The sequence below is a fragment of the Tyto alba genome, unplaced genomic scaffold (genome assembly GCF_018691265.1).
Source record: "Tyto alba isolate M040663 unplaced genomic scaffold, T.alba_DEE_v4.0 Super-Scaffold_45, whole genome shotgun sequence".
NCBI lineage: Eukaryota > Metazoa > Chordata > Aves > Strigiformes > Tytonidae > Tyto > Tyto alba.
This window is the reverse complement of record NW_024881321.1, coordinates 40013456-40065008: the sequence shown is the minus strand read 5'-3', so window position 1 is coordinate 40065008 and position 51553 is coordinate 40013456. Positions and strand designations below refer to the sequence as shown.

Genomic DNA, 51553 nt, shown 5'->3' with positions numbered 1-51553 from the left:
GTGCTGCTTTTTCCCCATTTTGTATCTGTAAGGGAATCTTGCTTATTCAGTTTGGGAGATGTTAGATTACTTCTTTTCCTTTTTTTTTTTTTCTTCTTTTTTCCCTTTTTTTGAAATAAATTCCTTACTTTTAACAGGGCTGGGAACTATAAGAAACAGCATAAGGAAAAGAAAAACCACTGGGTCATGACCACATAAATGTATACGAGCTGCGTCGATGTGCCCCGCACACACGTAAAGCAGCTCCATGTGCTGATAGCACTCCCGGTCTGTTGGCTGCACAGGGTGGGAGCAAAGCAGGAAAATGCTGAGCAAGTTGTTTTTCCCATTTCTGTGTTGCAAATCGTTCCTGAGCCAGTGCCATCACACAGGCTTTTCAGATCTCAGCTGGCTTTACAAGACTAAGGTAGTATCTAGGACATTAAAAACAGTGTAAGGAAATTATTACAAATCTTTCCCCCTCAAAAATCCTCCAAATACTTTCTAGAGCCCCTCCCAGCACACAATTTAATGTCTTTTTCATCCTGACATCGAGGTTGCCTGAGGCACTCATGACCCTGAAGGAACAAATGCAAATGACTCCTCTCGCCCTACTCTCCAGAAGGGAGTCTGAAACATCCAGGGAGTGATCTGAAGTCGTACCACCATCCAGAGGCCTGAACGCTCCTTTCAGCAACCTTAGAGATTTTTTATGCTAATCTGCCAGGTTTCCCTCATTATCACATTTACATTTTCATAGCCATATCTGCTCTTTGCTTCTTTTGTTGCTCTGGTGACACAGACTCCAGAAAAGCTAAGTCAGTGCAGAACAAGGCTTTAAACAAATCTGGCAGTCATGAAAGACAGCAGCATGGCCATTTTGGTGCCCATCAGCTCATTTTGTGCAAGCCACTGAATAACCACCGTAGCGTGGCTTTCAATCACTGTCAGCAATGGGCCAAAAATGAACGGCTAATTCAACTCCCTTCTAACCCTGGGCAGGGGAATGTCATTTAGACATGGCTACTTTGGGGGCAGAATGATATCCTTCCTGTTCCTGCCTGATCATGGCCCAAAGCTCGTGTTACCCATTTCATCAGTTTACTATCACCTTGTTCTCAGAAGTATGCTCAACCTCAGTGTATCATTCAAGTTTAAATCTGGCCTTTTGAGGGCACTGAGTCCCCAGATCAAGCCTGAAGCCCTCATCTGACAACCTCCTCAAAACATCTCAAAACTTCAGTAATAATCTGAGCCAGAGATGAAACAGAAGCAGAGTCAGTCCCCTGGAGGTAAAAAGCTCCTCATCACCTTATTAGCCAGGTCTCGATCAAATTTGGCTCACTTTGATCCTTTCTTGCCAATCTCTTATGCTTGAGCAGAATTCTTTCGCCCCAAGGGCAAAGAGAGGCAGAAGAGAGAGGAAGAGCTTTCACCTGTTTGTTCTTCATTTGTAGTAATAATTCATATTTCTGAAAGTGTGTATTGCTAAGAAAAAGGGACTATTTTCAGTGGTCACAAAATGATGCTTTCACTCTTCCTTAATGTGATTTTTCAGGAAGAAATTTTTTTTTCAAGTAGAAATAAGGAGAACCTATTCAAGACATTTTTCTTTATTAATAGTCAGATTCTTTCTCTAAAAAACCCAAAACCCCTCCATAACACCTTGATTGCGCTACTACTTCATATTTGCTTGCATAAATAAACCTGAAGTTTTACTGCAAGAGAGGCAGCTATTTTAAAGATGGCAAAATGTCAGCTCTTGGATGGTTGGTTTCATTTAACAGGGCTCCACATGAATTTATGAACTGTTCCGTAACATCTTCTGCCTGCACCAAATGGCAGACTTTAGGCAGAAACCCAATGTATGTTTAGCTAATGTATAACAAACACAGTATTTACATGGTCAGTGGACCCTATTAGGTATTGAGAATGGTCCCTTTCTAAATTTACTGTTAATTCCCTTCCGCAACAACGTAAATAAAGTGCTCACTTCTCAGAGAAAGCTAAGAAAATGTGTGCGTCTGTGTGTGCACATGTATGGGTCTTTCATTTTAAAATGTCTTTAACAAAACTTCTGACAGTTATCTTATTTTCTTTTGCTGCAAGGGTGACAATGTAGTTTAAGATATTGTTTCCTGACTTTAAAGGTGCCTTGCGGTTTTTAAGGTTATTTCAGCAGCTAAAGAAATTCTACTGCAGACACAATGTACCAGTTCATTTCTTAAGCAATAAATGGCAAGCAGGGTGGTGCTGAATAAGCATGCTTATATGGAATTTCTCTTTGAAAAGCCCACTAGTTAGGCCCTATAACACTTCAGTTGATATTTCTACAGTGCAAACACGATAGTGGAAATTAAGTTGCCCCAGCAAATTCAGTTTAGGAGAAATTTGTTATGAATAAAATGCTGCTGCTGGCCTTAGAACATTGAATTTATCCACCAAATAATATCTTAGAAATACCACTTCAGAAGAAATCAGCTCTAAATAATTGATAAATTTGGTTTGTTTAGAAACCTTTTGACCCCTGTAATAGAAAGTAAAAACACATTTCAGTTATTAAAGTCACATATATTCCCTCTGGTAGGGGAAGCTTTTAATTTTAAGCTGGTCTCTGTTGGGGCCATTTGATAAAGCTTGGAAAAACCTTTTCAACTGCTGCTGGTGGATTTGGGTCAGCTTCCCTTGGGAAAATGGCAAAAGATAAATTTGTAGCTTTTCATAACACATAAGAAAACTTCAGAGATTTTAAACATCAAGAACTATTGGAACTGAAAGACAGAGTTTCTCTTTTGTTTCTCCCCCTCCTCCTCCTGCTCCTTCTTCTCTTTTCTTTCCAAAAAGAACTTTAAATTCTCTTGTTGTTTTAATTTTTTTTTTTTTTAACCATGGAGGTTAGAATGTTTTGGCCTCTCTAACTACACTACCAGTGGTCCTTATTAACGTAAGATTTATTTTCAGATAGGAACATCATTATGCAGTTTTTGTTTTCAAATGGAGCCATTTCATTCTACTGCTTTCAAAGCCAAGAGCAAAATAAAAAACCCTCTATCACTTTTTTTTTTTTTTTTATTGCAATTCTTAAACTTTGCTTCAGTTGCTGTTACCAGATCTTTATGTCCACAAATATAAGTTGGTCTCATTTCCCCAGGACAGTAATCACAGCTTACGAATGAGGGCACTGATTCTACTAGGATTGGCAAAATGTACCTAACCTCACCACACTGCTGTTTCACAAGAGGAAAATGAGCAGGGGTGAGGGAGAAAAAACATATTTAATGCTTATGAAAACAAAGGGACAGAATAACACCCCATAGTCGAATATTTAAGTAGCCATTTGTGCATAAAGGAAATAGAGGCAACAAGGCAGATGGTGCTGCCCCCTGAACCTCAGACCTGCAGGCAACCCCACTCCTATTTGAAGAATCTGCTTCTGTTTCACATCCCTTCAGGAGTTACCTCTGAGAAGTAACACCCACAGTCCTTGTGGTACACACCCATTTCTACATATTCATCTGAGACTACCAGATTCACTTCATATAAACTACTGAATGGCCATCAATCAACAAAAAACAACCTTCTTTCACCAACAGCCTGGTCTGAACAAGAACAAGCACCCTCCAGGATAAAATCTATGGATTTTCTTACAGTCTCTACAACGATTCAGCCTCTCTTCCCTCTTACCAGTAAAACCAAAATATTCCCTGGGATACACTCGTGAACACAGAGAGGCACTGGGGTGGTAGGTGGCTCTGGCAAGCCGAGTTCCTGCTCCTGAATTCCACGGTGAATGTCGCATTGGCACTTTTGAACTTGCAGATTAGCTGAATTTTTTTGAAAACTGGGCAACTGCCTGACAATCTCCCTTACACACATTCTGTGAAGAGCACACAGCAACAAACTGGTAGAAGCAAAGTTTTCTTCCTAGCCAGCTAGCCTCTGGTGAGCAGACAGTTATTTCTTTTCCCCGTTTCATGCTTGGTTGCTATTCCCAGTGTAAGACACTTTGTTGCACAGACTCAGCGGTAAATTATTAAAAGGGTCTCTACCGGGTATCCGTTCATGCAGCCACAAATTATTTGGTCGTGTACTTCTGCCTACCCTTGGCAGGTGTAGTTCCTCTGTGACTACTTTAGCAATTCAAACACCTGCATTTTTTCATTATGTTAGAGCTGTTCTTCAACCAGTTGCACCTACACCCCATTAGCACCCACAGTGGGAGGCCAACCCTTGGTAATTTATGTGGTGAAGGTATTTCCTTCTGGGACAAGAAAGATGACACGCAGGAAACTAGGTTGTGATTTTACAGCCACTCTGTTCCAGCTTCCCAAATAAACACACTTTGCACACATCTTCATGGTCACTTGGTCCACTTGACTGACTGACCGGGCCCCTTTGTATTTACCGTGCACTCAGTGTTCACACAGGAAAAGAGTGAGGAGCCACCAGTGTTCAAAATGGTGCCAGCCTGGAGTAATTTATGGTGTTTTCCTTGTGCAGGAATGTCTTGGAAGGATGTGACATTTTGCACTGGAAAATTTATGTTCTTTTTTTTATGATTAGGTATTTTTTTATTATTATTATTTTATTTTGTCATTTATTCCTGATGATACTCTTTACCTGATGTCTAATGTTCTTTTTGCACAAAATCAACGTAGACTGTTCTTCAACATTTATCCCAGACACAGTCTCACAACTCAACACTTCCTCTGACATAAAGGCATGCTTTCATTGTTGAAGTGTATTATTCAGTGCCATCTAATAGTACACTTTGTCCTGCAGTTTTCATCCAGTTGCACTCAATCTCCTAAAAATGTAGATGACCACCTTATTCTGTCTTTTCTTTGACTGTGGCCAGATACTACAGGCAGTTCATCTAGTATCTCCACTTCTGCTCTTTCTCATTCCTTGGGGTTTTCCCATTTCTTTTCTTCATCCCCACCTTTTTCTTTTTGTTTGGATTTTTTTTTGTTTTTGTTTTTTTTTTAATTCTTCCCCCATTCTTACTCTTCTATCTCTTCCACCCACCTTTTCATAACCTCCAGCACATAGACAACTGCTGGCTGATCTCCTTCCACTGCTTTTCTCATACTTCAGTAGGCTGATTCTTCCCACCTACTGCATCACACAAACTACTACTGGCTAATTCCTCATCCATAATGATTGCTAGCAGTATCTTCCCACGCATATGCACCAGCACATATTCACCTGCTAGAAGCCTCTACATGTTTTTCGTCATCTGACACACTGAAATATAGTCTGTTTTTGGCCAAAACAATTGGATGCTGTAACACTGGTTACAGAAGAAGGAGCCAGCATATGCAAAGCACAATCACTACAGTTGCCCTAACTGATTATCTAGAAGAAAACTCACCACATAAGCAAGAATACTGAAATATTTTTAAGTTTATATAGAACCTAAAACATGAGTACAAACTTCAAACTGACTGCCCAATGGTAAAAACTTCCAAATCACAAGGCAGTGGAAATATAGTCTGTTGGGAAAAAAAAAAAAAAAGGAAATATTGCAATTATTTTTGTCAACAAGCAGTTCTTGTTGAATACATATGGGAAAAAAATTCAGTCAAGTTCAAATAGGTAGTGTCTGACCATGATGAAATTTGGAAACCATTTTACAGAATCCTTTATAAAAAGGCATAAAGCAGTGGAAAAATAAAAGAAAAAAAAAAAAAAAAGTGATATTGTTAAGAATAGACATTTTGGAGCATATTTACATATTTAACATGCTTGATAGTTTCTTCCACAAAACAGATTTTCCAGAGCACCCGAATTTCTTCCACAAGACAGATTTTCCAGAGCACCTGTCTACTGAGTAGCAAAAGGAGAAAGCCACAGTAAAATGATAACAACAGAATACTGTTGACCATTTTCCACACAAATTCTATTAATTGCAAATGAAAACCACAAAATAGATATACCTTTTTGATGCCGGAAGGGGATAATTCCAGTTGAATACAACCAGAAAAGGCAAAATTATCCAGAGGATAAAAATGTTGTAGCACCATAATAACAAAATAACCACTTTACTTTGACACTGTGCGAAGAACACCACTGTGTCGCTGTAGCTCAAAGCAAGAAATCAGAAATGGTAGCATTATCCCTCATGCTTCTCTACGTAATTAGAAAACAGAATCCAAGACGTCTTATCAAAAATAAAACATCCAACAAAATCATCTGTAAATACTGTAAAGCAAATGCAAACAAAGCACTAAAACCTCATGAGATCCATGATCATGTCAGCCTAGTGTTGGAACAGATTTATTTCAATCGAATGGGAAGGACTACCTCTTGTAATGATTATTTCTTGAGTATTTTTTAAATTGAGCTGTTGAACAACCCATTGATGCAACAATGTAATGACACATTGAAAATCACAGTTTGCTCATCACAGGATTCCAGATGAGTTAATAGCAGATAATTGCACAAGCATGTCATTTCAACAGTTCTCTTTGATATTTCAATTTTAGTGCACCTTGTAAACTATGTAAACACTTGGCTATGTACAGCCAAGTGTGTTGGGAAAAGACTCTTTCCAAAAAAGAAATTAACTTAAAGCAACAAGATTTAAAACAACCCAAAGCTCAACAATCCAACCAAAAAGCCTACATTCTCTAGGTTAGAACATTTTGATCAGAAAGGCATAAATGTTAGTGTCAAAATCTAGCAAACTCTCTGAATAAAAGATATTTAATCCCAAATTAGTTCCAAAAAACATGTATCGACTGGGAGCAAGGAAACATGGGAACAAAAATGCCGTAACGTATCTGCATTAACAACAGAACATTACTGCCAGGAGTTGTATCACCAGGAACAGGACCATATGCCATCACCATCCTCATTGTTCGTATTACTGGTGAAATATAAGCCTTAAAGAGCACCCAGGTGGACACTATTACTCTGGTTTTGAGGTATCATAGATGCAGCCTTCTACACCTCATTAACTTTGGCTCCTGGCTGGAAAGGAGAAGACAATTCTGGGGCATAATGCAACGTAATGTAAACACCTAACATAAACACCTAAACCAAGTTTACCTTCAGTCAAGTAAATATCACCCAAAGTCACCAGCAATACCTTACAGCAGAAGTAACATTCAACCACAGGTGCACATGCTGTGTCAGAATGCAAATTCACTTTGGCAACTGCGTTTGCCATGGGAAAAGGGAGTGTTTGAGCAACAACAGAGACCAGATGATTTGGACAGTAGTTACTGATGGTCATTCCTAAATTCCACCTGAGACATTTCTATTCATGTATGTGTTATGAATAAGTGTCACTGGTTGGTAATGTCTTCCTTTCAGCTGGCTTCATTACCTGAATTTCATTTCCAAAAGAGTGGTGATACAGATCTCACAGTATCCACTGCAATTAGTGAAATTGATTTCTGCCCTGTTTATTTCCGCAGAGAGGCTGAGCGATCCTCCGAGCAACATAGCTTCTGAGCCTCTGCCCTGGTGCCAGTGTTTCCAGCTTTATTTCTTTTTAACTGGCAGTAAGAGGTGGGGTAACCATCAGAGCCTCAGTTTATCCATTTAACGCGGCGCTGACACGTGCTGCCGAGCGTCGGCGTGGCTGGGGCTTTGCAACACATTCTCAGCCCTTTCCCTGCTGGAAGCAAATAGCAAGTAGGAGGAGGATGTTCCTACAAGGCCTGACGCAGTGCTCAGTGCCTCCCTATGCTGCAGAAGACCATCTTAGCTGGAAATCTTGTTCAAATGCATTTAGTCATTAAAAACTCAGTTCGTGTTTTTGTACTACCAGTAATCTCCCTAGAAAGCTACCACAATAAAGGACTGAAGAGGCTAGCCTATCTGTTCAAATATAGATATAAGGATCTTTATAATGCACAGGTAAAGATTTCTACATTAGGTTAAAAACATTTTAAGGTATATGCATGAGTCTTTGATCTGCTGCTATTCTGAAGTGAGCTGAAGTGAAGCTAGCAAGAATCATGTCAACTCTACTCATCAGCTGCCAAGTTCCTGAGAGCATATTTCATTTCAGAAGCCCCTGTGAGGGTTCAAAAAATCCCATAATTCCTATGTCATGGGAAATCCTGAAAGCAACATATGATTTATCTCTGAATTGGTATAAAACTAAAGCCTGAAATGCCTCTAAACTAGAAATTTATTTTTCACCCAGCTTTAGTTATAAAAAGCTTCAGCTGAAGCTGAAGATGGTCCTCTTTATATGTCTGTGTGGTACTCTCCAGAATCTAATGATTGTGAGTCCTGGGTAAAACTGATACCTGAGCACACTGAGCAAGGTAGGCCTATGCTTAAATGGTGAAGAAGCTTTTTGTTCCAGGGCAAAGAACATTATTCCATAAAGTCTTGAGCAGGATCTCTCTGCATAAGAAATAAAATATTAGGAGTGTGCAACACCTTCAGTGACTGAATTCACAAACCACATTAGTGATACGGACTGTGCAGGTATCACGGGTTCTAGATAGTTCTTTGAATTTTTAAAATCTTGTAATTTTTTTTTACCAAAGAATAACATACATGAACTCAGATTAACTTTAGTGGGTAGCACATGTTATTTCTGAATATAAGAACATATGAGACTCCAGGCTCATAAACTGCTAAGTGAAAATAATTGCTTGGGTTGTAAAATCAAGCATTTAAGAATAAAATATCAGCATTTCAGTTGTATGTGCTAAGCGCCTCTTACCCCCTGAGTACCTCCACCCTGAATACTGATTTAGATGGGGTCAACTGGAAAATGCAGTTTGATCATATGTAACACACATTTGTACCAGAGTGCATTCATGTAAAAGGGGATAAATTAAGGTTCAGCGGTATTTCTTAACTCTCAAGTACCAGCTATTGCAGCCTCAGGAAAGTTAATTTAAAGTTAACTCTGTTGTAAATTATTTTAACACTTCTTTTCTTCTTACTTCTGTCATCGTAAGTTTGTTCAGTGTTTGTGGGTGTGGGGGAGAGGTGTGGGGGTGTGTGTGTCTGTGTGTGTGTCTGTGTGTAAATGAGGAAAACATCTTGAGTCTACAAGGTGTTAAGAAGCAACCTTGTCTCTCTGTCTTTACTCCTACCCCTTGAGCTAAGTATTTTAGGGGATGGTTTGGGATGGAAGCTGCTCACCTGGGAATTTTTTATAATTCCCAAGAGCACAGACTTGTCCTCTTCTTCACTTACTTTTCCATTTTCTTGGCTTCAGCTGGTCCAGTGTGCCCCTTGGAGCTGGCAGTGCAGGTGTGAGCCTGGCCTGCAGCATGTAGCCTACTAGTGTTTTCCCAGGAGATAAAAATAAGAGAAGGGTAATGGCAATTTTTGTCACTCTGCATTCTAAATGGAATTTTATGGGACAAAGAGAAGACACTTCTGTGGCCCGAGGGGGATTTCCTCTGCTGAATATCAAACATCTTCTACAAACAACAGAAATGTGAGAGATTCTCAAAATAAAAGGTCACAGGGATTTTCTATGATAGAAAGGCTTTAACAACCTGAATACAGGGTGTTGTTACCAGCTGTCCCTACAATGAATCAGGGAAAATCTTGGTGAGGAGCTTCCTTAATATGTTTTTCTGCAATTCTGAGTAACCACTAATTTGGGGGATAGTCACCGGAATTGTCCAACCTAGAGTCGGGGAGAATGGCGTATATTTAGTAGCAGCCCTGAAAGCAGAGCAGAGAAATAAGAAAGGAATCAAAGCAGAAAGGGAGATGAGCATCATACTTGAGACGGCTTGCATGGGCAGCATGCCCAGGCTCGTTCTGGACAGGTGTCATCCAAGCATCGGATACAGGGAATGGCATTTGTTTAAGTGCTGGGAAGAGCCTAAGTTTGTTATGAGAAGGGCAGGGGAGGAACACGGCTAACTCATGATTGCTGACTGGCTAAGACAGTGAATGGCCTGGCAACTCTTCCTCTGCCCACCCCCGCTTGAAAATATGGCATAAACATCTATTTGTGACCAAATTTGACTTGGAACATGACCAAGGATGAGTAAGACAGGAGGTCTGGAAAAGGGACACCCTCGCACCTCTTTATGTATCCTCAGAGATGGGAACTTCTCTCCAGGGTTGGGAAGGAGCAAGCCCCACATCTGGATTGGGCTGTTACCCTCGCTCCAGATGTTTGTATGCTTGAGGGGTTACTAGCAGATGTGAGTGTAGAATAGTATCAAGTGATTTCAGCATGTGAAGAATATACTAAGAGCAAGTTCCCTCCTGCTCTTCTTTCTCCCCTAGCCCCAGTTCCTTTTACCTGTCATCATCCCCCATCTGGCCATCTCCAGCCCCTTCCCCCACCCATCCCTTCCCCCCAGGACTCACAAGGGCCACTTTTTTGTTCTCAACATACTTCCTTTATTTATTTTCCATTCTGAGCACAGGAAGGCATGAGAAGAGGGACAGCACCTGCATCCCATCCATTTTCAGAACAAAGAATTTGACTTTCAGACCTGAAGGAACTGGAGGTGAGGGGTGACACTCTCTGTGTCTCTGCTCAGAACACGTATCAAGAACACAGTGAGAGGCCTATTGACTAGTTCTATCACATAGAAAGACAACGATAATTAAGAAGGACTTTGAATATTCAGGAGTATGAAACTAACTTTGCTTTTATATGTGTTCTTCTGTAGATAAAAAAGAAGCAATATTGTTGGGATGCCTAGGATTTCAAAATCTGACTTCATATTAAGCATAAAACATGTATTAAAACACATATTATAAGTCAAGAAGAACACATCTTTCAGTTTTTGAGACGTATTTAAAATACTGCGCAGATAAAGGTAAGAAAACATTCATTTCAGCTAGTCTTTCACTTTAATATGTGCCGATGAGTACAGAAATGTGAAAATGAAACAACTTAAGAATGTGTAGCTCAAATTACATATGAAAATCATCCATTCAAAGTGTGGATTTAATCATTTTTGTCTTAGTCAGCTCATTCTTTCAAACACCCGTTTCCCATTCCAGGTTACAATACTTACACTGTAGTGTAGATTACTATAATTAACAGGTTAAACACATGAAAACAGTTTTTTCCCCTTGATGTGCCTTTGGATCCTTTATTTTGCTAGCAGTTATACAGTAGAGTCACTTCCTACAAAGGAGAAACAACTGCCGCGGGGTTTCTTAATGCTGTTAATGTTCTTTTCTTTCCCTCCAGTAATAACAGTGAGAAATTATTGTCTGTAAATAAAAGAATATAATGGAGAATATGTGTCAGAAAAAGTATATTAAAAGCTGTATGTATAACATCCATAGGTACAGACTGTTTATATTTACAGGGTAGCCAATGTTTTTTATTAAGAAGATACAATGCAAACCTTTCTAATTTCATTGTATAGAGAAGCTCTTTTCTGATCCAAAGAAGTCCCTTCAGTTAGAATACAATTTAATTCTACAGAATAAGAAAGAAAATATCCTAGAAATGTATTTTGTGCTGTGATATTTACAGCAAAGATCAACATTCTTCTTGCTTTGTTTTCTCCACCAACACATGCCATGTGGCATATCCATAGATTTATTTATTTTTTAATCATATGTCCTGCTGATTATAACATAACTTAATGTACCAGCTGCAATTAACAGACTGTCAAAGGATCAACTAACAAGTGCTGATAAGCTTCATTTAACTAATTTGAGGAGTGGAAGTTTGATTTTCTTTTTTTTTTTTCCAGGAAGGTAGCTTGTTTCCTTATTTCCTGTCAAGTGAGCCAACTCCTGTGACCTGTAGTTAAAAGGGCCCTTTGTAATTAAGGCAGTGAGCCTCCAAGTGAACAGTTCTCACAGTGGGGGGGGGGGGGGGGGGGGGGGGGGGAGGGGGGAAGGAGGGGAAGGAAGGGGAAAAAGAAAAAAAAAGGAGGACGCATGACACTGCTTAACTAACTAATCGGAGCTGAGCCAATCCATTTTCCTGCAGGCCAGTCAGTGTACCATGAGCACGCAGATTCTTGCCCTTCATTGGCTTCGTGTCCATTTTATGGACCAGTGAGTCTATTAAAGAGCCTGGTGAGTGGCCTATCCGAGGGCAGGACTCTCTCCTCGTCGTCTGCCCATAGACTACCAGAAACTGATCAGCCGTGTTATATCAATAACGTTCTCACACCAGGTTGTGTAAATTGATCTTTTACAATTTCTCTCGGTGACAGTCTCTGTAACCAACAAGATAAATCATTCCTCCTGTGGCTTTTTTATTGATTGCTGAGACCTGTATAAAAATTACACTGCTCAAGCTGTGAAGTGAACATCCTCATAAAAGAAGACTCTCTATTTACAATCAAAATATGTTTGGGTCCAGATCAAGCACAGATTTACTATCCCAGCACCATAAGAGACCAGAATTTAACTGAGATTCAAAGCACTAACAAAGTAACCCACATAAACTTTTAAACTATGAATGGTGCACTACAACTCCGAGCAAAAAAGCAAACAAACAAACAAAAAAATTTCCAAGGTTATAAAGTCTTGTTGAAGTAAAGGCAGTCATAATAGCGAACCATCTGTTAAAAACAACAATGCAGAAGAACAGCAACACAATCAGACAGCTTTTTTTTTTTTTTTTTTGCAATTGCTTGTACAAACACTAACACAAATTGCTTTCTGATATCATTTTATCATCCATGCAAATATATATTTTTTAAATGGAACAATAAGATTTGAGAGCTCCTTACCTCTTCAGAAAATAAATATTCTACAACTTTGGGAGGTCTGGCAGCTGTAATATCATTCTAGGGAAATTGATTTAAGCTGCAGTACAGTATTGGCTTTACTGTTTTATTAAAGTAAAAAGTCTAATAGTGTTCCACATAGGGAATCAAATGCACCCATTGTTTTTAGGCAGCATCAACTCCACAATGATTATATTCCTTCCACTTTATACCATCATTTTAATTCTGTTAAAATAGTCACTAACCTCTGTTTTTTTAATTATTTAAAACTTATGTTAATATTGCTTATATACCCAGTTTAAAAGAGAGTCTTCTGAAGCAGGTGGACTTATACTGAACAAAATTGTTAAATCTTAAATCATCAAGCATGATGAAAGAATTAGCAAGTGTTTTAGAGGGCTGAAGAACAGATACCAGATACCAATTGCATTGCTTGTACTGACTCAGTCTGTGGCTTTGGATAGGACACTTGCTAGCCAATACCTCAATTTACCCATCTATAAAAAGGGTATTATATGATTGAGAGGAAAAAGGTCATTCCCATACCATGATAATTTAAATCAGTAGAGATACACCCAAATCAGCCTTGTCCTCTGGGAAAATGTGAAGTTTAAATTAGTGTTTGCAAAATACTCTGACACCCTTGATGATGGGACCTACAAGATGTAACGACAAGCTGTTGTTACGATGATTCTCTGACACCGAAATGAAGGATGCATTCAAGTATTTCATGTTATCAGAAAACTGTGCAGCCATGATTAGTGCTACCTGGGAGAACACTGCACAAAGTAGTCTCTCAAAATTAAATATTTTGTTAAAGGATCAACATAATTCCCAGGAGTTCCAAAAAGTTAATATTTTTCTGTTGATATCAAAATCCGTGATAGAGCTAAACACCTGTGATGCTGGAGAAAAGACAGAAAAATTATTCAAAACATTTTGTTTAAAAAAAAATGTGCACGTGTAACTAGATGTTATCTGTTTAGAACTGTTAAATTCTAAATCATACTAAATTATCTGAAATGGCAAAACCATATGCCATTTTTACCACTCAGAAACTGGTGGCTCAGTCTTTGCTACAGAGAGAAACCTCAGAAATAAGATGTTGTGCATTAATCTGAAAATTCAGAGTATGAAAATGATGAACTTCTTGCTAATGCTATAAATCTGTCCCTAAATGGCAGAAGCACCTCTCTATTTGCTCAGTGAGCAAGACGATTTCTCCACTTAAATGGAAAAGAAGGCAAGGAGATTTATTTTTTTTTTTTAATAAACATGGTTATGACTGCACTCCTGTTGTCTTGAGAGGGAGCTGACTTCAGGATAAAATCTGGTGGTACCTTCCATTCACTTCTCTATTCTTCTTTCTCTCTCTTGCCAAGATATTTTGAAAAGGGAGGAGTTGAAACAGTACTTATTAGAAAAACTTGATGGGAAAATCCAGTTCAAGGCCCAGGATCCAAAGACAAAGAACCAGGGTAAACAAAGGATTGCCTGTGGACAGTAGAAGTAGTGAAATATAAAAATTATGTTAAACAATGTATTTTGTCTATACTTTGGCATACTTTGGCAAAGAACTTGAATTATCCAAATCAGAAGATTATCTTTTCTTTACTATCTTTATTAATATGCTACTCTCTTGCATCTTAGTGGCGAACTGAAGAAGAGCATCAGTATCATTTGGGATTGAGGTGTTTTGTTTGTTTCCTTTAGACAAGAATGCAAAATAACTGGAGGTAATTTTTAGCAGCATCTTCTTGATTTCTCTTAATCCTGGATTGTGATGCGTCTTCAAGCAGCTCATTGGAAGCAATTGTGGGAAAAAGGCCATTCTCTTTTCAGCTGTTCTTCCAAACCCTAATGAGTTAACAATTGAAATACAGAAAGTTGCTTCAGAGGTCAGGAGAGTATATTCTACACAATAGTCACAGCATTTGAAACCATGACAGCACTATAAATTGACAAACTAAAGCAGAGCACTTGGTGGTCTGAAGTGGAGAAAAGAACATCAGCCGAGAGCGGTAAAAAGACGAGCCATGAAACCACACAGAAAAAGTGAGTGATTTTTTTCAGATCACCTTGTTAGAATTTAGTGTATCGGAGGTCAGACGAGTAGAACAATAATAAGGTCCAAGGTTGAATACCAGTGGGGAAGCTTAACCCAGGAGCTCCAGGTCAACCATAAGTGAATGAAGTAGAACAGTGAAAGAGTAGTCGCCCGGGAAGGGAACGCACAAAAGTCAGCGGGTTAAGGGGAGGAGCCCGCCAGTTATCAATTAGACTAAGAGAAAGCCCAGGCTCAAGCACCTGGGATAGAAAAATAATCCCAGTGTGATGAAAAGAGATTTTCTCCTGTGCACGGTTCTCACTCTCTGGTTTTCAGGTTTTGCGAAAGTCGAAATGTTGTGGCACTAAAGATCTTAAATCTGTAACAGATGAGAAAATGCAGGCCAGTTGGATGCATTTTCCCCCTGTCTTATGTGCATATGACAATGTTTTCGTCCCACGCCGGACAGTCTGCTGAGATAAAGGAGGCATAAAAATAAAGTTCTTTTAAAAACATGAACAAACACATGCACACATGCACACACACACACACGTACACCCCTTGTAAGTGGGTGCTTTTTTAACTTCTGGTTTTGTCTTTAGAAAAGTACAATTCACACCAGTTTTATTTTTAACTTATGAGGAGGAATTTCTCCACATTTGTGAAGAAAATTTCTTCAAGGGATTGAGCAGAAAATAATTAAGCATTTTACAGTGTAGTATGTATACATATGTGTTTTTGCAAAATGCCTATACAAATTCATATTCCTGTGAACATGCATCACTTAAATTAGTAGGAGTTTTGCCCTTGATTTCATAAGAACTAGAACAGACCCAGAAGAAAGCACATCATTTCTGATATCCCATAGTTCAGGGTACATCAAAAATATCCAAGTTATGATAGTCCACTAAAATGGACACACATTTTTTCTCCTATTCCGACATCCACGTTTGAATTGTTGTAAAGAACACACAACTATGGCATTCCCTTTGTATGCATCTGTGTGCATGGAGTGGATGCAAGGGAGGAGTCTGTGCATGTATCCATGCAGCAGAAGTTTTGTGCAACATCTCCAGTAAATAGCTGAAGTATTTTTTAAGCCTCATGAGCAAAATGTAGAAAAAGGTCAAGGATGCATAATGTCAGACAAAGTCAAGCTCTAAACATACTCTATTTGTAACCCACCACCCTATTTTTCTATTTGTCTATTCTTAACCTCACATTTCTAAGGAATTATATGGTCCTGGCCTGCTGCTAAAACCAGCAAAACTCTTACAAGCAGAGTAAGTCTCACCAGCTGTAGTAAAGCATACGGTATCCCTACTATCCTCTGGTGTGTACATGCTACTTTTTGGGTTACAAAAGACCCATTGTAAAGGTATTGTGATAACTTTTCGAACTCCTTCCCTTTTGCCTCTCCAGAACAACAGTATTAGTGCAGATAAAACAGGGGCTGACTGCTGAGCACACAGGTACACCCTGCTCCACAGCCAACCCTTTCCCACCACCACCAAAGAAGATGCAGGGATTGCATTGCCAAGTGGCAGCTTTCTGCTTTAAACAAGATGAGTTTTCTGACCTGAAAGCTCCTCCTCCAAAAACTGAAGCAGAGAATCCCAGAGACGAAAAAAAACTTTTTTCATCAAAAGAATATCAGTGGTGGACCCTGAAATCTATCAGGACTGGAGAAAAAATATGGCCTATTTAAAGAAGCTAGGAAAGGAAAAAATATAAGAAAGGAACACATAATTCAAGGACTGCAGTTTTCAAGCTCGTGACTGGTTATCATGCTTGTTTGGGAAAAATAATTGAATATGAAGCTATGGTCTTAGTACATATGGTGCAGGAGAGAAGTTGCAACTCCTTCATGAGTTGATTTAAAAATATGGTTTGTCCAAAGGAAAATATACTTGAATTTGATGTATTTCTCTCTAAATGGTTCTTTTTTTTTTTTTTATGTCATTATACAGCTAGATCTACATCCTGGAAATTATGGGTAGTCATGCCAGATGTAAGCATGAGAATCAAGAAAAAAAAGTATAAAAATATCCCTTGTTTTAAGAGAGAAGATCCTTTATAAGATATTCCGCAAAAATGTGGGTGGCAAGAGCATTTCTTTTGTGTGCAAGAGCGGAAGTTGAATTAACTAGTATTAGTATTTAATATGCTTTTCTTAGAGAAAAGTTTGTTTCTTTAACTTCACACACAGGGGGAAAGTGGTGCACCATTCAGTTTAATGACCATTTTTTCCTTCTTACAGGAAAATCCAGTTTCCAACCCAAGTTAGCAACATCTGTCTGGGGTGCTACTCCCAGACAAGTCATTGTTTGCAGCATTCCCAAATAGTGTTGCATTTGCCCTCGTGAGTCTGTAAAAGTACTCTGTATGCATTAAAGCTCATGTATGTAAATTTTTTATACTGCAAATAGTCCTAAGTCATCAAGTTCAAAGAAATAATTGATGATTTGGTAAAGGCTGTTCCATTAACTGAGTCTGCTGATCCAATGTTACAGTAAACTGAGGTAACAGTGGTAGCTTCATTTGTCAGCAATATGAAATAAAGTGTAGGCCAGTAGTTTACCAGTTACATGGTTAGAGTTAACTGAACCTAACACTCCACAGTCTTGAGGAAGGATTTGGATCCAGTTCAGATACCAAGGGTGCAGTTCAGTTTAAGGTAAAGACATCTAAGTCTACATGAAGACGTTGACATGTGGTCTAGATGTCCAAGCTCCTGTTATAGTCCATGAAGATTCATTTAGAAGAGGTTAGAGAGTGATTCAGCTCATTTTGGTGTAGATATGTGCTCAGCTGAATTGTTCTCCAGGCTCCATCGGCTGCACTAACTACATCTCCATTGATACCCTGAGAACTTAGACACCTACCTCACATGTAGACACCTACACTGTAGGCACCTAAATTTAAGTGTTTGAGTCTACAGATATATATAGATATAGTCTATATCTACCCATCGTTAGATAACTAGGTAGGTTAGTTGGAATAGCTGCAAAATCATCTGCATCTGAGCTGATTTTTCTGTGTTCCCCTGGCAGTCAGTAAGAAAGAATAATCACTTGTAAAGTGAGATTCATCTCACCCTGCAGTGAAAGAAGCCAGATGAGTTATACCATAAAACGTGTATTATTTTCCACTGAAGATAACAGAAAGCTAGTTCACATGAAGACATTTACATAAATGGGACAAAGCTCTCCTTGGGTCCCAAACAGTTATTGAGAGATGGAGAGATTTGAAAGAAGATAATGAGGTGGCTTTTAGAATTGTTGGTGAGGGTGATCTCCCAAAGGAGGAGGACACCACTGACATCCCATGTGAACTCTAACCAGGAGATGGTGGATGTCTGTTGGAGACTCTGACAGAAACACCACTATGAAATATAGATAAGCTAAATCCAGAGGAGAAAAATCATGTTTGGTGTGATAAGGAAAGAAAACCCAGTAGATGGACTTGAGGTAATGACCCTATGAGCTTGAAAAATGGTTATTGATGTTGTCTTTTCAACAGACGTAAGCAGGAAATAACAGCAGCTGTCAGTGCTTGAAAGGGGAAAAAAATGCAGTTCTCCAAATAAAAGTTAAGGTGAGTTGTAGGTAAGCAATGGAAACAGAGTAGGATGCATCTTAGATATGCATTGAAAAGAGTCAACAAAATTCAGATATGACCTGGATGTGAGAGATCAGGAATAAGTGTGAGTTAGCAATGACAATATGCATTACCCGTGCAGTAACAGACAGGAAAAAGGTTAAGGTTCTTCTGCTCTGGCTCTGCTGAACTTGAGCTCATGGGTGGACATTCACAAGGATATGTTAGCCAGTAAAGATGAGGGGTTTTCTTGGGCAGAAGGCAGATTTGGCAAAGACAGATATCTATATGGCCCAAAACAGAACTGTCATAGTTTAAGCCCAGAGGGTAACTGAGCAACACGCAGCCACTTGCTTACTCCTTCCCCCTATGTGATTGGGAGGAGAGAATAAAATGAAAAGCCTGAGGGATCAAGACAAGTACAGGGACTCCCCAGTTATTGTCATGGGCAAAAGACAGGCTCACTGGGGAAGAAAAAGAACATAAATTTAATTTGAAAACCATCACTACCAACACTAATTTACCAGTCAGAGTAGAACAGTAAGGAATACAACCACATCTTAAAAACACCTTCCCCCCCACCCCTCCCTTCTTTCCAGGCTCAACTTCCTTCCTGATCTTCTCTCTCTCCTCCCCCACTGCAACTCAGGGGGATGGGGAATGGGGGTTGCGGTCAGTTCATCACCCATTGTTTCTGCCGCTCCTTCCTCCTCAGTGGGAGGACTCCTCACACTCTACCCCTGCTCCAGTGTGGGGTCCCTCCCATGGGAGACAGTCCTCCATGAACTTCTATGATAGGAGTCCTTCCCACAGAGATACAGCTCTCCACAAACTGCTCCAGTGTGTGAGTCCTTTTTGTGGGCTGCAGTCCTCCCAGACACAGGCTGCTCCAGTGCAGACATCCCTCAGAGTCCTGGCCTTCTTCAGGCACAGCCACCTGCTCCAGCATGGGGTTCTCCATGGGATGCAGGTCAACATCTTCTCTACCATGGACCTCCATGGGCTGTAGGGGGTCAGCCTGCCATCCCACCACAGGCTGCAGGGGAGTCTCTCCTCCTGTCTTCAACTGACCTTAGTGTTTGCATAGGTATTTCCCTCACAACTTCTCAGTTTCCCCTTCTTAAATATTTTATCACGGAGGCAAAGACAACATTGATAATTGGTTCAGCCTTGGCCAGAGATGGGTCTGACTTGGAGCTGGGGGAGCTTCTAGAAGCTTCTCGCAGGAACCATCTCTGTAGCCCCCTTCCCTACTACCAAAACCCCACCACACACAAACCTAACACAAGAACTGATAGCTACATTTATGTTTACAAAATTATCCGAAGATAAGAAGAAAAGTATGGAAAAGGAGAGAAGGTAATCAGGAAAAGAGTCAGTGGCTCTTCATACACAAGTGGAGGGAGTCTTGAGGGATCTAAGACAGCATATAATGAAGAGAGATTTGAGTGTTAAAACAGCTCAAAGGGGAAAGAGCATAGAAAACTAAAAGAAAAAGAGCATGTGAAGTTAGACATGAATGAATTCTGCTCTAGAAGCAGGAAGGGTGCCTGACGTGTTGTTGAGAGACATGCCAGTGAAGACTGATGGATCGGAAAGTGCTGAAGAAATAATTGGAAGAGGAGGAATCCCAGACAGTCATTATACATGGTCCAAAGGGACATGGTCAAGGAAATGGGACTTGTTGTGTACTCAAGAAGACCTGTAGTGTTTCCTTACTTGCTTGCTTGCACATTCATAATGTGACAGAGACTAGACCATATTTACCTTGTAGGGAAAAAAAAAGCAAAAGAGGACAGATGTTCCAAAAAAATAAATGTACAGGAGTATGAGTTGGGCAAAGGTGATCTGGGGATGTAGTGTGAGTGTTTTCTATGACATGTGAAACACTGAGTGATTCCTTTGAGCTCCTGAAGAAACTGTGTGCCTTCAATAAGAAGGAATGAATACACCCCACCAGTGTGAAACCCTCATCTGTCAGATGTGGCTGTCCCTGCGGTTGTGGAAGAGGGATTCCTGATCACAAGAAATGGCAGATGTAACACTTCAGCTCCCCTGCCCCCAGTAGATTTAGATTCTGCAGCTGTAAAATGGGTCTTCAGCAGTTAAAATGTTAATAGACTCTTATCAGAGTCGTGCTATTAGCTGTACTTCATTTTCCTGTACAGTTATAAAACCTATATAAATTGGATATGTAGATTTATCAGTTTGTTAGACAGCATGGCAAGTTCTGATCATCTTAGAGTATCTCTTAGCACATTTTTCCCAGTTGACCGAAGACCAAAATGACTGATCACATCTTTGTTAAAAATTGCAGACTGGGACACTGGAAAACTGTGGGAGTAGCAGTTCATTGAGGTAAACCACAGATACTCTCTTGTGTTAGTGCAGAGTGGCAGAGTGGACAGACAATCGGTGTGATCCAGGCTGTCTGTCTTCATAAAACCAGTGAATCCCTGACTATGGACTCTAAAGGGCTCTGTGAAAAAAGTGGCTAAAAGACCACAGTTAAAAATTTCAATGTTGGTCAGCCCTGTTATTCAACCTTCAGCATGGAAAATATTCAGAGTTCGCACTAAAGAAGAAAGATAGATATAAATATGAGATAAGTTATTACCATGGAGGCCATAATTCCCTCTCCTCACCCATAATAGAAAAGATCAGTTCAGAAGAAAGACTTTACAGTTTTCAAAGATTTTGCAGAATAGGTGATCCTGGGCAAATCAACACCAACTATGCTGTTTCAAATAGCATTTTCTGTACAAAGACAATATTCTTTTGTGGCAGTGCTGGATCAAGTTAGTACAAGAATTTTGTGGGAAATTAAGTTAATGGCACCACCACTAACTTGTTTCCAAATTCAGTATAGAAAGATGTCTAACAAGTGGGCAGTCAGAAATGAGGGCATTACCTATCCCCTTTCAAAAAGGGACAAAAATATATCCTTAGAAAGTTCAGTTCACTCTGGTGAGGGGGTGGAATGATTTTCACCCTTTTCTCATCAACTGGAATGCTTTTCACAGCCAACAAATCACAAGGTACAGTTAGGCATAAGACCACTTCTGTAGGAAAATGTGTTCATGTTAAAAATGAATAGAAATTATAGCAACAGAAGAAAATGAAACTTGCAAGCCTGGAGAAATAAAACAACTTGTTATTTATGATAAACAACAGGGGATTGTTGTAGGTCTGAAGCAATCAAAAGAATCTTGCACCACAAAGCAAATCTGAACAAAAATAATAATAATACTTAGAATTCAGACTTTTCATTTATTGAATTGTTTCTGTACAACAAGCTGTACAGAATAACACAATACATACTAATGCTCTAGAATTAGTAATGAAATAACCTAGTTGTAAAAGAATATAGAGCTATACAGAACAGAGAGCTGTTATTTTGTTGGTTCACATGCTTCTTACTCAAATATTCATTGTGTGTACTTTTCTTCTCTGTCCAAAAAGTGTTCCTCACATTAGTTTTTAAGAGTGTAGGAGTGCATTTAATGATTAACTGGGAGAAATAACTGCTCAATAATGCATTACCGTGTGTGGACCTAAACTGGATCACAGTCCTTTATTTCAGTGGCTTTTCAATTCCCTTTGTTATTATTTTTATGGTGCACTCCCCAGTCCAAAATCTAACTTCTTCCATGCTTTTTGATTTGTGCCCTTGTTCACACTTGATACAACTGCTAAACTCAAAGGAGTAAATATAGCTCTTTTTCAAGCCCCAATAGTAGGACACAAAAAATCAATGATCACTGATTTCTGCTTTTTAAAAATTTGCAAACCCATAACAAACCTTATCCTGGTCTGCTCAGAAAATTCAGTATTCCAGTGGTGCACAAGTCAGGACACTATTTGGTCTTATCCTCATGTAAGAAAAACAGTGTATGTCTGTCAATGCCATCCAGACAATTGAAATTGAAAACCATTTTTAAATTCAGGTGCATTTAATACTTAGACTTGTATTCTTGCAATAAAATAAGAACTCTCCAGAAAGATGGTCTGAAGGCTTTGTCAGGAAAGTATTATTTCTTTTTTAATCATCATCTGCAGTGTGAGCACAGAAGGAAGAAGCATTTTCCCAAAAAAAGTTTAGTGGAGCTTGTGCTCCCAATGCAGAAAGATTTTTTTCTTCCTTCTTGAAGAAATACAACAGCTAATTATCCTTGGAATAGCTGAAGAAAGGGAAGGAATTACCCTCCTGTGTCATTTCAAGTATGTCAAAATACTTCCTGGCTCTCTCAGGGTACTGATGATTCCTTCCTAGCAGCTACCTTCTCCAGCAGAGTCTTCATCATCTTGCTCAATTATTAAGGAATAAACACACATACACATCTTCAAAGCTGCACATATGCTAAAATTTGCCTGCATGAGAAGTGTATCCATGAGCTTAAATAATGAACACCTCTGCAGCGTGCAAAGTCTATCTGAGCTGACCTTTGAAGCTTTCGGATTGCAAAGAGCAAAGGAGACTAAATTCTTTGAACAGACTGTTATAACTTGTTCACCTAAGTCTTTCAAAGACTACTGGACTGCCAAAAAGTTTATTTTATCCACTAAGATAGGTGAATAAAAATATGGAAAGTTAAGCACACAATATCGATAAAATGGAGAGAAAGTAACGCAATAAGATTACACTTTATCTCAATTTTACCAAAATTAAATAGAAAGATTTTTCTATGTGAAAAGAAGGTACATAATGAAACTAAAAAAAAAAAAAAAATATTGAAAAGCTAGAAGAAGCAGAAATCCTGTAGCTACAAAGCATAAGCTATTCACTGATTGTCTGGAATAAGAAAGAAGAATCAAAAGCTGGATGTTTCCGTAAGTGTCTTGTTCATACTTCATTGCACCTTCCTTTGAAGTGTGTGGCTTTGATCACTGTTCACAGGACAGTGGACCAAATGGACTTCCAGTGTGATACAACTTAACATTCCTGTGATCCTGAGTGCCGCAGGATTCCTTCATGCTAGAAGACATTCAGCATGATGGATAAACTTCTGAGACTTTTGGGGAAGTAACAGATATCCTAGATCATTTTGCTCTTTCTCCAAGAACTGTTTTTCTCAGCTGTTGTCCTTCCTCTATATTATATTTGATGTGAATAGACCTTTATCTATTTTTACTGCCCAGGCCAGTAGCCTTACAGAAAAGTTTATGAAACTGGTGAATAGAGGAATGATAGAACTTTGGTCAGAGAGAAGCTAGCAACAGGTGAATGAACGCCTATAGCTCAGAAGTCTGATTTCATTCCCAGTCCTGCAGTGGGACAGATCAATTTTTCTCCAGACTTTACCCAAAAGCCCCATGGGAACATGTTCACATAGCTATTACATACTGCAGGTTTTATTCAGAACACAGCTGTGCCAGGATAAACCTGGTTCTCATGCATGTGTTTAGGAGCAAATTTTGTTATTCATTCTCCACCCTTACGTAAACTGAAAATCAAGAACTGCAGACCAGGATACATGAGGCTCCAGTGACCCTTTGCTCACTAAAAAGTGCATGGGTCAAAGTTAGGTGGGTGTGACCCTGTGATTTTCATGGCAGTCTTTTGTCCAGGATTATTGCTTTTAATTTGAACTGTTCAGAGTGATTTTTCTCTTTCTTTTTGGCACAAACCAGTGCATAGGGAAATGCTTCTGCAAGGAAACAAAATCTCCTTCATTTTGTGGAATCCACTAGACAATGAGAAATATTCAATTATACCCTCTCCAAATACAAATTTAATTTCCCATGTTTCCAAAACCGTCTCATAATACTAGATTGTTCCTCTTTCTCACTCGGTGTCTGTATATACATTTTTTTTCCTTTTACTCTAAATCTTTCTTCTATACTGAAAAATTGCCTTCACCACTAGAATAACTACTATTAGTGTATTTCATGCAACCATTGGCTCTCCTATAAAAGTCCCTCACTCTTCATGACAGCTGTTCTTGGCCCCAAAATTACTGGACCTAAGCCAAAGTTCTTCACAGTTCAGCAACATTTGCTCAATTCTTGTCATTCCATCACAGAGATGTTGGTAAGATCAATAGAAGATACTTTATAAAAGTAACCTTTTCCTCACTAAAAGACCAGCATTTTACTTTTTGAAAGGGAAACACTTTACTGAAAATTTCTACTCTTGAAATCTCTAATTAGTTTCCAGCTGAGATATCCATCTTCCAAAAAAACTACTTTTTGTTTAGTTTCACCCCTCTCTCTCTCTCTTTGCATTTTAAGAATTTCTTTCTTGTTTGTCAAGGAAGGCAATATACTAACAGTGCATACATTATTTTTCACTCTTCCTTTTCCACTAATTTCTCAGTGATACTCTAGTTTGTAAAGTCATAACATGTGCAAGCAAAGGAAGCTACTGGAAGATCTGTACAGTTGCCAAGATGGCCCAAGGCTGTTCTCTCACTTCTTGGACATGGATCTTTGCACAACACCATACCTTTTCGACACTTAAACAGCAGGATTTTTCAACCCCGCTGTTCTTGAAGCCAGGTCTGAAATCCAGCCAGAAACCTCCACTGGTTTAGTAACTACCAGTTTGCACATTAAGTGATACAGGATGACCAGGTGTCAGGTAGTCCATGGTCGTCTGCTTTAGCAACCCACTGTATCCTGGGTAAATTTTAATATTCCATTATTTCTTTCACTGGCAAGTGAGTCTAGCTGTCTGAAAGACTGCCTCTCACACTGCAAGATTTTTCTGCTGCAGAAACTAAATCCAGTGAAACACAACTTTCTGGGACCAGAGCCAGGTCACTCTCAGTTCAGTGGCCTTATCTTTGAATTTAGAATTAAGGGCTCATGCACGCCTCCTTTCATGAGAAGCAAACCTCTTTCTTTCAGTGATCCATTCCCTCAAATATTGAATGGTGCTACCATTAGACTGCATATTTGCACACATGATGAGATTTTACTGGCAAAAATTGCTGCAGAGTTTTATTCCTCCTTGACTGAATATCTGTCACTTCCAAACTGATGTTAATTGATGCCTCCTTGCTGTGGTGGTGGGAGTTTCAGAACAGATGTTAATACAGCAATGAGCATGTTAAGGAAATTTAAAATATAAAAAGACTAACTTCTGCTTACAGTCTATATATACTACTGCAGATTTATTGAAAAACAAAATAAAGAATATACTTAGCTGCTAGGGGTGGAGTCTGAGATTAACACATTCGCTGCATTTCTCAAACCGAAGCTGTATGAATAGACCTAGTTCCCTTCCTCCTTAAGTAGCATTTTAAATGTATCACATATCTTTTGTGTGCACCAGGTAAGCATCTGGGATAGTAGGGCCTACTGATACACTGGTTTTTTACTCTAGCACTAGCATCTACCATGAGAGATACAAGTCAGCTGAACTTAGAAAATATTGCTGTTAAATAATTACAGACTATCTTTAAATTATGGCTTAGTGTTTCTGAAAATGACTGTATCATCCATCAAAGTATACTGTAAGCTTTTTAAATAAATGTATCGTGTAAATATATTTTGTAAGATTACATGCAAATGCCTTTTTTTTCATTTGTATTCATATTTATTCGTAAGTCCATTATTTGAGATTCAAGATGGGATAAATCTAAATATGAAGCTTTTTATGCTGCCCTGTAAGTTATACAGTATAGTTTAATATTAAGATTTTACTAGACAGTTACACAGTACTCAGTTTTAATATGGAATACTTCATCATGTTCATTATTGCCTATTTAGACTCATGTAAACTGACACTCCTGAAATAAGCAAGCTTTAAAACGTTAATATAAATGTTATGCCTCTTTTAATTGCAATAGACATCTCATTAAGTAATTTAATGCTGATGGGACCTCTTACCAATACACAGAAAACATACTTTGCCCAACTTTTATGTACAATACAATATGATGGAAATTTTTTTTTCCACAGTGACATTCATCAACTTTCCCTTTGCTCTCCATATCCTGCATGAGGAAGCCCTAGCAGCAGGCTGCCTCAGCGGGCTGGGTTAGTCGGTTCAGATCAGCACAGCTTTACCCAGGTTGTACCTGACTGATCAGGACTAACTAGCAGGACCTGTTGGATGCAGCACCAGACAAATGAGAGCTACCTAGACCATGGCCATGGTGGAATTAGTTCTTCATCTAGGTGGAGAGAAAAACATGCATGACATTTTCATTAGCCTAGAAGGCAGAAACATCTGGTTACTTGGTTCAGCTCATCAGCAGGAGAGCCTGTAGTTGATTAGCCCTTCTCTCAGTAGTAGGCGTTACTACAGTCAGTGGGAATTACTAAACATGGTTTCAGGGGACTGACGTTAATTTGGCTTGCCAAAATAATATGCAATTTTTTAAGGAGTTTGTGTTAATTAGTTGTATAATTTGATGTGATGTGATTGGGTTTGCACAAAGAAAAGCAGAGCAGGGTTTGCTATTAGAAGCTGCAGTAGGAGAATCAAGAGGTGGCACTTAAATAGTGCACAGTATGAATTTGCAGCAGTGAAAGGCCTTAGTTCATGATCTAATTATACAATGGGATTCCCTTTCTCAAAAGCTAAAAGCCTTTTATTTCTTTTAAGATGTTTTATTTTGATTACTGTACTATTAATTCCTGTGCACCTACTATTTTACCACAGATTAAGTTAATTTGGCCATCTCATTTTGGCCTGTTTTGTATAATATCCCACTTTTAGCAGAAAAGGAATATCTAAAATGATAAAATTAGCCAATTTATAGTTTGTATAATTCCTCACTACATCTCTCTGCCTGCCTTCTACTCTTCATTCACTAACTCTTTCACAACTATTATTGGCAATTTAAGCTTCTTTGCTACCTGTGAAAAGATATTCAGTGATAGCACTGATGTCAAAATTACAATTTCTGCCAGGATAACTAACTGTGTAGTCTGGGAGCTTAGAAACATAGATGAGGTAGTCAACATCCTCTCATTAAAAGATCTTGCTGCCTGTTGGGTGTTGGAAAAATTTCAGAAGGTTGCACTGAGGGGTGTCTGCTGAGGGCTTTGGCTGAATGAAAGGGCTGTTTGGGTATTTTTCCTCAGGATTTACTGAGTATGGGATTAGATGACAGAAGTAAAACTCAGAAATAGCATACTCTTCCACGTTTCTCTGTTTTTCTCATCTTTCTTGCCTATTTGAATGGTAGATTCTTTGGGCTGACATCTATTTCTTCCTATGCATTTGTACAGTGCTCGGCACACCGAGTTGCTAGTCCCGGTGGTGGCCTCCAGGCACAGCTCACATAGTCATGCCACTTAATTAACTCACAGCTCTCCCCCATTCTCTGCTACTCCCCACCTAGTATTTTAACATTCCATATCACCTCCACAAGGAACAGGGGGCAGGAATTTATTTATCACTATTTCTATGGGGAAGGAAGTTTGAAACATATGGTATGAGGTATTAACACTATCCAAATTTAGCCACATATTTACTCAGGAGATTTGTCTCCTTAAGCTGTTTGTGTTGTTAATGGCTACTGTTTCATATCACCCCTGAAGAGAGACTTTCTCCCTCCATCAATTGTCAGGTGCCAAAAGTTAGGCAGCACGGACACTACCCCAGGATTTCCATTTCTATCCTTCTGGAGGAAAACAGCTTGATGTTTGAAACCCACTCTCCACCGGGGATGGCCAAGAAGTAGAGAGAAACTTATTTGCATGTTGCTTGAGAGAGGTCCTCCGGGGACTGAGGTTTCCTACAAACTTTCTGGGCAATGGGGAACCTTCTTACACACTGCTGAAAGTTTGCCTGAACCTTGCATGCTGATGTGCAAACTTCTCAGAGATGTTCACAAATCTCAGAGCTGCCTGAAATCTCATACAATGCAGGTTTTCTATGATACAAGCTTCCCTCATAAATGTTTCACAGAGCTCTCCTCTTCAAGTTTCTAAAAAGAGGCACTGCATAATTTATGGGATGCTCTGTTCAACATCCAACCCCTGTGAAAAAGCCCTGTAGTTTGGGTACAACTTCATATAGAATAGCGAGTCCACCAAACACAGAAGAGAGAAGAGTCATAATAGACTCTTTGTCTGAACCATCAAGGCTTGGGAGATATGAGCTTACTAGCGGGAAGTTTTTAAGAGTCTGAGGTACAGAAAGAGTGGTGTCAAAGGAAGCGTGTGTAGTGCGTAGTGGAGTTGGTATTACACATAAATAAGAGGAAAGTGTGCAAGTACAAAAGGCTGTAATTCCATTGAGCAGATCTAGTAACAGAAAACTGAAAAAAACCATTTCACTTGCAAAAGCCAGCACTGAGGATGCCTGGACAGGTTCCAGGTAATTTCCATTAGGTTCAGCAAGGTCACTGGTGTCCATCAGGATGTTTATCTGTGTAAAGCTGAGCTGTCTGTCACAGGATCACTTGAACCCTTTATGAAATTAAAGCCTTAAAATACTCATGTGCTTGCTATTTGTTTTCTATTTGAATATAATTTATTACTGAAACCATATTTGTTTACCTTGAGGAGTCGGTACATATACAGCAATTTATATTTACTCTTTTAGGCCCTTATGCATACTACCTACCATACTGAACAGTATTGCCTGTTTCTGATGTGCCCTCAATTACCTGCCTCTTTGACTGTTGTCGCCTATCTTATGCCTAGCTTTCAAGCTCATGGAGAGTCAACTTCTGTATTTCTTTCAAGCTTTTGCAGAATGAATTTCTGTATTTTGTTCTGTATCTTCTACCCCATCTATCACAGTGGTGTCCATGACTGAGAATACTAGGAACTGCATAAATGCTAATACTAAGCAAGGTTGATAGGAGAGAACTAATGCATCTGAAAAATACTAAAAAATAAATGCGTAATTTTGATCACTAAGGACACTTCATATACAAGGATGTTGTAAGGCCGATGGTTTAATTACTTGTGTAAGACACTCAGAAACAGCACAGTAGACAGACTTGAAAAGTTCCTGATTATTATCAACTCCTGTGCTATATATGGGTAAATATCTCTATGTCAGAAAGATATGCCCCTCAACCTGAAATTTCTTTGAGGAAACTTACTGACTTAAGTCAAGTTGACTTCTACAGTCTCATAGTGCAACTATGCAAACATTTCTATTGATGTAGAAAGGTCGTATCTTAGTTTATTTAATGAAAGGTAGTAGCAATTAATTGAAAAGCAAGGCATAAGTACCATGCTAATAACTAGGACTATAGAAATCTATACTTTGAGGGAGGTAAAATTGGTTCCAGTGAATATGAAGACAATTTTCAGATTTTACATGGTTACAAAGGAGGAAACTGATATAGATATTAATAGTAAATTTCCTTTCTTAGCAAAACTGCCTTCTCTTTGTTTCCCTCTCTCCTGTTCCCATCGCTTCACCAAGTGATATCAGAAGGACTCAAGCCAGGCAATTTTCCTACTTTTTGGTGCATTACAGAAATACCCTGAGAACAATTGCTGAATGAATGGATTTTAAAGTCAGCAGTGGTATCAATACTGAAGGAGATACAGAACCGACATCTGAGTCTTACCTAGAACAAGACTGTCATTTCTTAGGCACCTGCCTGCACCATGCTATTCCCATATGAACTTTTAGACTTACAAAATACAACAACAGGGTTTTCATCTCTATCAGAGGCACTAAGATTTCTCCTGATGTGATAGCCCAGAATTCTCCTGGAGGACCTGAGAAAACTGGAGTTTCTTGTACTACCATTTTCATTCCTGTATCCCACATATATTTTCCCTGTGAAGTGGGTTACAGCTTGGGAATGCCCAGTCCTGTGAAAGGTACATTACTCAGAGGTGCATAAGTCAAAAGCTTCACAACAGAAATGACAAGGAAGTCTAGTAGAAGAGAAAGTACTGACATTACAGAACAGTTGCTGTAAATATGCAGATCCCTTTTCTTTTTAACTCTTCATCTTTTAAAACAGGGCTGAATTCTCCATTCTTCATCTCATTTCCAGATGTGATTATTACAATTTTTCAATCAGCATAGGTTCACATAACAGTTTGAGTGGATACTTTCCCCTGTTAAAAAAAAAAATCAAGCACAATTAAAACTTGTTGAAACTTCTTATTCTAGCAGTGGATTACAAGAGACCAACAACTTAAATTTAAAAAACACTGTCTATGTGTACCTAAATTTTAAAATAATCTATTTATAAGCACATATAAATGGGTTACTATTTATGCTGAGTTGAACATTTCTTTTCTTTTTAACCTTTTAGCCACAGACTTTTTCCTAATACTGTGTAAGACTGCAGCTCTTTACCTTAAAAATTTCCTAAGTTTTATTCAAGCATCCTCTGATGTTTGGATCTTGAAGAAAACTACAGAACAACATAATGTTATAGCTTTTGGAGACATCAGTGTCACAGGTTAAGTGCTTTATTTGAGGATCTGCAAAATGTGAAAACAGAGAAACAGTAATGGGAAATATAATTAGACTGTGTCACAAGGTGTGTGCAGAAAGGAGGGAAAATGGTCTGTTCAACCTTAACTTTCATATTCCTGACTTCTAAGTACGCTGCTGTCTCATCTAGGAGAGGCCAAACACAGATCTGGTATGGAATTGTGCAGTAAGATCCCCAAATTAAACAATTAAGTAATACAATTAAAAAGCTTTTTTTAATAAAGGTTTAAGAGTAATGAGGCAACAAGGATTCACCGTATGGCAACATTTCATTATGAAACTCAGTTAGACAGCAAAACTATCAGTTTTCCCTTGTTGCCTTCCAAGAAAATGCTGTTACTTTCCAAAAGACATTATGCTCAATTAATCCCTAGTGGCATCGAGGGATGCTAGCTGCGTGTTCTTCCACCAGAAGCATCCTGTGTACAGCGAAGATGGCAGGCTAATTTGCACAGCTACCCTCCAGCAGGGATTTTGCCATTAGATTGGTTGTAACTCCAAACTCTATATTTACCTCTAACCCTCCCTCTACCCTGTGTGTGCTCATGACCCATTTGTTTACATGCAAACTCTGATGACATTACTAACTTTCCCTGCTCTTTAGTCTTTTTTCTTCCCCTCCAGATTCACTTTTTGCTTTTTTCCCTGCCACCTTTGCAAAAACTGCTGAGAAGGAAGGGTAATTAGCCCTCACTGAGCCTGTGTTCCTGAGGCTAGGTTAGCAAGCTGCCTAACTTAAAACTGACTCCAGTATCTCCATGCTACATGCAGTCACTTCTCTCTTCTGACTGCAATATAGACATAAATTTAGCTCAAGAACGCTTTGGAGGGGGGAGGCTGTCTTTTCATTACATGCTCAATATCCATTATAATGGAACCTGGCTTCTAGTTCAGGGCCTGAAGGCATATCACAATGCAAATAATAGACAATAATGATAATAAAAAGATAATTCTCATCACAAGAAACTTGATTAGTTTCCTGCATCCTGGCTAAAAGTGTCTATATTTGTATAAAGTTTTACAATTTTTGTTTTGTGTTTTTAAATACAGTGCCAGTTAAGACTACTTCCCTTTTTCCCCTGATTTCCATGCAGATATATTTATGTCTCAGTATTTCAATAAGTTCGCTTAGCTGGTGTTTGAAATGCATCTCAGAAATTACTGTATCATCCCAAATTTAAGCTTATGGAATCTCCACAGTAACAGTTGTATCTGGGTAACAAATTGTTTGTTAAATGGAAATGGAAATGATCGACTACGTGGATTATTTCTTGTGATATTCTGGCAATGCAATACTTTCATTCACATGCTGTTAGAGACTTACTGTGACATGCAGCAATGTTTTCAAGATGCCCTATAGCTCCCAAAGGTATCATCATGAGAATGAGAGGTCTCAGCAGTTTCTTGATGGGATGGGATTTAAAGTAATGTTTGTACATTATTTTCTTGTTTGAACATTACCCCTAATAGCATATCCACCTATATCTTCTTTTCTCTCTTCACTCGTACAGAGATGGGGAGAGCCTTCAAAAGACACAGTCAGCTTGTGGTAGACTTGCAGTTTTGAAGAAGAGATAATCACTTGGAGGTCTGCTCTGGATCAGCAGTATCAGTCCTATAGCGACTGCACATGAGCAGGAGCAAGTTTTCTTTTGAGTTAATTTGCAGAAACTTTTCTACATGCCACAGTGACCCAAATTAATGATATAGGTTTTTATTTTAGCATTTTCATTGCTAATTTGGTTCAAATCCCTCTTTGGGCCCTGTTATGCAGTAAAGATAACTGATTATAGTAAAGACATAATTTAAGAAAAATCAATAGAAGAAACTTCTATGGCAAAATAATTGTCCATACACAGATATGCAACAACATAGCAAGAATATGGATAAGTACCAATTTAATCATTTTCACAGAAGTTTATAGGCAGATCTGCCCTAGATGAATTAAATTTTAAGAATAATTTGATAAGATTTGTGTTGTAGCATTTTTTTATGATAAATGATTCTGTGGGAATTGATTCTCCATTCAACAGCAGTCAGGGATACTGCTGCCACAATTTTGTGTAGACTGTTTACTTGGAATTCCTTAAAATTCATTGACATGTAGCTCGTGGTTACTGAGGCTACAGCATTTAGACCATTCCCTATTGCTGGCAACCATGTGCTATTTGCTTTCTTGAGGCTGTGGCAGAATGTGGCTGAATCTGGGATGAACATGGCAAGAAGTTACCATCAAACCACTGAGATCAGATATGCATAAACCACTTGTAAAAACATTAATGTACCTACTATCACCTTAGTGAAAAGTTAAGCAGGTCTTTGTCTCTACCTCATTAGTGTGCAGTGTCGTCAAGGGGCTGATGACAGACCCGTCCTTCCTGGATTTTTTGTATTAGAGGCAAGTCTTTCATCTCAAGACAGAGGATGCTTCACCTTCTCTGAGCTTCCCAGCCTTTGTTCCCACCATCCTCCCAAATGAAATCTTTTTTTTTTTTTCCTTCTTCCACCTCTTCTCCTGTGAACTTGCCCATCTGTTTCTATTTACTACCAGATTCCCCCCTCCCACACTCCCCACGGAGCCGGTGAGCCGCACTGTACTCTCCCCCTGCCTCTTCCTCCCCCGGGAGTTTGCCCACGGCAGCTCTCTCCCTCCTCTTCCCGAGGACCTGTTTCCCCGTGAGAGGGGGCGGCTGGCACTGGGCTCGCTGTCCCTGGGGTTTTGTGTGGCACCCTGCCTCTGGGCTCCGAGGGATGCCCAGCCGGCCCCACAGCTCTGCCGACCCCCGGTGTCGCTCCCTGCCACCCACGGGCTCCTCAGCTGGGACCGCGGCAGCTCTGCGTCGCAGGGCATCCGTGCAGAGGGATGCCGTCAGAGGCCGTGCAAAACTGAGGCTGCTTCCACGGGAGGACACCCCGCTCAAGGGCACACATCCGTGCATGTGCCTGCCACGTTCCCAGCACCACAGCTCCTTAATGAGGGCATTACTTCTCGCTCCCCCACCTGCCTGTGTGTTGTCTATAAGCTGCTCTCAAAACACGACACTCCGTTCTTAAATGTTTATGCAGCACTCGGTGCAGAGACCCTGCAAAACCAAGGCCACACAGCAATAAAAACGCTGGTAGCAGGTACTGAATGGGAGGCTTCAGAAATAAAGGAGGAAAACAAAATAGGAGCTGACATGATAAATATCTGCAAAATAATAGTAAGGGTCAATCAAGAACTTGCATCCTCCCTCTCCTATCATTACATGAGGGTAAGGAAATACTTCCTGAAAGTAAAAGCTGGTCTGTGAAAACTCATGAAAAGAAAATTCTTCCCCTCCCCAGCCACAGTGTGTAATTAGCTTGTGGTAATAATTGCCCTTGTGTGACACTGAGGCCAAGTACTGTATAAGATAGTTACACAGATAGTGCAAAATATGTGTAGTTATCTATTTTGTAAGAGGGCTACTAATCCCACGCTTCAGGCTTTAGGTCAGTGTCTGTTAAAGACAAGGAGGAGACCTGATACGCTGGTACTTTCAGAGAGATTGAATATTAGACCTGAGAGACCTATCATCTGATTCTGTGTGGCATTTTCTATAAGACAGAGAGCAAGAAAGAAGCAGGAGGCTGGACGTTCAAGAGGAAAAGTGTGGTAAAAAAAAAAAAAAGTCCATCAGAATAAAAAGAGAATAAAAGAATGGTAAAGGAAAAAGCTAGAGCTGATGTTTAGGTAAACTTTGTTCCAGTTTAATGTTTCAGTGGGACGCTCTAAATTTTTCATTTAAAGGTTATGTATTTACCTGTGTTTTATAGAAATATACTTTTGAGGTTCATATTATTTAACTTGCTAGCTACCTCCAGCGTTTACCTAGGTGATTATTAGTTTACCAGTAAGCCTGATTTTGCTCCCAGTTCCATTTACAGTAATATTGATTTATTACTACAATTAATTAATCCTATAAAGGAATGTCCAGCAATTAGCAATTTGTGAAGACCAGATACCATGTGCTGTTACAGTTAGAGAAAGTATATATTATAAAGCCCACTACTTGTGCACTAGGTGCAAAGACAAAAAAATATCTACTTTAAAAAAAGTCTATTGGAGAAAATAGGATTAAAAAGTATCTAATTAATGCATAAAGTGGGAGGGATAGCAAAAGATTGATGAACCATTCTGAACCAGATAACAAGCTAAACATCTGTTGAGGTTTGAACAACTTTGGTCTGGTTTTGCTTTGGTTTCAATCCTCATGTCTTCCAAGGTTCCTTCCCTGCCAGCCAGCCCCCAAGGAAGAAAGAACAACTGATTTAATCCAAAATACTAAGGCAAAGTTTATATTTTATGTGTTACCAACCCATCAGAAACTGTAACTGGGTGTAGTCGTACCTGAAAACCTGAACAAAGTGGTACAAATTTTATCAGTGTCTTTGCATAATATGCATTAGCTGTGGAGCTATTCTGAACCATGTATTAGAGTTACTCTTGTACAATATTTGTTGGTCTGTCCTTAGGCCAAGTAAATTTGATGTCTTTCAAAAATTGCTCCTTAAAAAAAAAAAAAAAAATGTAGTCTAGAAACGGAGTGCTTCCCCAGAAATCTAAAGTATTCATTGTAAGAACAGTATGTCCACCAATCAAAGTAATATTCCACAGTGTAATTTTCAGTCTGTGTTTTCAGTATAACCGTTAGCACACCGTTGTTTTGCGAAAATATAGTAGGGAGTGCCAGTGAAACCTTAAAACATTGAAAATTAAGTCTGGGACAGAAATATCCCACGCACACATCCATCTCATTGACTTACTTTAGTGTTTCTGAGTTTTATCTGGTGCTCATGCAAGACAGTAATTGCAGCATAAACAAATAAAGAGCAAATATATCTTTATTTGGGTTACTCGGCTTTCTATCCTACTGTTTTCTCCTTTATATTAGCCCCTATTCCATGCCCCAGGGCTCCTTACCAGCTTCTCATTAAGGCATGCACCTTCTTGTGGCTCCCTATCAGCCTCCTGCACTGCAGCAATTAACCCATTATAGTACCAAGTATGTGACGGGTGCAGCAGTTACTCAGAATCATAATACTCCCTCATAGCATGCCAGGTTTTAAAATGAATTTTGAAGGAAAAGAGAGATGTGTTAAAATACGTCAAGTTTTTACCAAAAATAGATCATGCCATACCGGTCTCAAAACTTTATTTCATAAATAATGGGGGTTTTTTAAAGAAAAGAAATACAATAGATCTCAGTCCTGTGAGCATCCATAAATCATCTTATAGGGAGTTGCAGGAGGGGAGGGATATTATTTAAACTGGAGAAAGCAGAGATCAGTTGGAAGAACTGTAATGAACTGACTGAAGAAGAGGTGACCGTGGGTTGTGCTGAAAAAGGATCTGTTGGAATGGGCAGAGATTAGTAGTGGAGTTCTCACAGACTGCTTTCAGGATTCATCATTTCATAGGGTCATATTTTCTTTATTAACCACACTACAGAAAAGAAATTATGTGCTATTGAAATTTGCAGATTGCACAAACCTAGGAAAAACTACCAACACTGAGTTGTAACAGTGCAAGCAGAAGAAAGAGAAGAAGAGGAATGGGAAGGGACCAGGTGAAATCCAGGATTATAGCCTCAAGACGGTACACTTCATAAGACGAATAATGAAGCAGTGATTTTAGGCACCCAGTTTGGGTGGATAGCATTGCTTCAGCAATTGGCTAAGAAAAGAGATACAAATTAGGTACCTAAACAATTTGGATCACATTCCTTGTTAATAAAAGGTGGCTGCGAGCCTTAGATAAGTTGTGCCTATAAAATAAAATTGTGATGAGGGACGGTTATCTTGCAATGATGGTTTGGGTTTTTTTTTTCTATTTTTCATTGAATGCTGTTTCTCTAGACAAAGTACAAGCACACAGTGTACAACTTGGGTCACCCATGTGCATGAAAATTAATTCAAATTGGGACGAGCTCCAAGAAGGTATCCTGGGAGGAGGAGGAAAGGCTATCTAATAAGGGAGACGAAGTGCTTCATTTGTTTACACAAACAAAACAAAGGCTGAGAGGGAACATAACTGTTGTCTATAAATATACAAGACGGGAGAAGAGCTATTTAAAGGATGATGTTGACATAAGAACAAATGGTTATAAGATGGTCATGAATAAACTCAAACAGGAAATTAGGAGGAAGTGCTGGAATGAAATCCTGGAGCAGCCCTCCAGCGGGAGCAGGGGGAGCAAGAAACTTTGCTGGTTCCAGTGTGAAACCTGAGCACTTCATGAAACCAATTATGTGATGTGTGGTTGACAGCAAAAGCTGGGGTTTGAACTGGATGCAGGAGGTCTTTTTAAATCCTATTTCCTATGTTTCCAGGGGAAGCTGCTTTAAATCTTCACCAAGAGATGTCTTAGATGCTGGTAACAACAACTAATACCTTACACTCCAGTAACACCTTTCCATCTAAAGACCACAAAGCACATTGAACACATGTGGGAATTAAACATCTAAATATCCACCTGTGTTCTTACTGTTATTTTGCAGCCATGAAATTGGGATGCCCAGAGCAACTCTTTTTGGATCACTTGGAAAAATCTGGAAAAATGAAGAACAGACCTCACAGATCTCCTAGTTTTAAGAATAAACCTGTAGTCCCAAAAATTGTCATCATGTTTTCAAAGGCTTTTTACTTCCAGAAAATGTATGAATTGTATACAATTGCTGTACAAAGCTATAAGCCATATGCTGTTTAGCTTAAAATGTCAATGAACGAGTCAGCAACAAGAAAATGAAGGTGTTTGTAAATGTTGCATTTAAAAAGCATTTAGAAAAATGAGAGCGGTCCTCCAAAGACATACACATCTTCAAAATCAGAACAATGCAGTATTTCACAGTCATTAAATAACGTGTCACGTAGCTACAAACAAGAATCATATAGCTTGAAAAAATGTTGTTTTCCTCTTGGGGAGTTGGAACAGCACCAGTTCCATGTGTGTTAATTCCCACTCTGACTTCCACCGGGAAAGGCGCCAGGGGTGGCGAGGGATGGAGAGCAGTCGCTCCCTGGCTCTGCTCCCTGCCCTGAAACCTTTCCCTCCCAAACCTGCAGAACCCCAACCACACTTGCCGGCGTGTGAACAGGCATCCGGCACACAGAGGAGACTGAACACACTGGTTCTGCTCTTTTCTAACGGCTTAAAGTCCTCTATCTCACCCCAACTATTCCACCTATATTAGGGAGAGGGTGAAAAGTCCTTAAATCTATCTGATTTCTTGCTTTCACTACGCTGATCCCTAAATAGTGAAGCATATGGAGAGGCATTCAGAAGAAAAGATGATTTGCAAAAATGCCACCAACCAATATCCTCCTGCTTCTTCCAGTGCCTTGTCAGATGCTGGGTATGGTCCCCAAACAGAGCAATAAGCCCTCTGATCCTTCAAATTCCTCTCCTCTGTTGCCTCTGCCAGGGCATTTACAAGCCCAAAGTAAAGGTGAGCCATAGGGGCTCCCATGCCTGTGTAGAGCCATACCCTAAAAGAACAGGCTGTGCCCAGAAAAATATATACTCTAAGTCAAAGGAAACCACACACGTAGCTGAGCACAGAAGTTGGCTCCAGGAGTGTGTAGACCCTGTTAAAAGCAGGTGCTTGAAACAAGACCAAATACCTGCCCAGGGTAAACCAGCTTTAAGGATGAAGACTAAGGTTTGACAAATCTGGGGTGGGAAGCAGTGTTGTGCCGGGGGCAGGGAGGGATGGGAAAGGCATGCAGGGAATTTGTCAGTCATCTGAATCCACTCCATGTCAGGAAAGCCAATTATTTTCTAGGTGGTTAAAATTTATGTAGACTTCTTTATAATTGGGAAAGGTATAACTGTGTAGAGGACTGATGGTTAGACTCCCCACACCCTTCACATGCTGCTGGCTCTCCTGGACTATAATCTCTCCAGTTTTCCCAAAGCTCAAAACAATGAGGTCCTGATCCTTATAATACCATACAAATAACAAACAAATCATAGGAATTCTCATACATAAAAAAGGCCAGATTCTGCTCATGTCTAAGTGAAAGGAAACTGCACTTGTGTAGTTGAGCAAAGAAGTTGGCTCAAAGCCCAAGAGTAACTAAGCCATGCATGTGAGGACAGAATAGAGCCCATTGTCTCTTGAGATCTTTTTAATTTTTCTTTGTTGATCTCTAGGACATGAATTACCTAAACAGAATAACAGATTTTTTTTCTCCAATGTAATATGTCTTTGACAGGCAATTTTTTTTATTTTTTTTTTTTTAAACCTGTTAACTCCCACTTTACAGGCTGCTGAGATAAAGTAAAGTATGTCTACAGTGTCTTCCTATAGACCTACCCAAGGAAAGTTTAATCTGCTCTGGATGATGCCTGGGGCAGCCTCTAATCAAGTTCTGCCCCAACTCATTTCATCTGAGACAAAGGATGAAGGGCTTCCTCCCTCAAGTTCCCACACAGCCTTTTCAAGGCTGCACTTTTCCACATAGGGACTAGAAGATAGACTGTACTAGAAGATAGACAGAGTGGAAGAGTGTTCTTTCTGGCTTTCCTCAGATTACAGTGCAGTTTTACTGGCCTTCTCTTGGTTTCTGCCACTCCCCCTTTTTACAGGCCTTCTGAAGTGAAATATAAAGATGAATACAGTTTCCAACCACATTGACTTCCCAGCAGTTTTTTCTGCAGAGTTTTAGCACAGTGGTGCCCATTCCTTCCTGTTCCTCCCCTCTTACTTCCAGCATTTTCTCCGTCTCCTCAGAAGATCCTTGCAGAAACCCAAACAGAAGAAAAGTGACATGAAGTCTTGTTTCCCTACTTTGCTGGAGAAAGATGATAGCATGAGAAGAACGTTTAGCTTAAAATCTCTCTGTGGCTGCTGCTTCTGCCCTGGGACACACTGGCATATCATCTCAGATCAGGATTCCTAGAAATATCTGAACGTATTTTTCACTGGAGAATCTGCCTTGGTTCCAGATAGGGCTCCTAAAATCTGAAAAGCAGATGGCTGGAAATCCTGAGGGATGTCCATCTGGCTGAAACAACCTGGGACCAAACAAGCTCAACAGCCAGTTTTCTAGTCCCTGGCCCAATCTTCTTCTCTCTCAACCTCACAACCCACCTGAAAGGGCTCCATTGAACAGGCAGAACTGTGTCACTAAAAATAAACCCCCAGCTTCTGTTAACGATCTGTCCATTCTGTCACATCCAAAATCTCAATATCAAAACCAAAGGTGTGTTTATTTTAATTTCAAAGCAGCTCAGGTGGAGCAGAAGACAATTCAGAAACTTGAGAAAATTTGCAGAAATAAAAAGGCTGATGATGAGACGATAATATATGACTTAAAGGTATTTTACCAGCATTTAATAATACAGTGGAGGGAAAGAAGTATTGAAAGAGCAGTTGTTTGTTTATTATTTTCAACTTCAGCATTCATTTGATACATATTCAGGGCTCAAATGCAACCACATTAGCGGCTAGGAGGTGCACTTCGCTGTGAGCTTGTGGGCGGTCTTGTGCTTGAAGACACTGAAGTATTTTGCTTTTAAATGCTCTGTGCTTTTTTTTTAGTTTTTTTTTTTTAAAAAAAAAAAAAAAAAAAAAAAGAGTTATGGGATTTAATTAAATTGGTGGTCTGCTGGCTTTTTCCAGTCAGAAGTTACACGTAAGCTGTCTCCTGTATCCCTCTCTCTTCCTCCCTCTCCTTTTGCCTTGCAGAAGGTTTTGCTAGGCATGTACATCCATTTCAGAATCTAATCATAGACAACTTAAATCTTTCCAACGTTACCCACATTAGTAATTGCAAAATAATAAACATGACAAAATTCAGATTAATAGGGCATCCTGCACAACTCGGATGGTGGGGAGAGCCCTCTGGAATTCTAAGCGTAATGGGTCTGTGTTTATTTCTCAACCGACGGCATAATGTGACTGATTTACAAGAGTTTAACTCAAGTGTTAATCTGACAGTGACGAAGAGCTTCTCAGTGGCAGAATCACTTACACTATCATATTAGTTGCCTCCTCTATTAAAGCAGTATGGTCGATAATTGGAATGCTTTTATGTCTAGTGGTTCTGACAAGGCTCTCTTTAGGTCACATATGGGCGGTCTGGCTTGCTGCACAGCTGAACAGTGGCAAATGATTTAAACTGAGAAAGTATTGTTCTCCTCGTATTATGGAGCAAGGGCAGTTCAAGGAAAGTAAGGCTCTGCACCGGCTACCTGCTGGTGTGTAGTAAAATAAGATGGACATGATACTGGGTTGGGAGTACAATTAAATCTATTTTGCACCAATGTGTTGGTGGACAGATGAGTTTCCACATGGCAGAGCTTTATGATCTTTAAGGTAGACTGAACTAATAGATTGGTGTGGAGCGCACTGAAGTTACTAAGGATGAGAAAGCAAGCAGCAGTACATTTGAACTACAGGTTTCTCATATGCTCCACGTCATGCTGAGTTTTTATAGCTCCTGGCTTTCAAAAAGCCTGTTTCAAAGAGGTTTGCGCTAGACTGGGCATGCAGTTTTGCTCTGCAGATATTGTCGCTACCGATTTAGTGGAATGCAATTAGGAAGCCTAAATTAAGTGGTAATGGAGAACCAGCTCTTGAAACTGGGGTTTCCACGGCAACCACTGCTTACAATACAGCCTTCAGTTAGTTTTCCCACTTTATCTGCAAAATGCACAATTGAGCTTTAAAACAGCTTTGTGCTGAAAAGCGCACTGTAAACAACTGTTTGCAATGAGAGTTTTACACTGTCTTTAAATACAACAAGCTATCAAATAAAATTTACTTGTCCGCACAAATAAAAAAAAAAAAAAATCTATGCAGTACAAAACACTAAAGGGTCCAGAAACTTATTATTCGTTCTGGAAATTTATATATAATAAATACAAAAATTCAAGATCTTGTGGGTCCTCAATTTGTCTTTTAAGTCTTATCGTTATTCCTCAATTTTAAGGCACATAATCCCATATCTCTCAGTAGTGAGAAGAACTGAGAAATTCAGTACAAATACTGCATTTATCGCAACAGCAACACTATATAGTTATAAAGTGCTTTTTGTCTAATATGAACTAAAAAATGTACATTTTCATCAGACTTCCTTTAACATCTATCAATCTTTTACAGATTTTTTTTTTATTTTTCCCTTTATAATACATTATTATATCCTTCATAAATGTTCCTATTTTATGGCAAAGTAATGCCGTGCCATTTCTGAACTGCTTAACATTCTTGATTGCTTTAGGATCACAGCCCAACTTTTGCATCTTGTCATATGTATCTGCAGGTGATTAAATATGCATAAAATACAGGAAAGTGGAAGGGATGATGTTAAGGTCATATATGTAGTTTGTATTGACCGCCCTTTTGACAATAACCCCGTCAAACTGAATCTCTAAACTGAAATTATGTATTTGCAACCCATTGTTTCTCCTCTGTTGTACAATCACAAGTCTTGGATTAATACTGTCAGGTGATTTGTAAGAGTTGAGATCTTGTCAGTTTTTAATTTTCCTTTTCCCCCCTTTTTATACTTACTTGTTTTAACCAAGATAAAAATCTCAGAGGAAACATTGTGCAAACTACACCGAGATGATTTCAGAAGAGACATCTCATAATTTTGATTTTTGGCCTATCAGCCGTACAATACCCTTCTAAAGGCCGTGTTCTTCAGAAAGAGAAAAAAACCACGCCACCGAAGGGTCACACCGCTAGTCAAAACACACCTAATTTGTGTCTCAGCTGAAGTACAGCAACCCAAGCACCTCGCGGCGTCGCAAGGCTGATGCACTTGTGTGTGCGTGTGTGTTATAGCAACCACACCGGGTCGATGCCGAGAGAGAGAAAAAGGGTGTGGGGTGAAGGTGGGGGGGAGAGGAGGGAAGGGGGGGACGTGTGGGTGCCTTCCCCCCGGAGCCTGCTGGCCAGAGGACTGTCTCTTGGCATCCGCAGCCACGTATAAATCTGGATTTGATATAGGCTGCGCAGCCTTTGAACGTGCCAGGCAGGGAAGCTTGCCCTTCACAGTACGGGTGCGCTTTCAGCCACGGTGATCGGGCTGCACCTATCCTGATCTGCTCGAAACAGCCTTTCCAGCGCTAACCAAAACCAGAATGAGGATGGGAAGGCTGATCGCAAAGTTCTCATCTTCTCGGCTGTGTGCCGGTGCTAATGGGAGTTTCTCCTGTGACGGGTAGGTCATAAAACACCCAGCTGTAGCGACTGCGCAGGGTGAACAAATCAAAGAACTTAGTAATAAAAATGATGTGTGTGCCAATATTATTTAATATTAACTTGTGAAAATTGTTGAAGAAACATATCTTTGTCATATATCAGAATTGGCTCTAAAGCTGAACCAACGGATTAATAGGGTTATTTGTAATGATATTGTCCTCGTAAAGGCTTTATTATTTAGGAATCAGAGTTGGAAATTGTAATTTCTTTAATGATTTTTCATCACATAAATTAGCCTGCCTCAACTCCTCCGTCTAGAAGGCAAGAGGAGAGGTTGAGCTGGTCCCCTTCTTCATTCTTACACAAAATCTGCTCATTTGGACGGATCCCAAATTTTAAAGAAACAAGTTCCTGGAAGAAATGCAGAATGCCAGTGCGCACAAGACTTTCACAGGGCATCTTGTTTCAACACTGACTGCCTGCATTTTATCGGAGTACTAAAGGACACATTGAAATTATTTTGTTCTGGCACCGGCGCGCGTTGTGATGTGTATGCATTCAATTGCACTTGACAAATCTTTGGGGCAAACAAAACGGTCTAATGTAAGGAAATATCTTAGCATATTCCAAAATGACATTTTTAGACCAAACATGTGTTCGATTGATTTGCCTTCTCCAGAGATCACTTTTGAATCCGGGCCAGCGATAAGCAGGGGGGCAGGCTCTCGCTGAAGGCCAGGCGGGTCAGCCGTGCTTCCGCTGGTATTTCCTGCGCTGCAGAGTCCCGTACCTAACTGTACAAATAGCTCCACATGGCACCCTGAGAGCGTGCCAGGGAATTTTATGATCACATGCCAAGTATGGTTGTCAGGTTCCACTCCACTGCTGTGTGTGTATGTGTGTGCTCATATGTGTGTGTGGCTGGAGCTAACTTCAGACTGAGTAATTACCATAATCCAAACAGGGCCTTTACCATCTTATTTGCATTCAGCCAGCAGTGCTGTTTTTATCAGCACCACTACTGAATTGTTGCAAAGTTTTAATTATCTTGACAACTCTCTTTTTTTTTGCTTTCCTTTTTTTTTTTTTTTCTTTTCTCCCCCCTTGGGTTGTGTTTGGATTTCAGCAGTCATCCCCCTAAGGCAGCAATCAGATTTCTGCAGTAGGAAGTTCTCTCACTTTTTCTTCTTTTAGTAGTAATGTATGGTATCCCACCTCAAAGGCTGCTCAGAGCAGGGACAGAGGTGGATGGTGGTTGTCTTTATTAGCTAATGCCTAATACTTTTCACAACAAAAAACACTCCAAATGCCTTCTTTTAAATTGTATTTCAAAACCTTGTATAACTTTACACATGTGTGTAGGCTTGCTGAACTGAAAGAAACCATTTTCTATGCAGAAAGCTACCCCCTTGCATAAATGTTTGCCAGACTAGAGCTTTAGTTGTCATGTTTTCTGTATTTCCATAATCTTTTGATTTAGGATTAGTATAAAATGTATCATGTCACTTATATTTGCTCTCTCTCCAACACTCTGCATTTTCAGTATTTGAATGCTAAGTTAGACAAATTCGACCTTGAAATAAGACACCATTTCTTAGCAGTAAGGGTAATTAAACACTGGAACAGCTTTCCCAGGGAGGAGATGGACTCACCATAGCTTGGAGTCTTTAAAATGAGATTAGACATCTTTCCGAAAGATATGATTTAACCTAGCTTCTGGGGAAAGATTTTAGTGTACGTATATAGAAGGTCAGACAATCGCCAAAGTCCTTTTCAACTTCTGAGCCTAGAAATCTCAGTTTGGATATGTTTTGGTTCCCATTTAATGATCTGTTATAACATCTACACACAGAACTTGTCTTTTGGGAATAATAGGATGAAATATTTTTCAAAATTGTGTTGCCCACTGCAGACAATGGGATTTTGCTCGTTAAGTTTTGCATTGCCTTTTGTTTTGCTTTTATAAGTAGTTAAAAATCACAAAGGTTAATGCAGATTAAAATATTCCAGTATGAGACCATTGTGGAGAAATAGAAGGTTTTAAAGCCTAAAGATTCATGAACTGAACAAATGAAAAAAGTAGTTTGAGTCTGTTTGTTTCTCAGGTGCAATAAATGTTTTAAAAGTAAGAACATTTAATTATTTTTGTAACCATAGAGTACTATGATTTTATTTAGCTTCTCATCTTTTTTGAAGTTTATGCATCAGATTACATATAATTGCTGTCAAATGGTATGGTAGTATTCTATTCATCTGAAAGGTAAACAAATTCTCTTTAGCAATCGTTAGACGTTTGGTTTGCTGCAATTTGGCCTTATGAACACCTTATCCTTGTTTCCCCTTTAAAAGAAAAAAAAATTAAAGGTAAGAACCATTAGGGATTTCTCTTTAAATCCAGCAATCTATGCATACAACTAAGAATCAATGCTCTGTAAGCTGTCTGGTGTTCTGCAATAAATTCTAGCTTTTATAGACTTTTGCTGGGCCAGGTAGCTGCTAATGCCATAGAAATTGATTATTTGTGGTGTTCTTATCACTGCTTAAAATATCTAATTGCTTTTTCTCCACAGATTTGGATTTGGCTTGCTTGATGCTGGACGATTAATGAAGGAAGCCCTAACTGGACAAATGTTGGTCTCCTGAGACAATGTGTTGTTGATAACAGGTCTGATTTGAGCAAGTCTAGTCAAATTCAATTTTAGTAGTATTTAAAGGCACACACAGGACACATATCACTGAGTTTTTGGATGGTTTGTTTGGCTTTTAAATCTGTTGTGCTACCAAAGTTTATTCCCATGAAGTATTAAGCTTTGCAGAGCAACAAAGACACATATCTGTCAGCTGCAGAGACATGTATTTTGCCTCAGTGTAGCAAGTTTTGTTCAAAATTTGCCTTTATTCTTTCATATTTATGCAGACTGAGGTATGTAATTCATCACTTCATGACTGTTCCTGTGGAGGAATTATTGCAGCCTGATTATTTTGAACCCTAAAAATTATCGATTGAGGTAAAGAGGAGACAAGAAGGTATTGCAATCAGTTCTCAATCTAGTGAGGGCAGCCTTCTTTAAAGGCAGCTAATCCTTAGCCTAAAAGCTGTATGCAGTTGCTGCTGCTCCCGTAGGATTTTTTGCGTAGCTGTGCCTGTGTCATTTACGTGAAGTTAAGTACGAATCATTTTCCGCTGCACTACCAAATCAAGATAACCAGCAAGCATCAAGCCACTGCCTTACTGGATCCCTGCTTTGAGTGTGAAGTTCAGCTCACTGCTCTGTCGCAGCTCCGGCTGAGGAGGAAAAAGATCTCCCGTCCCATCAGAATACTGGACTCCAGGATATTTCCCTTCTGCTTCAAGACGAAGCGATGACATCTAGAGTCAGAAGGGTCTAGACTACTTTCGTCCTTTCAAGAGCTCCCATTTTCTAGACATAGGTAAACCAGAGGAAAAAGGAACTTGCATCCATTCCCCTTGCACCCCTGTTAACCATGATGCCTGTCTGTCTTTCTTTGTCCCCAAAAACGGTTATGAAAGAGAGACTAATGACTAGCTCCCTGAAGGTCTAGGCACAGCACTGCACATTGGTTCTAAGCACCAGTTAGCAGAAGTGACTGCAGACACTTGTGTTTGTTGTGTTTTACATGATATTTAGGGTAAGGTAGAAACCTCAGAGTGGGAACCAAAATGGCTGGACAGGAAAGGCTCAAGCATAAAGACTATACACCAGCATGTATATGTAATCATAACCTCTTTCAGCGATGTTACCCCTAGCCAGCTGGGGGCCTGGAGTTTTCTCCTCAGGCTGATGCTAACAATATTTAATTCAAATACATTAATAACCCCGTTCTTGTATTTTGCAGCATTATCATGGTCATAGCACTGATGCTGTAAATTAATCTTTTACCTAACTTGCTAGTAGTCGTTTAGGCAATGTTTCACGCATGACGACACCCCAGGTCAGTTCTCTTTCCAGCCCCAGGTCAGTCAACCTTGTCACTGTCACCTTGCAGGGACAACTCTTAGCCACAATGCTCTGAATCAGGGTGTCCCTTCTCTGTTGGAGACATGTCACACTTTAAGAAACAATTCGAGATTTTTTGGTCTGGAGAAAACAAAAGAGGTACCATCATATTTTTTTTCCTGCTGTGCAGGTAGAGGGCAGTTACCAAGAAGGAACTCATCCCACAAGCCAAGGCATGTTATTGCTTATCTATTTTAGCCAGACTAATGTTAATATAGACTTTGCAAATGGCTGGGTTTGTGCACCTATGGATCAATGACTTTTGCATGTTTTTCAAGCATTTCTATAGAAAGGGCAGGAATGCACTAGAAATGTGAAGTCCTGCGTGATGGTTGCTTCCCAAAGGCGTCTCCCCCATGCAATCCTGCAGTGATTCTCCAGCAAAACAATGGCTGAGAGTTACACCCCTGAGGGACAGGAGCACTCTCCCTTTTCTCTGGATCAATGTTACGGTGTAAAAGGCACAGCAAGGAAGTCTGTTTCTCAATATTGTACCTACCTGAGGCTCCTGAAGGTGTGATTAATTAGGTGTGATTAATTAAACCACAAGTCATGACCTTCTTTTTTTCCTGTCACGTTACTTATAAACAAGAGGGCAGTCAGTGAAGTTAAATGGCACAGGATAGCAAATTTAGAGGAAATAAAAAGAAATGAGTTATGCTGTATGTGGTCAGCATATGGGATTTGCTGCTACAGGTGACCCTCTGATAAATAGGGTTCCTTGGCTGGAAAGAATAGTTGTTAATGCTATTACCATAATAGATGGGACCAATCCTGTATTCCAGGGACTTCTGGGTGCACTGGGAAGACAGAAGTGAGTCCTGCTTGGCTAATAAAGTAAGAGCAAGTACTCCATGTGCTGGGAAGTCAGGCAGGAATGTTGTTCTCCACGGACAGCAGCACTGCACTATTAGCTTGATCTATGACTTGCCATTTCGTGCTTTGGTTGTTTGTTTATTTGTCTGTCTTTTTAATTCCTCTGGAAAATACTGTACTGGCTCTTTTTGTTGACTGAATGACCAGGCTTGGGCAGAAGATATAGCATTCTTCTTCTCTGACCTTTATATCAAAATTGATTAACAATAATTCTTTTTCAGGAAAAGATTGACAATAAGAGGTGGATGTTCATCTTTAATGAACTCTAGTTACCAAAGTGGAAACCGGCTAACTTTGATGGTGCAACTGACCACCTTCTCAGCAACAGCTGAGTATTTACTCCGTCTTGAAATGGTAAAGTAATGCTGTATCCATAGATAAGATGAAGAACCAGCTGTTGCTCTAGTTGTTTTATTCTCTCATATCATTGATTTCTTGGGACCTTTCTTACTACTGGCAGTAGCAGGATGTGCTGGCTAGCATTAAGCAGCCAGAAATGTCATAACTTAGAAATAGAGCTTATGTAATTCTGTCAAGTACTCATAATTATTATGTTTGTGTATTTTAGTCTTTGTAAAGTAAGGAGTCCACTCATAATCTAATTGTTTTTGTTTGTTATCATGTTTGCCATTTTACAGAATAGTTCACTGGAAGGTGTTTACTTTATATTGTTCGCATTTCCTAATAAGAGATCTTATTTAAAAGAATCTTTCTTTTCAATTATGAAAATACTTTCCTGATCTCATTAAGCCTAAAAAAGATGAAGTGTTATTTTTCCTTTTTATTTGTGACAATGCAAATTAAACACACCTATGATGAACTAATTACTATGTTTATTTATTTTTATACAGAGCAAGCCTGTTAACTGTGAAGAGATGAAGCAAGCAAAAAACAAAGAGAAGTGTGAAGACCTTTACTGCCATATCATCTATGACACTGTATCAGCTACTAGTTTTAGGATCGATGAGTGAATAGGTACGTAAGAGGAACACTTTTATTTCAAAAGAAATAAAGAAAAAAAATTAAAATACATGTAAATACATTTGCAGACACTATATGATGGCAACATTAGAGGGGGAGCTTCATTTGGTCATCTTTTAAATTCAGATCTTTACAGTGGGACAGTATTGCACAGAGATCTACACAATAATGTCCTTGATCTTATCAAGTATTGCCATAGTACTAGTGTTGCTATTTTCCTGTTGAAGTTACTCATGTGAGAGAAACGACTCTGTTGTAGAAGTCAAAGGTTCACCTTCTGTCCCTCATTTTTGTACTTAAACCAGATTTGGGCATTTCTGTGTTCATGCAGATTGCAGCACCTTTCAGATTTGTGCACTTTACTTTGTAAGACACTTTGTTAATTGTAGAGGTAATAGATATCATCACCTTTGTTTAACCATGAAAGTGTTGATTTTCAACTTACTTGAAGTTTTAATTATTGTGATTATGACTCAGTACTGCCTCCATGACATTTCACATGCAGAAGGTACATCAGTGTAAACCACTTGGGATAACAGACAGAAATAAATAGCTTTTTCTCTGTATATTCATAGTATACTGGAAATTGAGTGGCCAGGACTTCTTACAGAGACAACCACCCACTGCTGTTGCTTCCCTCCATGGACGTCCACTCTACATTCCCTTTCTCTCTTACATCCCTGAGCATGAAAACCGATTTCCTCACTAGCAGGGATTCAGTGCTCTTCTTTAGCAGGCATAAATTTTGGTGCTGTGCAAAACTGCTACCTTGGAGAAGATCATAGAATCATAGAACGGTTTGGGCTGGAAGGGACCTTAAAGACCATCCAGTCCCACCCCCCTGCCCGGGGCAGGGCCCCCTTCCCCCAGCCCAGGTTGCTCCCAGCCCCGTCCAACCTGGCCTTGAACCCTTCCAGGGAGGGGGCACCCACAGCTGCTCTGGGCACCGTGGGCCAGCACCTCACCCCCCGCATAGGGAAGGATTTCTTCCTTATGTATAATCTAAATCTATCTTCTTTCAGTTTAAAACCGTTACCCTGTGTCCTATCCCTACTGTCCCTGATAAAAAGTCCCTCCCCATCTTTCCTGTAGCCCCCTTTAAGTACTGGAAGGCCACTATAAGGTCTCCCCGGAGTCTTCCCTTCTCTGGGATGAATAACCCCAACTCTCTCAGCCTGTCCTCATAGGGGAAGTGCTTCAGCCCCCAGTTATATTCATGGCCCACTCTGGACCCACTCAAGCAGGTCCATGTCCTTCTTATGCTGGGGGTCCCAGAGCTGGACACAAGTGGGGTGGGGTCTTGCAAGGGCAGAGTAGAAGGGCAGAATCGGCTCCTTCAACCTCCTGGCCTCTCTTCTTTTCATGCAGCCCAGGACATGGTTGGCTTTCTGGGCTGTGAGTGCACATTGCTGGTTCATAGCCAATTTTCCATCCACCAATAGCCCCAAGTCCTTCTTCGCAGGGCTGTTCTCAATCCACTCATCGCCCAGCCTGTATTTGTGCTTGGGATAAGGGGGATGTCTGGTATAGCTGCTCTATCTTCCACTCCTTCATTTACCCAAGGCAAGGGAACACATGTGACCCAGGAGCCATCATCTTGCCTTTCTTCAGGTCTGGCCCTGATGGCCAAATATAGACATAAACTGATGAGTTCAGTCTGCCTGACATCAAGTCCATCCACATAAAATGGCCTTTGTCAGCATTAAGTGCTGGCACCAAATGCCAGAGGTGGAGGAGTTTTGGAAAGAGATGAAAAAAATAACAGTAGATAAATTTGCACTTCACAGAAGTTTCTGTTAAAAAAGAGACAGAAAGGGACTAGATGAGGCAGGAGGAGACATGAACACAAAGGGGAAGAAATGGCAAAAATCAAACATTAAATATTCCCTTTAATTGCGGTCAGAGATGGATATTATATGTGACCAAACAACAAAATCCTCTGCCACAAGTCAGGACTAAGGCTGACTTAATTTTATATTTCAGTGTTCTCCATAGAAAGGAGCCAGTTAATTATTCTCTGCGTGTTAAATAGTGTACTAACATCACTAATAGACCAAGCAGATGGTTTTGTTTTATTATCTGAATACTGTAATATTTTACTGTAAATATATAAATAGGATATTCACTTGCCTTATACAAGTTCCCAACGTACTTTATAATAAAACAAGTGATTTTGACAGAAAAATGTTGACCAACCCTAGCCTAACACCATTCAGACAATGAGCTCAATACTGGCACAAATCCCATCCATTAAAAAAGTCAGTGGTATTACATTTAATTTTACAATTTGAAGGATAAAGACAGAAATGCGAGAGATGGAGCAATAAGAACCATGTGGTCCCTCCTCTTCAAGGGTCTCATCCAGAGCCTATTAAGTTAATGTACATACTCCCTTTGATTTTAATAGGCTTTGCATAAGTCAGGAATTATTGAAAATGAATAGCAGGAAAAAGAATCACTCTGTTTACATTTGTTGGGTTATATCCATAATAAACTTGAAAAAATTAAAACAGTAGAAAACATTAAAACAGATCCATGTACTAACTTTATTTTCGAATTCAAGATGACCTCATTTCCTGCTCCAACATAAGTACGTGATGTCACGAACATCAGAAGATTTTTTTCAAAACCTTTACTGAAAACATTCCTCTTCCCATCATCAAATACTTCGTCTTGTTTTCTTCTTGCAGCTGTTCCTTCTAGAGACACATATCTCTGGGCAAGCAGTTATGAACATCAGAGTAGTCTGGAGCACACCGTCACCTGGGACACCAAAGGATTACCCATTGCTCTCATGGGAACTGCTGGGTGGGAGGTGGTGGTGGGTCAGAAAAGTGTCCAC

At 39.6% G+C, this 51553-nt stretch overlaps 1 long non-coding RNA gene across 1 annotated transcript; it reads left to right on the top strand.

The window, feature by feature from the left end:
- Positions 1–10608: 10608 nt before the first annotated feature.
- LOC116962645 lies at positions 10609–48078 on the top strand. Its single transcript, XR_004407704.2, has 3 exons — positions 10609–10751; positions 45406–45500; positions 47952–48078. It is a non-coding gene; the product is annotated as an uncharacterized LOC116962645 (long non-coding RNA).
- Positions 48079–51553: the final 3475 nt, after the last annotated feature.